Below are 72,089 nucleotides of genomic sequence, written 5' to 3'. Positions count from 1 at the left end.
GTAAATCGTGCTTGACAAATCTATTGGAATTCTTTGAGATGGTGACAGGTAAAATAGATGGGGGAGAGCCAGTGGATGTGGTGTACCTGGACTTCCAAAAGACCTTCGATAAGGTCCCGCATAAACGACTGGCTTCCAAAATCAAGGCTCATGGGATTGGGGGCAAAGTATTGATGTGCATTGAGAACTGGCTGGCAGGTAGAAGACAGAGAGTTGGGATAAATGGCTCATTTTCTGAGTGGCAGGCGGTGACCAGTGGGGTGCCACAGGGATCTGTACTGGGACCCCAGCTGTTCATAATTTACATTAATGGGGGGCGTGGCAAGATTGCGTAAGGATCAGATGTGCCTTACAGTCCTCTCCTGACTCTATCTTATTGTTTTGTCTAGAAATGCCCGTTAAAATTCTTTAAAAGTTTAGATAACTTCAGTGCTGTTAATTTAACATATGATGGTACAATTGGTGGAAAAGAGCAAAAAAAAAACAACAACAGATTATCAAAAAACTACATTTTCCAAAAGTTCAAGTTTTGGAGCCTACCTACAGGAAAGACATCGAGACTCAGCCTGAAATGGATTCCAGGAGAAAGGTACAGCTTTCAGATGTAGAGTTCAATATTACATCGGTAGAGCCCTCTAAAGAGGGCGCCAAACAGCCTTTAGAACAAAGAGTTACTCAGGTTCCCACATGTGCAGTAGCATCTGACGGCAATGTTATGAATGAACCACTTGTAGTAACATCAGTTGAAGTACCGGCTGGGGAAAGGCATTTGTCACTGTAGCGGTGGCACTGCAAACTGCACCTTTTGAGATAAAAGATGGACTGGGGAAAATCCCGGCCAGCGTCCTCCAGTCATTGCTGGAGAGGCTGTGGCTGGGGTTTCCACACACAGCTATACTACAAGGAAGGCAACCAGAATGAAGGAAGCAACAGAAGACCCTTTGGTTATGCAGAAGAAGCAGGAATCCGTTGAGCCAGAATCTCTTCCAATTGAAAAGATTCTTGTGAATCTTGAATCTAAATTATCTTATGCAATGCAGAGATTATCTAAGATTATGACTGAACTTGGTACTAGGTTCAATACTCTGATGGAAATAAATTCTCAACAGATGGCTGAGTTTGGAGCTTTTAAGCTTGAAGTGAGAGATAAATTTAATTTGTGTGAAGAAGATATAGACGAAATATGAGATCAAGTTTGAGATGTGACCAAAATGGTCGAAGACTTACAAACTCAAAATAAAAATTTGGTGAAAAAGATTGATTATTTGGAAAACCAATCCAGATGGAACAATATAAAGATTATTGGTTTGCCGGAAGGAATGGAGGGACCAGACCCAAGAAAATTTTTTACTGAATGGATTCCGCAGGTGCTGGGTCAAGAACATTTCCCGGAAGGTATAATACTGGAACGTTCTCACAGAGCCTTGCGTAGAAGACCTATTTCAGGTCAAAGTCCAAGACCTGTTTTGGTTCGTTTCTTGAATTATTACGACAGAGAAATAATTTTACGAGTGGCTATTAGAAATGCACAACAGAGAAAATCACCCTTGATGATTCAAAATAATCGAGTTTTCTTCTATGCGGATTTGAGTCAAGAAGTTATGTTCCAATAACGGGAATTCAACTCTGCTAAAGAGTTGTTGTGGAAGAAAGGTTATAAGGCAACCTTTAGATATCCAGCTGTTTTGAAGGTTTTTCAAGATGGTTACCAACCAAAGTTCTTTGATTCTCCAAAGGAAGCTATAGCATTTGCTCAAGAGCTGCCAATTACGCAGTTTCAACAGAGACGTAGTCCGCCGCGATCTCTAAGGAGACAAGAGATGGAAGAAAAGAGCCGTGCTCCAAGAAGGAATGGTTGTAATGGTGACTCGGCAGTTGGAGGTGATTAAAAGAAGAGTTCTTTTTTTTCTAATTTTTTTTTAAAAGGAATATTAAATAATGATGATGTTAGTTTAAGATGAAGTGAGAGTTGGGGGAGAGAACTGGATGGGCACTATTTCCTGAAAGTCATCTGCTACGTGTGAGTTATCTCACTCCCATTTTTTTGGGGAGTTACCACATTGCGCGGTTTAGACGGGAGGGGGTATTTTTAACCTCCTACCCGTTTTGTTTCTTCCTTTTTTTGTATTATTAGATTAAAGAGTGAAAGGTTTTTTGTGTTTATAATAAAAGTATAAGAAAGTATTTGATTGTTTAAAAAAACTAAAAATTGATGTGGTTTTTTTTGTAAAGTTTATTCAGTAAGGAATATTTGAAATTTAAATGTGAATGGGATGGATAAGATTTTTTTAAATATTTTTTCTTTAACTTTAAGGTGAAAGAAGTGGTAATTCTGGTGTATATTATTTTGCTATTTTAGTTATAAAACGAAGGGAATAATGGTGAAAGTTATAAATTGAATTGTACAATTCTTAATGAGGCTTGAATTTTGTTTGTGGTTTATGCTCCATTTGTTGAAGATATTGATTTTGTTGTAGATGTGTTTTTATTATTTGGATATCTGAATTTTAATGTAATGATTGGGGATATTGGAGCTTTTATTGGATAATTATTCAAGAGTAAAAGGGAAAAATGGTGGGAGTACTAAAATTGAATTGTACAATGTTTAATGAGGTTTGAATTTTGTTTTAAGATGGTGGTTTATGTGACTAATATGATGATAGATGTGAAGTTAGTTGATATTTGGTGAAGGTTTATCTCTATAGAGAGATTTTTTTCATCTTTTTTTCTCATGCTACAATTATTTTTAAAGAATTGATAATTGTTTAAGAATTTTTGATAGACAATGTTATTAACTTTACTAATTTTTTATATTAAGTTTGAGTTAAATATATGTTTAATCTTAACTCTGTTTGTTAAATATATGCATTTAAGTTTGATTTAAATATGTTTTTTAAGTCTGATATCAGTATTAATTACTTTTCTTTTTGTTAGTATTTTAATCGGTTATGTTTTTGTTTTTTTGTAAGTGGGTTTTTTTCTCACATATTATTAACTTTATTAATTCTTCACTCTTTATTTTTGGGGGGGAAAGGGGGGGTTGGACTAATTTGAGTTGGGTTATTAATGTGTAATAATTATTATTTAATTATTTACCCCCCTCCATAAATCTTTGTCTGCGAAGCCAAGCCAAAGAAAGAAAGAAGAATTATTGGGAAGGTTATAGTTTATTTAGATTACTGATACTGTCTTGTAATTTTATCATTTTGTTCTTAATTTTTTTTAATGTAATTCTATATGTTATTCATGTTATAAAATCTTAAATAAAGTTTAAAAAAAAAAAAAAAAATTACATTAATGATCTGGATGAGGGGATTGGATGTAATATCTCCAAATTTGCAGATGACACTAAGCTAGGAGGGGTTGTGTGCATGGAAGAGGGGGTCAGGAAGCTCCAGTGTGATTTGGATAAATTGGGGGACTGAGCAGATACATGGCAAATGCACTACAATGTGGATAAATGTGCGGTTATCCATTTTGGTAATACAAACCGGAGGGCAGATTACTATTTGAATGGCAATAGATTAAGAGATGGGGAAGAGCAGAGAGACCTAGGGGTACTTGTACACCAGTCTCTGAAGGCAAGCATGCAGGTACAGCAGGTGGTTAAAAAGGCAAATGGTATGTTGGCCTTCATATCAAGAGTGTTTGAGTATAGGAATAAGGATACCTTACTGCAGATGTACAGGGCTTGGTGAGACCCCAACTGGAGTATTGTGTGCAGTTTTGGTCACCTTATCTAAGGAAGGATGTTCTTGCAATGGAGGGAGTGCAGGCTGATACCTGGAATGGCAGGAATGACTTATGAGGAAAGATTGCGCAAATTGGGATTGTGCTCGCTGGAGTTTAGAAGATTGAGAGGGGATCTCATAGAGTCATGTAAAATTCTGGCAGGACTGGACAGAGTGGATGCAGATGGGATGTTCCAATGATGGGAAAATCCAGAACCCGGGGCCATGGTTTGAGGATAATAGGCAAACCATTTAGGACCGAGATGAGGAGGAATTTCTTTACCCAGAGGGTGATGAATCTGTGGAATTCATTGCCACAGAGGGGAGTAGAGGCAGGTTCATAAAATATATTTAAGAGGGAATTAGATATATTTCTTCAGTATAAGGGTATTAAAGGTTACGGAGAGAAGGCGGGGACGGGGTACTGAACTTTAAGATCAGCCATGATCTCGTTGAATGGCGGAGCAGGCTCGAAGGGTTGAATGACCTACTCCTGCTCCTATCTTCTATGTTTCTATGTTACTATGTAAATTATGTGTTATTTTCTCCATACAAATACATGACTTCAACTCATTATGCCATTGACTTAGATTTAACTCCACTTCAGGTTTCCAAGATGTGGCAATGCATTTACGAGCAAGTTTCACTTTTATCTGCATTCCCTGTATATCCAGATAATTTGCCATATAATTCTAAACAATTTTGTAAATAAATTAAATATTGATCCAGATTAGTTAAATATATTAAAACATCATCAGCAAATAAATTAATCTTGTATTCATCCTGTCCATTCCTTATACCTTTAATATTCTCATTCTGCCTGATAGCCTAATCTAATGGTTCAATGACCAATGCAAATAGGGCTGGTGATAAAGGACAACCTTGAAAGTTAAACACATTAATTTAAAAAAAAAAGTAAGTTTGACCATTTGTTGCCACCCTTGCTACAGGATTATTATATAGTGCCTTTAGCCAACCAATAAATAAGGGTCCAAATTTATATTTCTCTAAAACTTTAAATAAAAATTCCATTCAACCCTATCAAAAGCTTTAATAAACCCAGCCTGGTCAGAATGTACTAATTGTGGTAAATACTTTGCTAATCTATTTGCTAACAATTTTGCTATTATTTTATAATCCACATTTAATAAAGAAATTGGTCGATAAGAAGAAACCTTCAAAGGGTCTCTGTCAATTTTTGGTATCACTGTTATTATTGCACTCAAATATGAGTCTGGTAAAGCTTGTTCCTACATTCCCTGATTAAGACCATCCATAAATACAGAGAACAAATCATCATAAAAAACTTTATAAAATTCAGCAGTGAACCCATAATCTCCTGGTGATTTCCCATTAGGCATTTTTTTCTAAATCCATAAAAGGAGAATTCAACTTTCTCACATCCTCCTCCTTCAATATTGGTAAATTTAACTCTGACAAAAATGCTTCAATGGAACCATCATCTCGCACTCCCTCAGAAGCATATAATTTCTGGTAAAATTTCAAAAAATGGTCATTAATTTCCTGAGGTTTAAAAGTAACTGAATTGTCCTTCTTTATGGAATTAATAATCCTTGAAGCTTGTTCAGTTTTCAATTGCCATGCCAAAACTTTATGTGCTCTGAACCCCCCTAACTCGTAATAACGTAGCTTAGATCTTTGAATCCATATAACCATATAACCACTTACAGCAAAGAACAGGCCAGTTCGGCCCTACTAGTCCATACCGTAACAAATCCCCACCCTCCTAATCCCACTGACCAGCACCTAGTCCATACCCCTCCAGTCCTCTCCTATCCATGTAACTATCCAGTCTTTCCTTAAATATAACCAATGATCCCGCCTCGACCATGTCTGTCGGAAGCTCATTCCACATCCCTACCACTCTTTGCATGAAGAAATTTCCCCTCATGTTCCCCTTATAATTTTCCCCCTTCAATCTTAAATCATGTCCTCCAGTTTGAATCTCCCCCACTCTTAATTGCAAAAGCCTATCCACATTTACTCTGTCTGTCCCTTTTAAAATTTTAAACACCTCTATTAAGTCCCCTCTCAATCTTCTATGCTCCAGAGAAAAAACCCCAGTCTGCACAACCTTTCCCTGTAACTCAAACCTTGAAATCCTGTCAACATTCTCGTGAACCTTCTCTGCACTCTCTCTATTTTGTTTATATCTTTCCTATAATTTGGTGACCAAAACTGTACACAGTACTCCAAATTTGGCCTCACCAATGCCTTGTACAATTTCATCATAACCTCCCTACTCTTGAATTCAATACTCCAATTTATGAAGGCCAACATTCCAAATGCCTTCTTCACCACACCATCTACCTAAGTATCAGCCTTGAGGGTACTATTTACCACAACTCCTAAATCCCTTTGTTGCTCTGCACATCTCAATAGCCTACCATTTAATGCATATGACCTATTTAGATTTGCCTTTCCAAAATGTAACACCTCACACTTATCTGTATTAAATTCCATCAGCCATTTCTCAGCCCACACCTCCAGCCTTCCTAAATCACCTTTTAATCTACCGTAATCTTCCTCACTGTCCACAACACCGCCAATCTTTGTATCATCCGCAAACTTGCTTATCCAATTTTCCACCCCTACTTCCAGATCGTTAATATATATAACAAACAATAGTGGACCCAGGACTGATCCCTGGTCCACTAGTCACCGGCCTCCAATTGGACAAACAATTTTCTACCACTACTCTCTGACACCTCCCATCCAACCATTGCTGAATCCATTTCACTACCTCCTCATTTATACCTAATGCCTCCACCTTTTTTCCTAACCTCCTGTGGGGAACTTTGTCAAAAGCTTTACTAAAGTCTAAATGGATAACATCCATAGCTTTCCCTTCATCAACCTTTTTTGTAACCCCCTCAAAAATCTCAATCAGGTTTGTCAAGCATGATCTACCCCTGACAAAACCACACTGATTACTCCCTAGCAATCCCTATACCTCCAAATATTTGTAAATACCATCCCTCAGAACACTTTCCATCAACTTGCCCACCACAGACATCAGACTCACGGGCCTATAATTCCCAGGTTTACATTTAGACCCTTTCTTAAACAGCAGAACCACATGCGCCACCCTCCAATCCTTTGGCACTACCCCCGTGGCCAGTGACATCCTAAATATCTCTGTTAATGGCCCCACTATCTGTCCACTAGCCTCCCTGAGTGTCCTTGGGAATATTTTGTCCGGTTCCGGAGATTTAGCCACCTTTATCTTTTTCAACACAGCCATCACAACCTCCTCAGTTATCCTTGTATGCTTCATGACCTCCCCACTATTTTTCTTTATCTCAACTGGTTCAATTTTTTTCCCCTAGTGAATACCGAGGCAAAGAAATCATTCAAAATTTCCCCCATTTCCTTTGACTTCTCACTGAGTCTACCCTCACTATCTACAAGGGGTCCAATTTTATCCCTCACTAATCTTTTACTTTTAATGTACTTATAGAAACCCTTTGGATTTATTTTTACTCTGTCTGCCAAAGCCTCTTTGTGCCTTTTTTTGGCCTTTCTAATTTCTTTCTTAAGATTCCTTCTACACTCCTTGTAGTCCTCCTTCAAATTGTCAGCTCCCTGTTCTTTATACCTCTTGTACACCTCGCTTTTTCTCCTAACGAAATTTCCAATATTCCTTGAAAACCAAGCCTCCCTATGACTTCCAGCCTTTCCTTTGATCCTCACTGGGACATAACTACTCTGTACCCTCAAAATTTCTTTTTTGAATATCCTCCATTTTTCATTTACACCCTCACCTGAAAATATCCTGTCCCACTCAATACTCCCCAAATCCCTTCTTATTCCTTTGAAATTTGCTTTTCTCCAATCCAGAACCTCAACTTTAGGCCCCTCCTTGCTCTTCCCTAAAACTACCTTAAAACTAACAGAATTATGATCACTAGACCCAATTGGTTCTCCAACATTAATGTCTGATACCTGACCTAGCTCCTTCCCTAACAGGAGATCCAGTATTACACAGTCCCGAGTCGGTTCTTCTACTAATTGATTCAGAAAACAATCTTGACCACATTTAATGAACTCTAGCCCATCCAGCCCTCTAACTGTATGGGTATCCCAATCAATGTGAGGGAAGTTAAAATCTCCCATGATCACTACCTTATGATTCTCACACATATACATTATCTCTCTACACATTTGTTCCTCTAGTTTTCTTGACCCATTTGGTGGTCTGTAATACACCCCTATTAGCACCCTCATGCCTCCTTCACCCCTCAATTCCACCCAAACAGCCTCACTGGACGATCCCTCCAGACCATCTTGTCACCTCACGGCAGTAATATCCTCCTTAACAAGCAGAGCAACTCCTCCCCCTTTTTTTTACCCCCTGATCTATCACATCTGAAACAAATGTATCCTGGAACGTTAAGTTGCCAGTCCTGCCCCTCTTGTAGCCAGGTCTCACTAATTGCCACAATATCGTGACCCCAAGTATCTGTCCATGCTCTAAGCTCATCTACCTTGTTCACTATACTTCTTGCATTAAAATAAATGCATTTCAGAGAATGACCCTCACATACATTCTCTTTTCTACCTTCTACCCTAATCTCCATCCTACCTTTGTCGTTTTTATTCTTATCTAGGTGGCCATGCTCCCTTGACACTGCTGTCACACTCTGTTCCCCACCCCACTGCCAAACTAGTTTAAACCTTCCCCCACAGCTCTAGCAAATCTGCTTGCCAGCACATTGGTCCCCCTCCAGTTCAAGTAAAGTCTGTCCCTTTTGTACAGGTCTGACCTTCCCCAGAAGAGATCCCAATGATCCAGAAATCTTATCCCTTGCCCCCTACACCATCTCTTTAGCCACGCATTCATCCTCCACATCGTCCTATTTCTACCCTCACTAGCGCGTGGCACCAGCAGCAATCCAGAGATTACTACCTTGGAGGTCCTGTTTTTTAACTTCCTACCTAATTCCATATAATCCTGTTTCAGGACCTCATCCCCACTTCTAGCTAAGTCATTGGTCCCCACATGGATCACGACTTCTGGCTGTTCTCCTTCCCCTTGCAGAATGCTATGTACTCGATCAGAGATATCCCTGACCCTGGCACCAGGGAGGCAACATACCAACCTGGATCCCCGATCTCATCCCACAAACCTTCCATCTGTCCCTCTGACTAACGAGTCCACAACTACAAGTATCCTGTTCTTATCCCTCCTTCCCTTCTGAACCTCAGGGGCAGCCCCCATGCCAGAGACCTGACCCCAACGTCTCGTCCCAGATAGGCTGTTCCCCCCAGCAGTATCTAATGCAGAAAACATATTGCTGAGTAGCACTTCCACAGGGGTACTCTGCACTGGCACTCTCCCTTTTTCCTCACAGTCACCCAATTCCCTGACTCCTGCTTTCTAGGGGTGACTGTCTCCCTGTAACTCCTCTCTATCACCACCTCTGCTTCCCTTATGATCCTCAGTTCATCCAACTGCAGCTCAAGCTCCCTAACACAGTCACTCATTATATGCAATTGGATCCCCCTTTTGCAGGTGTAGTCATCAGGAACAGCTGTGCTGTCTCTGATTTCCCACATCCCACAATTGGAGCACTGAACTACCCCAACTGACTCCATTTCCTCCTTTCTTAATATAAATACCCTTCCCACACAAATAGCCCCTTCTTGCCAAAGTCCCTCGAGCCAAAGTCCTAAGACCCCACTCGCTCGCTGGCCACTCGCTCGCTGGCCACTCGCTCGCTGGCCACTCGCTCGCTGGCCACTCGCTCGCTGGCCACTCCGACCCCGAGTCTGAATCAAACATTCAAATTGGTTAGTTTGCAATTTATTATATTTTAGCTTCATTTTTGTCAAAAAAGCTTTATTATCTTCTGTAATATTTCTCTGGAATTCCTTTTCCAACTCTGATATTTGTTTTTCCAACAACTGAGACTCTACCAAAAATTTCTTCTTTTCCTTTGATGCATAACTAATGATTTGACTACATGAAAATGCCTTTCAAGCATCCCATACAATACTCTACCTAACATTGTCTTTTTGATAGGATGCATATCCTGGAACATTAATTTCCCAATCTATCCCTCCTGCAGCTATATCTCCATTACTCCAATAACATCATAACCTCCAATGTCAATTTGCCTCAGATCATCAAGTTGCAACTCCAGTTCCTTAATTTCATCCTTTAATAGTTGTGTCCCGGTACACCCCTTGCACGCAAGCACTCTGGGGAGGGTAAAGGTCCCCTCGCTTTCCCTGTTGAGCAATTGGTCCACAAGCTGGTGCTCCAGATCACAAACCCGGTTTCTAAGGAAGTTCACCTCATTGAACTTGGCACAGATATGGCCACTTGGGAGGGAGGAACTCTCCCATGGTTCTCACATCTGGCAACGTGAGCAGAGAATTAACCCCATAGGCATGTCTCAGCTCTTTAATTGAAAACTGACCAATGAAGAGTAAATAAGAAAGCCCGCCTTTCTCCTCATCTGCTTTCGCTGAAGCCTGAAGAACCAAAGCCTGGAAGTCCCACTCCTTCACCAGGCCACTCCTCACTGGCCGCTCCCTAATACCTACCCCTAATACCTACCCTCCTTTTATTGGCCCTTGACCAATTGACCTATTAACCAATTAATTAAATAAACCTTGCCCTTAGAATAATACCACTTAGCTGCTCACCTCTTCCTTCCTCTGCTCCCTCAAGTATTCGATCAGGCCTCGGTCACTGCCTTTTTATAGGCCCTTACCTTCCCAGCAGCCTCTCCTCCTCTAACAGTCGCCTCCAGCTCCCTACTCTCCCAATTGAATCAACTTACCCAATGTAAGTGCCTTTAAAAAGACTCCATACCTTCCCTCCTCTTTACACTTTACTCCCTTCTTCTCCCAATTTTACTTTACTTTAGGGTGGTAAAGTGAGTGAGTAAGTATGTGGATGATACAAAAATAGGGGGAGTTGTGGATAGTGAAAAAGGGTTTCATGGACTACAGAAGGATTTGGACTGTTTGGAGAGGTGGGCTGAAAGGTGACAGAAGGAATTTAATGGAGTACACCAGAGTGGTAATAAATGATTGCATTTTTGACTGGAGGTGTTCCTCAATACATAAATGTGCCTTGAGGAATGTCTCTAGTCACAAGGCTCCAGTCAGATATATATTAACGACCTGGATGGTAATGTGAGAAACAGAAGTACCTTCACAGAAATTGCTCGAGACAAAAATTGAGAACAAAGAACATTTATTATACAACAATGCAAAGTTGGGTGCTTTCCCCTTACCCTGGGAATACACACATACACTGGGGCTCACCCAACTTTTATACAGTTGATTTTAGTATAGAAATACCCTCCCCCTTACATTCTTCTGCCTCCTGGATGAGTTTGGCATTAGGCAATCTTGTCTGCCTACGTGCTGCTTCTGTGAACTTGGAGGACCTGAGATATCCTGTCGGTGTCCCATCATGTCATTGTCCTTATTGTCCTTATCCACAAACCTGCCTTTGTTCTAATTCACACCTTCCCGACTCTCAGGGCTACAACCTTCTTATATGCAGAACTTGCTAATTCTGACTAAGGCTAGAAGACCCTTATCTTATTCAGACTAACTCTACTTCCTACATTCTAATATCTATTCTTGTCCTATTCATACTGGCTTTATTCATTACACATATATCTATACTAGTTTCTTCATCTTCATATTTTTATATCAGTTTTACTTATCTCTCACAATCCTCATTATTTTCTTTTAGCTACGCTTCGTGACTTCTCAACTGGAATGTATTACTTGTAAACTTGGTCTTTTTCCAAGCTGGTCAGTAAACGAATTGCAGTCTGTCGGACTCTGGCTTTACCTTACTCTTAATTTAGTCTATGTGTGGTCTGAGTCCAGCGTGTTGTTTGAATGAAGTGATAGGAGAAGGTATTTGGTTCAACAGTCAATTTATTACACAGCACAAGAAAAAAACTTAACAGAGCTCTGGGTCAATCGTTAGTTCATAGGTCACCTCCACAGTGAGCTACTCCCCAAGACTGACCCCTATTGTCCAGTTGGCTCAGTTTATATAGATCAACATTATCATACAGAACAAAAGTTGTCTTCCTTTGCTAGATCTTTTTGCATAAGGGTTATCACAAGTCATCTCCTGTTTTGCAGATATCTGGGGTGTAGCGCTCCCATCTTAATCCTCCAAGCCAGACTATCCTGTTGATTGGATCAGAAATTAATTCATCCCCAGATATTTCTAATCACCATTCTGTCCCTGTCTGGCCAATTTCTGCTGTTCTCTTTAACACCTCCTCATGCCTTAATCTTCCTCCCAGACTGGTTATCCATTCCCTTTGTTTCTTGCAGGCCATTCTTTGTTCTGGTCTGGCCTGTGTCTCCTGTGCTACTCACCACCTCCTTCAGTTGAGCATTCCTCCTAAATCGTTTTATGCATTTCCTCTCCCTCTATTTGGGAGCAGACCATTTTGCTCAGCCAACTTTGCTCCATGCTGTGATTGCCACTTCATCACATTCCTCTTTTTCCCTGACTCATGCAGTACATATAAACTTATTAATTAATCATTTCTTTCATAATGTTTTAACCCCTAGATTCCAACAGTCCCCCTTTTGGTCTCATGAAAATTAGACCAACCACCTTATGGGACTTATGGGACCAAGACCTCAGGAGTTATTACAAGGACCGGCATCTCTGACCCCTTGTTAAACTTAACCTCACAAACTTGGCCATTATGAACACACTTCAGTCCAGTGGGGGCCCCAACACTGTGTTCAGGAACGTCAGTCCAATCCGCAAAGTACTGTTTCGGTTCATTATGGGCCTCCCAGGCTGACCACAAACACTTTGTACAGTTGTTTCCTTCCTTCTCCAGATGCTTCAAGGGCTAGGAACAACATCACCCATAGTCCCCACATAGTATTCATCCCAGCTCCCTTCATTGTTTTGATGCCAATAAATCGATTATACCATCAACCACTGATATACAGTCACCGTAGACCAATAGTCTCTTTAAAAAGGGACGTTTTAAGTGTTCTTAGTCCGTGGTTTCTTCACAGAGTCCCAGTCATCTCCGTTCGAATCTGTTCCAGTGTCCGTGTAGGTGGGTCCGTTGCTGCACACTGACTCCAAAGATACCACGTCTTGCCTTTTCCCTGTAGTCGAACCGCGTGGGACGTCCTCTCCACCACTCTGTAGGGTCCTGTCCACCTGGGCTCCGACCACTTTCTTTTGATGACCTTTAGCAGAACTCACTCCGCGACTGAAGGGATCGGTGTTTCCCCTTCTCTGTTGGGACTTGTGACCTGTTGTGAAAAATCTGACACCAGAGCCGTTAGTTTATCATAATAAAGCTTGCATCCCATTGAACTTACCTCATTCTTCGTAGTCTGAATTCCGGCTCCCGGTCCCAGAAACTGGTGCCCCGTTTGTAGTTCATATGGAGTAAATCCTGTCACAGAACTTACCAAACTCCTTATTGACATTAACGCCAGGGGCAACGCATCCACCCAATTTAGTTTGGTCCGTGCCTGTACTTTCCCGATCTTACCTTTTATTGTTTGGTTCATCCTCTCCACTTTCCCTTTGGATTGTGGATGGTACACCGTTCCAAAGGCATGTTTCAACCCCAACATCGCTTCTACCTCCTGTAGATCTTTATTCTTAAAATGACTTCCATTATCGGACCTAATTTTTCTAGGAAATCTGTGTCTCGGAATATACTGGTTGATCAGGAATTTACATACCGTCCTTGCATCTTCTCTTTTGGCAGGGATTGCCTCCGGCCACCCTGTGAACACATCTACTGCTACTAAGAGGTATCAATAGCCACTTACCCTCTCAATCATGTCCGTATAATCAAGTACGATTTCCTGCCCTGGTAACTTAGGTAACGGGAACTGTCCTTCATGTGGCTTTACAGTCGCCTTGACATTGAAAGTTCTACATACCTCACACTCTCTAATATGGTTCTCCACCATCGCCGGCAGGAAGGGGTGCCACCAATGTATCAAGTACCTTATCATCTGCTTCTTTCCACAGTGTGTTAGCCCATGCACCTCCTCGAGGAGGGGTTTCATGAGTCCAGATGGTAAAACTGGCCTCCCGTCTATCGGTCTCCATAGTCCTTGATCCTCGGTTGCCCCCCTTTCCTCCCATACCATCCTTTCCTGAGGTGATGCCTTTGCTTGTTCCTGTATTATTACTTCTACCCTACACAGTGGTAATAAGTAATGTGCTGTTCTGTCTGCCTGTATCATAATAAACTGAGGGCCGTATCCTGCTGCCCTTTTAGCGGCCATGTCCGCTTCCTGATTTCCCCGAGCCACCATCGTATCTGTTCTATCATGTCCTTTACATTTAAGAACTGCTAATCCCCTTGGTTTCAGGAGGGCCTCAGCCAGTTTCCTAACGTCCTTCTCGTGTTTAATTGGGGTCATTGCTGCTGTTAAAAACCCACTTCTAATCCATTGTCTAAGCTCAACCTGTATTGTCCCTACCACATATGCCGAGTCTGTATATATATTGACCTCCTTCCCTTCTGCCCATTCTAATGCTGCTATCATTCCCTGTAGTTCTGTGAGTTGTGCTGACTCCTTTCCTCTCACTGTCCCTGTAATGATTTCTTCAAATCCTCCTGTAGTTTTTCGTACCACCGCATAGGCAGCTTTCAATCCATCTGTGGGGTGTCTGTAACAACACCCATCTGTAAACAAGGTTTCATCTGGTTCTCTTAAGGGTGTAGCCTGTAAGTCAGGTCTTATTTTAATATCCTTTACTACCCTCTTCTCACAACAGTGTGGTTCTCCCTCTCCCATATTGTCTGCCATGTTAATGCCTTCATGGGTAAACGTAACATTTGGAGCATTCAGGATCTTTTCTAGTCTCGTCTGCCTTAGCGAAGTTATTGTAAATGCTGTCAAGCTCACAAATGCTACAATACTATGTGTTGTTAATACCGTCAGGCCATGTCCCATTACTATGTGTGCCACCTTTTGTAGAATCTTTGCTACTCCCGCTGCATGTCTCGTACATGGTGGGTGTCTGTCTTCCGTCGGGTCTAGTGTGATACTCACATACATGAGCACACATCTTCCACCCCCTTTTTTCTGAAAAGAACACCATCAATTGTGTGTGCTTTTCCAGAAACATCCAAAAAGAAAGGTAGTTTATAATTTGGAATTGCCAAATCTATAGCTGTTGTAAGAGCTTGCTTCAATAGAATAAAACTCATCTCAGCCTGTGCAGTCCAATCAAGTGTAGCTCCCAGATTCCTCAATCCCTGCTCATTCACCAAAGTTCACAGTGGATGTGTCAACTCACCATATGATGGGATAAACTGCCTACTATTACCTGACAAACCCAAAAACGAAAGCATCTCCTTTACTGTCTTTGGTTTTGGATGATGTTCGATGTGCAGGGGAAATCCCTGTGCCTTTCGCTGAGACCATTCTACCTAAAAAGGTGACCACCTGTCTGCAGCATTGCAGCTTTGAGCGAGAGACTTTAAAGCCTGCCTTGAACAGCTGCACTAGCAGGAGACAGGTGGCCTCCAAACAGGAAGTATGATCAGGTGCTGCTAATAGGATGTCATCTACATACTGGATCAGAACTACCCCACCTGGCAGTCCTAGCCCCCCCAGCTGTTCTTTCAACACCTGATTGAAAATCCCTGGAGATAAGGTAAAGCCCTGTGGAAGCCTAGTATACCGCAACTTTCTACCTCTATACGTGAACGAAAACACATCTCATAATGGTTCTGCTAGCAGCAAGCAAAAGAAAGCATTCGCTAAATCTATGCAAGAGAACAACTTGTGGTTAGGGGTTAAAGTAGTCTTGGCAGTATATGGGTTTGGTACTGAAACTGTGGGTGTTCGCACAATACCATTGATGAGCCTTAAGTCATGGGCCATCCGATATTTGCCCGTGTCTTGTTTAGGAACAGGTAAGATGGGTGTATTCCAACTAGAACATGAATGTTCCAACACCCCTGAATACATAAGGCCATCAATGGTATCTGCCAAACCTTCCTCAGCTTCAGGTTTGTGGGGATACTGCATCTGCCAAATAGGGGTGTAATCTGACAGTTCAAAGGTTATGGGATCAACCTGCTGACAAAAACCCACATCTGCTGATCCCACTAACCACAGGTTCTCAGGGAGAGAATCTAGCATAGGGGCTGAGTCGGGGAGATCCATCTTCTCTCTACCATGAAAGCGTTCAATCTGTCTATGCTCAAGGAGGACTCGATCATATGTCGGGGACCAAATCCTGTATGCCTGACCAGATGAGGAGAACTGCACTGTCGGTATTTGGGTATCGGACCAGTCACTTAGGGACATCAAGTTCCGACACATCAGTCCAAAATCTTTTGCCTGGTGAGTAGTGCCAATTGCAAGGGTGACATGAGGAATGGCCTCACCTGCCATCTCATACCATTCCAGCTGTTCAGATGTCAGTGCCACTGTAGCGGCCACTCCCTCCTTTCCTACCACTATGTAGTCCGAATTAATTTCCCATAGCATGCCCTCTACCTCTTCATAAAAGGCATGCTGATACATTTCATCCCTATCCCTATCGTAAAAGAGGGTCATATGGGGGGGGGTCCAAGGGAGGGGTATACGGGTGTAACGTCTGGATCCACGGCTTCAATTGATTATAAAGCTTTAACAGCCCTCCCTTCTGTGGGTCCTCTGGTTCCAACAGCCCCCAGTAAATGTCAGCCCATTGTCCCTCAGACGCGGATCCTCCAGCTGCCGCCAACAACATCTTAGAACCGGAATGAAGTGTAGTTACTGAACAGTTCATAGAATATCCATTTGGAAAGGTGACCTCTATTCCGCTGGGTCCACAAAGGATCGATGCTCCGCACCTGACCAACAGGTCTCTGCCCAAAAGATTGGTAGGGCACCTGGCTGACAAAATGTATTGATGTGTAAAACTCTGTCCCGCCACAGAAGTGACTAGTGGTGTAGAAAACGGCAGATTTTCTGGTGTACCCGAGAACCCTATCAGCTGGACGCTAGAGGATGATGTTTTATCTTGAAACTCAGCGCCAGTGAGTGTTGAAAATCTGGCTCCCGTATCCACTAAAAAGGATACTTCCATGTCCATTACTTTAATCTGCAGGAAAGGGTCTGCCAACCTAGCCTGCTCGTGGGTGCTCGGGCTCCATCACTGTGGGCAATATTGCTCCTCCTCTGTCAGCAAAAGGAATTGTCTCTTCGGAGCTACAGCCGCATAGGGTGCCTGATGTACGATCTCTGGGGCTGGACCCAATGCTCATTTTGTGGTGGTCCATATCCCCTTTCCCCCAGTGTCCCGAGGATCCCAAGCTAGGGGTCAGTCTCTCTTCCAGTGTCCTGGCTGACTGCATACAAAACATACGGCTGGTTGCATTCGTGGAGCACCCCGACCTCTCCCTCTTACTCGGAATCCCCCCATTGGACCTCCCGTACTGCCCACGTAGGTGGGACCAGGTGCCCAATATGGGGCCGGGTGCCAACTCATATTATTCCCTTGTGGTGGCTGTGGTGGCTGCTGAATCATCTGGTTCGCACCCTTTGAGGAAATCTTTTTTGCCTCGTTTGCCTTTTTCCTAGCCTCTTCCAATTGAAGCTTAAGGAGTTGCACTTGTGCCGACTCCGTAGTTTGTTTGTCCTCCTTTTGCTTAGCCCTGTAACGTTTCATGTGATGGGTCAAATGTTTTTCCCATTGCTCACTCGAGCAGCCAGGAATATCAGGGTTATTCTCTAATGCCTCCCAAACTATAGCTGGCAGTCCGCTCGTTACTGCAGCCCTAAAGAGTGTAGTCTGCAAGGGATCTGTGGCTGGGTGTACTCCTGCTTTATCCATCCAACTCTCCTTACACTGACTCAAAAAAGTCGAGATCTCCTCATCCTCCTCTATGGAAAAGGTCAGGGACTGCATGACACCGGGGGGAACGGGAAACTTATCCCGCATTGCCCCTCCTACTGCCGAGGCATGGTTGGCAAATGGCTCGGCATCGAGGCACCTAGTGATTCCTGCGATCATTTCTACCTGCTGTATCTCCCACAGCCCAAGCTGTTTACCCAATAATTCTCTCCAATCCCCTATGGCTATCTTATGTCCCATCGTATATTGGCAGAACTTTCCCATCCACGCTCCACCTCCCTCAGTCGGAGGTGGCATTTTGTCCAAAATACAATTCATGTCGGTGAATGAGAAGGGTTGATACCTTTCCCAAATTTGCGGACCCTCATAAATTAACGGCATCTGTCTAAACCTTTCTGGAAGCCGTACTTCCTCCCTGTCCAGCAACGCATATCCCAAAGGGGAGCGAGGGTTATCCTGACCCTGTCTTCTGTGTGTGATCATGCTTCCCCTGATCGTGACTGGCTGTTTCTCCTCTTCACTCTCAACACTCACACTAGCTATATCAGTTTCCTCGTTCTGCTCTCTCTCCCGCTCCCATCTGACACTCGCTGGGTCATTTCCCTTCCTATTCTCCTCTTCTTGTCCCAGCTCTCTCTCATCTGTATTTCCCAAGCCCCTACTATTTTCCCTTACTGCACATATATCGTTCTGTACTTCGTGCACCCACTCTTTTGTTTCCTCCACTCTCTCCTGCGCAACTCTCTTAAGACTCTCCTTCGCCTCATGTAGTTCTGGACCTGTTAACTCAGTGACATTCACTATTCCCTCACTTATCTGCATCTCTGGCATTTGGGGAATAGGATAAGGTGGTGGCAATGTCTCCAGTAACTTTGGATATAACGGGGCAGATGGCTTAACCTCCCCTGTATTCTCCTTAGTGATATGGGATCCCTTTTTAATATCATGTTGAAGGTTCGCTTCCACAGCCATACAAGCCAATGTCATATTGTGTAAATCTGCCCTTCTCTGTTCCTTGTTGTTTAAGCCTTCTTCTATTCCATATAGATCCTTGTCCCTTTGCCTCATGTTCCTGTACCTCCTTGGCTGCTTCCCTCTCTGCTTCTCCTAAGTACAGTACCAGCCGGATTTTTTCAAACCCTCGCGGTACCTTCCCCTGACTCTGCAGCTCTTTCCATATCTGTTCATACCGTGCCATAGCATGTACCTCCTCTCCCTTCGGTAATCCTCCCAGTAATTGATTCCTTGTTTTTTCCCACTGTCGGTTTACAGATGGGGGATCTCCTCTGACTTCCCCGAACTTTAGCCCTACATCCCTATTTACTCCTTCCATCTCTGTTCCGATTTTTAACCCTTTAGCCTTCGTACTTCACTGGGTCTCTCCCCTGGTAGGATTTTGCCACCCTGCAATCTACTTCGACCCTTCCCACGTTATTATAAACACCAGCGGCACACTGTACACAATCCTTAAACAAATACTTATTATAAACTATTATGATACACTACACGATTCTTAAACAGATACTTATACACTATAGAAACAAATAACTATAACACAATACACCTTATACAGATACTTATTATACACTACTATGGTACACGATCCTTAATCAAATACTTATTACACACTATAGAAACAAATAACTATCACAATACACCTTATTCTAATTGGCCAAGTGTCTAAACCTATCTCTCGAGATCGCTACGAGGGGACTCCAACCCCGTTCTACTAGGGGGACTCTAACCCCCTTTTTTCTACAGGGGACTCCAACCCCGTTCTACTCGGGGGACTCCAACCCCCTTTTTTCTACAGGGGACTCCAACCCCGTTCTACTAGGGGGACTCCAACCCCCTTTTTTCTACAGGGGACTCCAACCCCGTTCTACTAGGGGGACTCCAACCCCCTTTTTTCTACAGGGGACTCCAACCCCGTTCTACTAGGGGGACTCCAACCCCCTTTTGTTTTATTCTTTGGCTTTAACTAGGGCTTTTGCAGAGTAGTGACAACACACAATTTTATCGTTGCCAATAGCAGAACTTCATTTAAACAGGCGTCTGCTTACCTCCCTTTGTAGAATGGTCACTTGTTGTAATCACCACACCACAATCGACCGGTGTTTCGTATCTTTTTCTTCCGTCACTTCTCCATCTTCATCACGTCGGGGTCACCAAATTGTCGGACTCTGGCTTTACCTTACTCTTAATTTAGTTTATGTGTGGTCCGAGTCCAGCGTGTTCTTTGAATGAAGTGATAGGAGAAGGTATTCGGTTCAACAGTCAATTTATTACACAGCACAAGAATAAAGCTTAACAGAGCTCTGGGTCAATCGTTAGTTCATAGGTCACCTGCACAGTGAGCTACACCCCAAGACTGACCCGTATTGTCCAGTTGGCTTAGTTTATATAGATCAACATTATCGTACAGAACAAAAGTTGTCTTCCTTTGCTAGATCTTTTTGCATAAGGGTTATCACAAGTCATCTCCTGTTTTGCAGATATCTGGGTTGTAGCACTCCCATCTTAATCCTCCAAGCCAGACTATCCTGTTGATTGGATCAGAAATTAATTCATCCCCAGATATTTCTAATCACCATTCTGTTCCTGTCTGGCCAATTTCTGCTGTTCTCTTTAACACCTCCTCCTGCCTTAATCTTCCTCCTAGACTGGTTTTCCATTCCCTTTGTTTCTTGCAGGCCATTCTTTGTTCTGGTCTGGCCTGTGTCTCCTGTGCTACTCACCACCTCCTTCAGTTTGAGCATTCCTCCTAAATCGTTTTCTGCATTTCCTCTCCCTGTATTTGGGAGCAGACAATTTTGCTCAGCCAACTTTGCTCCATGCTGTGATTGCCACTTCATCACATTCCTCTTTTTCCCTGACTCATGCAGTACATATAAACTTATTAATTAATCATTTCTTTCATAATGTTTTAACCCCTAGATTCCAACAAGTCTCAGCATCATCAGGCAGAATTAGGGACACATGGGTTATAGTGTTCTGATGAGGGGTCCGTTGAATTAAATACTGCACACAAGTCTTTAGGCAGGGGAGCACCATAATGGCCAGAATAGCGAGTCCAGCTGCTATAAGGGTTGTGGATATCAGACTCCAGCTACCAATAAAAAGTCTAGTCCATCCCACACTGGATCGAGGTTGCCAAGTCTGAACCTGAGCATGGGAAGTTTTTCGAACTCCTGAAGAAGTGTCTTTAACTGCCTGACCGTTGTGAGCATTGTCATTAACCAGTCTTTCACAAACGCTGCCTTCAGCAGCCAATGAATAATCAAAAGCCAGGCGGTTTTGTTGAACTGTGGCTCATATCTGTCGTCTTTCTTCAGCCCATAAATTCAGGGCCATTGCTGTCTGTTCGGTGATCATGTCCAAGGCTGTCTGGAGTCTGATTAAACGATTGAAATGCCAAGCAGCTGTGGTGTTCTGGAGCAGCTTATGTCGTTTACAGCTGGGACTCCCCTTACCGAGGTGGTGCTTAACATTCCGAATGTCTGTGTGACCCAAAGGATGCTTTACAGGAGACCAAGTTGGGGAGGGGTGTTTCTTATCACTTAACCATGAGTTGCAGCTTGTCTGCGAACATTAGCACAAGTATCACTGAACCTGTGAGTTGCAGCCTGTCTGTGAACATTAGCATATGTATTCACTCTATCTCTGCTACATGTACAATCCTGACTAACATTCTGTCTGTCATTGTCCCACCATCTTCTTTGTGCTATCCCTTTAAAACTCCTCTTTTTAATACATGTAGAGGCCAAAATACAAATCAAATCTACTCCTCTAGAGCCGTTCTGTTCCCCTGGTATGATTATACTCTATACCTGCGCCCTGTCTACATTCTAAAGGTAAATAATTGTCACCTCTGCTGCCCTTGTTCCAGGAGGACTTAATGCATTGTGAGCAATTTGGTGATTTCCCAAAAATTGGGAACCAACAAGTAAATAAAACAGCAAATGGTAAAAACATCATTACAGCACTTTTTCTCGGCGTAGGACTGCATGCCAGGTGGAGGGTAGATTATCAATGTCGTTAGTCTGTGGTTCAGCAGCTCGTTTAATTCGTTGGATGTGGCTCCATCCCTTTTCTTTCATTCGCACGGCAGTGTCTGTAATCAAAAGTACACAATAGGGGCCATCCCAGACAGGTTTTAGTTGGTGATCATGCCATGCTGTTACATATACCCAATCACCAGGTTTAGTAGAATGAATAGGATACTCCAGGGGTGGAGTTTGAGCTAATAAACCCTTCTGTCGTAAGTCATGGAGAGAAGTAGAAAGTCCCTGTAAATATTTAGATATGTACTGGTCATTAGCCTCAGGGATAGGGGTATCAGTGTGGAATCCCATGTAAGGAAGACCAAACATCATTTCATATGGTGAGACAGCAAGGTCCTTACGAGGAGCTGTGCGAGTCCTAATTAAAGCTAAGGGTAAACATTTAATCCAGGAGAGGCCAGTTTCCTCATGAAGTCGAGTGAGCTGATTTTTCAAGGTCTGATTCATTCGTTCAACACGGTCTGAGCTCTGGGAGTGCCATGGGGTATGTAGCTGCCAATCTATTCCCAGTATTTTGCACACACCCTGGAGTACCTGAGAGGTAAAATGTGTACCTCGATCTGAGTCAATGGTTTGAATCATACCATATCGTGGAATCACAGACTCCATTAGTATCCTGATAACGGTGCTGGCACGATCATTAGGGGTCGGGACAGCTTCAACCCATCGTGTGAAATGATCTACCATCACCAGGAAGTATTTGTAAACCCCTATCTTAGGTAATTCTGTAAATTCAATTTGTATCCGTTGAAACAGGCGTACAGCTATATCGCGACCGCCAGGCATTACCTGGCGCATAACTTTCTTATTTACTCTCTGACAGAATGGACAACCCCGAGTACTTTGTTTGGCTATAGTATATATGCCTGAGCAATGAAAATACCGTACAAAAGTATCCACAAGTGCCTGTGTTCCCCAGTGTGTCTGCTGGTGTAGCTGATCAATAATTTGCCGAGCCAAGGGTTTGTCCAGTACTTGATGTCCTTCTGCCGTCCACCACAACCCATCAATGGTTTGACGAATTCCCTGGTCTTTCATGTAAACCTCCTCTTCCCATGAAAAGATCGGAGTCTTTTTAACCTCAAGTGGGGTGGGCAGTAACAGCTGCATGTCTATTTTCTCCATGAGCACAGCCTGTTTGGCAGTTGCATCTGCCTGTCTGTTCCCCTGTGCTTCAGGACTGTCACCACTTTGATGGCTTCGTACATGAACTACAGCTATTTCCTCAGGTAATGTAAGAGCATCTAGAGATTGGACAATTAAGTTTTCATGGATCAACTTTTGTCCTTTTCCAGTTATCATTCCACGCTCTTTCCAGATCTTCCCAAAGGTGTGCACGACATCAAAAGCGTATTTTGAGTCTGTGTAGATCGTGCCCATCTTGTTCTCTAGACCCTGGAGAGCTCTACGCAGGGCATACAATTCACAAGATTGTGCTGAGCAATGACCGGGAAGGTGACCGGCTTCAATCACCACTCCTTCTTTCCCATCCACTACACTATACCCGCTATAGCGAGTGCCATCAATGCAATGGGAAGATCCATCAATAAACCACCTTTCACCCTCCTGTAAAGGCTCATTGCTTAAATCCTCTCTAATTTTGATCTGTAAATCTATTACCTCTAAACATACATGCTCTAACTCATTTATGGTATTGCCAGAATTTGGAGAATTCGGGGCACCAAACGTAATCTTTCGTCCTTCCTTAACTAAAATAGCAGTGGCTGCGATGGCTTGCACACACTCTGGCCAACCACGACAAACAGGGTCTAAAACTTTTGACAGAAAAGCAACTGGCTGTCTACAGCCTGCTCTCTCTTGTGTTAGTACTCCGGTGGCTACACCTCCTTTCACATTGGTATATAGGTCAAATGGATTATTTAGGTCGGGTAAAGCCAACACTGGGGCATTGATAAGGCGCTGTTTCACCAAGTTAAAATCTTTCATCTCTTCCTCTGTCCAGACAACAGCTTTGCCCCCTAGAATTGTGAGTTTGTCATAGAGCAATTTGACCAGGCTAGAATAATTTTCAATCCAGATTCTACAGTATCCCATTAAACCAAGGAATTTCCTAAGTTCTTGGGCATTCTTGGGAAGTGGGATCTGTAGAATACCACGTATCCTCTCTGGACTTATTTTCCTAGTTCCCTGACTTACCAGATGACCTAAGTATTTAACTTCTAATTGAACAAATTGTAATTTGGATTCATTCACCCTGAGACCCTTATTCTCCAGAAAATTCAAAAGTTCAACAGTATACTGTTTAACTAATTCATACGTTTTTCCCATAATTAACAAATCATCAACATATTGTATCAACTGACAATTCTCTCTCCGAGGAGCCTCATCTAATATTTGTTCTAAGACCTGGCCGAATAAATTTGGTGATTCTGTAAAGCCCTGGGGAAGGACCGCCCACCAGTATTGATTCTTGCGTCCAGTAAAAGGATTTTTCCATTCAAAGGCAAACATGTCTCTGCTCTCTGTTGCTAACGGACAGGTCCAGAAAGCATCTTTGAGGTCAATCACACTAAACCATTTACTATGGGGATCGATTTTACCCATTATTGTATAGGAATTAGGTACAACCGGGTGATGGGTGAGAATAATTTTGTTCAGCTCCCTTAAGTCCTGCACTAATCGATAGGTACCGTCTGGTTTTTGGACAGGTAAAATTGGGGTATTAAAAGGTGACATACAAGGTTCGAGTATACCATCTTTCACCAACTGGTCAATTACTGGCTGCAGCACCTTTCGGCCAGCCATCGGAATTGGATACTGCTTTCGTCTAATTACTTGCTCAGGATCTTGCAGGGGAGGAATATTTAACACACCTCTATTGCCTTTTTCTGCCCATACACCAGGATTTATTAGTTTTCGATCTTCCTCGCTTAATACATACAATTGAACCCCGATACCCGATTCCTGTGGTCTGGTGCCGATAGCCAATTGGTCCTGTAAATCTCGTCCTAACAAACAAACTCCAGCTTGGGGAACTAGTAAAATATCCTCTGTTATTATCCTTTCTCCCATTTGTATTCTTACATCTCTTAATACAGGGACCATAAAATCTCTTCCTCCTACTCCCAAAATCATCACGGTCCCCTCTATCTTAATACCCTTGGGCGGTTGTAAAATACTAGACCGGGCTGCCCCAGAATCTACTAAAAATGCCATCTTGTCACTGTGGGGTCCTATGCTTAAATTTACCAATGGTTCGCCGTGCAGCCCTACGGTGTGCATTGACTGAGAACCGTGACCACCCTATTCATAATCTGCTTCCATCAGGGCGTAAGATCGCATCTCCCTGGCTCGCATTGGGCATTCTCTCTTAAAGTGTCCTTCCTTTTTACAATGGTAGCAAACTACTGTTCCTGTTTCCCAATTTCTACCTGGGTCTCCACGGGGTCCCGGGAATGGTCGTCGTCCCCGTAATTCTCCTCTACCACTCCCTCTGCTCTGGTCTCTACTTCCCCACCCCTGGCGCTCCTCCCAACGTCCAGGAGCTGGCACACAGTTTCTACCCTTTCCTTGCTGTTCCTCCATGACTTCCTTGACTGCCTGCATCAAAATCTTAGCCTTTCCTTTCTGTTTATCCTCAGGCCTCTGGACGTATGCTCTTTGTGCGATCTGTAGAAGCTGTGTTATTCCCTGCTCATGCCAATTCTCAGTCTTCTGCAATTTCCTTCTAATGTCTGGGGCTGAGTTCGGAACGAAGCCCGTTAATACCAATTGTTCACCCGCTGGGTATTCTACATCCAGACCCCCATATTGCTGTATGGCCATGCTCAATCTATTCAGAAATGCAGAGGGGGTCTCCTTGGGACTTTGGGGAACATCAAATGCTTTCTTAAAATTCTGTCCCTTTGGAACAGATTCCTTGATTCCTTTTATCAGATTAACCCTATATTCTTCCATTAATGTGCGACCATCATCAGTATTCTTATCCCAATTTGGTTTTGCCAGGGGGAATTTAAGTTCCCCAGTACCGCCTCTGGTCCCCCTTGGTGGTCCCTATCCCAGACTCTAATCCCTGCTTGACGAATCATCCCACGTTCATCCAAAGTGAACAGAGCCCTAAAGATCGATGTTAATTCATCCCATGTATATATATTTGGTCCCAAAAATTGATCTAATTGTTCGGCACATCCCTGAGGATCCTCTATCAGGGAGGTCATTTCTCTCTTAAAGTTACGCACCTCCGTAATGTCAGGGGCACATTTACAAAACTGAGACCCCCTCCCATGAGAACTTCCCGCAGAGGTCCCATCCAGTTAATTTCTGGCTTATTATGTCTAGGTTCCTGCTCTCCGGGAAATGAATCAAAGGGTTCTGCTCTTTCTTCCCGGAGGGTCTCACACTGTTCTGAATCAAAGTCTCCTCCCTCTCTTGTCAATAGAGGTGGTAATCTAATACTTTGTGAATGGGTCATCATACCACCCCTACTTTCTTCTTCTTTCTTTAGCTGTGGGGGAGGGTGCAGAAGGGTAGAGCATAGGAGAGAGGGGAAAGATAGGAGCCGGCATAGGAGGAGCATAAGGTGGAGGAAGGGAATGTAACACATCCCATCCTTGTGTTTCAGGGACAAAAGGTTCCTCATCCTTCTTGTCCTTACATTCCTTTTCATTCAAAATCAGTTGATCAACCGATCCACTGAGCCAGCAGGCTGCATATTCCCTGCTCTCAATATTATCTCTTTGGTTTTGATAGAGCCAGATGTTCAATGCCTGACACATCCAGTCATCCTCGGATCCGAACTTTGGCCAATATACCGAACTCCCTTTTACCGGACTTTTAACCCATTCCAGACAGCAATACCTGACCATGGTCAGTTTGTCTTTCCCACGGGTTCTCCCCGCAACCCAATCAGATAGCATTAATCCTAACGGACTTTGCTTAGTTATCTGATCATCCCATCCTTCCCTAGGACTATCTTCCATGCTACTCACACCTCCCATACTGACAGGTAAGTAAAATTCCTCTTACCGGGATCCAGTAGCTATTCCTAGCGCGCTTCCTTAACGTCCTCCCATTATTTGTTCTCAATGCCTCTTCTCGGATATCACTCGCTTCATCCACTGACCAGTCACCCGCCGTCCGTGAGTCCAGCTGAATTAGCCAGGGTGCACCTAACCCCGTCGTCGGGCACTCTGTCAGTGGAGGGAGTGGGATCCCGGACGAGTCCCCATTTGTGAGAAACAGAAGTACCTTCACAGAATTTGCTCGAGACAAAAATTGAGAACATAGAACATTTATTATACAACAATGCAAAGTTGGGTGCTTCCCCTTATCCTGGGAATACACACACATACTGGGGCTCACCCAACTTTTATACAGTTTATTTCAGTATAGAAGTACCCTCCCCCTTACATTCTTCTGCCTCCTGGATGAGTTTGGCATTAGGCAATCCTGTCTGCCTACGTGCGGTTTCTGTAAAACTTGGAGGACCAGCGGGTATCCTGTCGGTGTCCCATCATGTAAGGAAGGAGAGAGATGCATGTGCTGTGGACCATCTGTAAAAAAATTAAAAATCCAGGGTAGAACGTAAAGGTAAATGGTGAGGAATCTGAAATAACAAATATATACTTTATTGAAAGTGGTGTTGTACGTAGGCTGGGCCGTAACAAGAACTTTTGGCACATTCGTCTTCCTAAATCCAAGCCCCGAGAACCCTGGAGTCATTTGTGCAGAGAATATTGACAACCATGTGGCCGAGAATTGAGCAGGTGAGATTCGGTGAAGGTTCAATAGATGAGATCATTTGCCCCGGAGCGTCGGAGAATCGGGGGAAATTTGATAAAACCTCGATGAGTTAAAGCAGGCGGGCTTTTTCTCCGAGCCCGTCCGTGAGAGACAGGAAAAAATGGACAACCTAACGGCGAAAGTTTTAAGCGAAACTTCGTGACGGGCGGGATCTTCATCTCAGAGGGTCGTGAGAGTCCGAAATGAGCTTGTAGCGGAAGAAATAAATGCTAGTTCCATTTGAACACTGAAGAGAATTTTAGAGAGAGACACACAGAGAGGCGGGGATTCGAGTGCGACAGTCCGGGTACAGGTAGATGGGACGAGGCGGGAGAATTTTTCGTCGTGGAGTAGATGGTCGGGAGAGCCTGGTCCCCTGCTGGAGCGATCTGTCCTTGTAGGCAAGTGTTGGCGTCATTAAACATTTGTCAATAGAGTAAAAGTGTCTTCTGCTCATTCCTATCGCCTGTGATTTTTGCAAAGTCGGCGTGACATTCTCCCTTCCAGAAAGACGTGAACATTCATTCAGCCACGAAACTCAAGTGTGTGCTTAATGTGACCTAATTGGAGGACTGGCAATTAAAAATTAGTCATAGCAAGTCCAATAGGAATTAAGCAGCTCCACACACTTCCCAACATTCTCCATAGGAAAGGTTGAAGCTAATACCCCTTGACGATCACAGTTCATCGGACGGGAAGAGAAGGATCCCCCGTGGAACTCTTTGTTCAGTGGTTGTCTCAGGGGAATTCGTCTCACTCCTTAAAGGGAGGCGTGTGAGCAGCTGGAAGGTTGTGCGCACGGGAGATGGGGTATCCAGCGATTTTCTACATCGTTCGCATTTACTATCCGGTTCTGGCAGCGCTCGGCATCCCCGGTAAGATTCTAATCTGGTGACAATGTCTTTTTGCAGCACGGTGGAATGAATCTACGTTTGGGCGGACCATCCGGAGGAAACCCACGCAGACAAACCATCCAAACCACGGTGGCTGCAACAGCCTCACCTGCCGCCGCGCTGACCCATCTCCCTCTATCTGCTGCAATGTCTTCACACCCAGCACCTTGAGCACCGTTTTCAGAATGGGGTTTTTTTTTTGGTGGGGGGGGGAAATTTTATTTATAAATCTGAATACAATCAAATTATATATAAATACATAATATAGTCCCCCTCCCAGCCTTCCGCTAAACTACCCCAAAGAAAAGAAAGTAAAAGTGGAGATCAATTTACATTTTCTTTGGCTTGGCTTCGCAGACGAAGATTTATGGAGGGGTAAATGTCCACGTCAGCTGCAGGCTCGTTTGTGGCTGACAAGTCCGATGCGGGACAGGCAGACATGGTTGAAGCGGTTGCAGGGGAAAATTGGTGGGTTGGGATTGGGTGTTGGGTTTTTCCTCCTTTGTCTTTTGTCAGTGAGGTGGGCTCTGCGGTCTTCTTCAAAGGAGGTTGCTGCCCGCCAAACTGTGAGGCGCCAAGATGCACGGTTTGAGGCGATATCAGCCCACTGGCGGTGGTCAATGGGGCAGGCACCAAGAGATTACCTTAGGCAGTCCTTGTACCTCTTCTTTGGTGCACCTCTGTCACGGTGGCCATTGGCCAATTTACATAACAACCTTCTATTATCGCTATCGTTTAGTGCAACCCCATCAATTGTGGGAAAAAGAAACTATTACAAATTATATCTCATATACGGCCTCCAAACTTTAACAAAAAATAATTATTATTATGTATATTATACACGATCTTTTCCAACGGTATGCAAGACCTCATTTGCGAATGCCACCGTTGAATACTCAAACCAGCCTCATTTTCCAATTGCCAAACATTTTCAAGCCACTGCTAAAGCCAAACTCAAGAAAACAATTTGTGATTTATCTAATTTTAATTCCAAACTCAATTTCTTAATATAACCTGATAAAAATACCATAGGATCAAGTGAAATTTTAAATTTAATAAAGTTTCTAAAAGTTCCTTAATTCTATTCCAAAAACGTTTCACTCTTTTTCACAACCAAGTTGAATGCAAAAAAGAGCCAACTTGCTTATGGCACCTAAAACATAAATCAGAAGAAACAAACTTCTATTTCCTTAACTTCTTAGGAGTTAAATATAACTGATGTATAAAATTATAATGGACCAATCTATATCTTACATTTACTAATTTAGTCATACTATCCTCACATCCAGTCATCCTGAGAAATAGATGAAGATAAATCTTTTTTCCCATTTTAACTTAGATTTATAGATATCCATCTTAAGCATTTTATGCTGTAATAAGGCATACATCTCAGATATAAATCCTCTCTTACCACCTTCAGTAAGTAAACTTTCAAATCTAGACCATCAAGGCAACCATAACGTATGGCCAAAGTTATCCAACAATAAAGCTCTATCCAGATGATAAGAAAACAAAGTGTTTGAAGAAATTTCATATGGTAATTGCTCTTGATGCAGAGAAGGCCTTTCATAGAGTGGAATGGGGTTTTTTGTTTAAATTTTTGGAAACGTTTACATTTGGGCCTCTTTTTATTGGGTGGATTAAGGCTTTCTATAAAAATCCTTCCCTAGAGTTGTGACAAATGGACAGGTATCTACTTTGTTTGTATTAATTAGGTCGACTAGTCAGGGCTGTCCTTTGTCACCAGCTCGATTTGCATTGGTCATTGAACCTTTGGCTCAGTTAATTAGACAAAATGGTAATATTAAAGGTATTAAGGTGAAACCAGATGAGTGTAAAATAAATTTATTAGCAGATGGTGTTTTGATATATTTAACACAACCCTTGAAATTTTTAGGGAGTTTGCAAGTACAATGAAATATTGGGATATCAGGTTAATTAGGATAAGAGTGAAATTATGCCTTTGGCGGATGTGGATCACATTATAAATGACGGATGCACTTTATGCATTTTGTAGGCATATTGCGAAATTTAAGTGGTCTGATCAGATTAAATATTTTTGTATTATAAGAGATGATAATTATAATCATTTATATGAATTGAATTACTTAACTTTGTTGTCTAAAATTAAATATGATTTAAATCGGTGGAAAGATTTACCAATAACGTTGACAGGACGTGTTAATCATGTGAAAATGTATATTGAATTCCCCATATTCAATATCTTTTCCAATCTATTCTTTGAAGGGTTCCTCAAAAATTCTTTAAATATTTCAATGTTGTGGTGAGGACATTCCTATGGAAAGGTTAAATGGTGAGGGTGTCGTTGCAGAAATTGACCTAGAAATGTGCTTTAGGAGAATTGCAACTTCCTCCTTTTCAGAATTATTATGAATCAGCGCAGTCGAAATTTGTTAATAGGATGTTTGAAGTGCATAAATATTTGGTTTGGGCCAAGATTGAATTGTCTCAGATTAATGAGAAGAGAATGGATCACTTTATTTATAAATGGAATTCTCAACTGTTACACAGTTATAATTTACAAGTGTTGAAACACTTAATGGAATTGTGGACTAAGAAAAATGAAATTATAGGTACGGAAAGTAAAATCTTGACTAAATCGTCTTTATTTCAAAATAAGCTTTTTCCCTTTAATCAGTTTTTGTAATTGTGGGAACAGAAAGGAATTAGATTGGTAGAAAATTGTTCTGAGGCTGGGTATTTTATATCGTTTCAAAGAATGAAAGAGAAATATGCAATTTCTTTGAATACAGTTTCCAGAATATTGAAGCTTCATGCCATTGATATTTTGTTTGACACTTTCATGTGTTGCAATAGTTTAAATGTTGCGTTCTGCATATAATTGTAAAATTCGACATACAGGTAACAGGCTTTTCCGGGCCACGAGCACATGCTGCCCAAATACCCCAAATGACCCACATCCCCTGGTGCATTTTTAAGGGTGCGAGGAAACTGGGGCACCCAGATGAAACCCACACAGAAATGGGGAGAACAGACAAAGTCCCCACAGAGAGCACCGGATTCGATCAGGGCCACTGGTGCTGCTCTGACCACCACACTAACGGTGCCAATCCGAAGGTTGGAGTGAAATCCTTGCTGATACTGATGTTGTTCTGTCATTTTTACCTGCTCTCACTTCCCCTTCACTATTCGTACATATTCTTGGCGATAAAGAGAGTTAAAACTTTACAGCAACAACTGTGGCAGCTTCGAAATCATTTTTAGTTTATGCGCAACATACAGGTCACTGTCGGACTCTGGCTTTACCCTCCCCTCAATTTGGTCTATGTGTCAACTGAGTCCAGCGTGCTCGTTGAATGAAGTGATAAGAGAAGGTATTCGGTTTCACAATAAGTTTATTTCATAGCACAAGAATAAAGCTTAACAGAACTCTGGTCCAGTCGTTAGTTCATAGGTCACCTGCTCAGTGAGCTATTCCCCAAGACTGACTCTTACTGTCCAGTCTCTTCTGTTTATATAGATCAACATTGTTACACTGAACAAAAGTTGGCTTTCTTTGATAGGCTCCTTGCATAAAATTTTTCTCAAGCAATTTTCTGCTCTGCAATTATCTATGGTGTTGCACTCCTATCTTAATCCCCAAGGCCAGAACATTCTGTTGTTTTAGTGTAACCTTGGGGAAGAAAGTATTCTCTCTCTTTGTATTTGGAGGCAGCAAATTCTACACATACTATAATCAGCCAACTTTTCTACATACTGTGGCTGTTACTTAATTGCATTAATATTTCCCTTACACCTTATAATTGAAGTAAATAGTAAATTGTTACATAGTAATGGATTAATGAATACATAATGAATAGTACGTAGGCATATTTTCCATGATTACTTAACCCTTTGGTTCCAACATCACAAGAACTATCAGGTAGAAATCAAAGTTCTCTTTGATTCTCACCATAAAGTGGGGGGTCTCCTCGTTTGTCCTTCCTTGGGCTTCTGTCGGGTCCAATTGTGAATTATGATTCCACTTCTCAAATACGTCATTGCTAAAGATTAAAGCTGCTTTTATTGTCAGGCTATAAAACAAAACATGTGATATTACACAAAACTTCCTTCAGTCTAGGTGTAGGCACAAATATCCCGACAACCGTTACTGTCAGAGGAAGCAAATCCCCCCTCCCCAAATCACTCAGTGTCGTTGATTGACCTCCAGTGATCCCATAACCTCTGCAGCCACATCGAATCCAGTCCAAATCATTGGGAACATGAGCTGCAGATCCAAACCTCCTGCACCATCAGGAAGTCCTTAGTGCCCTCGCACCCTCTCGTATCTGGTTCCCATAACCATTCTTCAGCAGTCCGGAGCCCATGTGAATCTCTCGACTGCAGTTGCCAGTAGCAATGTGGATTGCTCTCCATGAGTCGCCAACAGCCTGCCGCCTGTGTGTTCTTCAGCCGCAGAGCTCCTCCCTGTGCCAGTGCTGTGTGCACTGTCCCGTGAGTCATTTCCTTTGCCTCTCCTTCTCAAACTGGGTGTGTCTTTCCTGTTTCTGGTCTGCTGTGTCAGTCTTCTGATTCCCTGGAGTCTGGAAACCCTCAAGGCGTTACCATACATAGGTGCCGCTGTCATGGGCCCAGTCCTGCGATCTCAGGATTTTCATATGGTAAAGATGAAATCCGCTGGAACCTCGAGCCACGCTCAAAAATATTGAAGAAAACATGTCACGGAAGATGATGGGGAGAAAAAGCGCTGGATCTATCACTAATAGCAGGCCACGCAGGGAAGCCAGATGTAGACAAGACTTTCCTTATTTTAATGTATCCTATTTTAAAAATATCAACTTTCAAAAGCATGAGCTATGATATTTCAAATATCGATCTCGTTAATAAATCCAACTCTGTGACTGCTGCTTTAAGTAGTTGATAAAACAGCCAAACATTTTGCATAACTTCACATTAACACTTTCTTAACAATGAATAACAAAGCATTTCTAATGTTAGAGATATAAAATGCATATAAAGAAGCTCAAACTTTAAAGAGATTCATAACAATATAGATAAAAAAATTTAAAGAGAAACACAATTCAAAGAAAAATCTTTCATGCATCCTCTAGAATAATGAGCAGCCATTAATCAGCACCTAGTCACTATGGAAACACTGCAAACAATAGTATTTTAAAGGGATAGGCACAAATTTAACCAAGAGTTAAAAACACAAGGTTTTCCACTTTACATTTTGGCCTCTAATTATTAAAATGGACATTAATGGCTCATATATAATAATTACTGTACAGATACACAAATAAATATAGTTAGTATAAGATTAGAAACAAAACTTTCAGGTTCCTGTAAAAGACAGATTTTGTAATAGGTTGATTTAAGTAACCCGTCTTGGTTTTATTCCACATTTGCTGAATGTAACATTTCTTGTCTGGAACTGTATCCATGATTTTCCCCACCAACCAAGCATTTCTTGGTGAAGAATTGTCCATGATAATTACAATGTCTCCGCACACAAAATTGTGCTTAGCTCAAGACCATTTTTTTCATTCTTATAATAATGAAAGATATTCTTTAGTCCATCTTTTCCAAAATAAATCTGCAAAAGGGGGTTCATTAGGTGAAACACTGTCCTGTGGCAAATCTGCCATTTGTTGTTGTACAGGTTTAGCATTTGCACATAGACAAGTTACACATTTTGATATAAATGTTTTGATCAACGCTGAAGCACCAAAATCCAGTATTTCTGATGTAATTCTGTTAATACATGATTACAATCACCATGACCTGTTTCCTCATGTACATATCAAACAATTAAATCATAAATATGAAATTCCTAATATAATTGGATGTTTCACTTCTTCTGGCATTAAGTTGCTCCAAATAAATGACCTGTCATTCTGTATTCAATCATGCCTTTACTGTCATCCCCATAAGACCACAATAACAATCCAAAACATTGATGAATGATCATTTCAAATCTGTAGCAATTACAACAGGCTCATTACAAAATCTTATCAGAACACCTATTAAAGTTCCGGTTAGGTCTGGACCTTGTAGAAGTTGAGAATTCAATGAAACTCCTTGAAATGATGCTGCACCATCAAATACAATGCATAGTTTCTCCTTCTGTAGATGTTTAACTTCATGCTGATGTAAATACCATTTTCTACCATATTTATGTTCCAAGACATCTTCCTATACCTTTTCTACATAACTTGGCTATCAGGCCCAACATGACATTCGTATATTCCAAATGAAAGGAAGGATTTCTCTTGAATTTTCTCTTCAAATTCAGCATATGCTGTTCTGCAATTCTTTTATTATCTGGAATACTAATTTCTCTTTTCTTCCAAGGTAATGCTAAACAGTAATGACCATCAACATGTTTCACAGAATTTGAAACTAAATCCAGAAACTGCTTGTCCTTCTTTGAAGGACTAAGAAAAATGAAATTATAGGTACGGAAAGTAAAATCTTGACTAAATCGTCTTTATTTCAAAATAAGCTTTTTCCCTTTAATCAGTTTTTGTAATTGTGGGAACAGAAAGGAATTAGATTGGTAGAAAATTGTTCTGAGGCTGGGTATTTTATATCGTTTCAAAGAATGAAAGAGAAATATGCAATTTCTTTGAATACAGTTTCCAGAATATTGAAGCTTCATGCCATTGATATTTTGTTTGACACTTTCATGTGTTGCAATAGTTTAAATGTTGCGTTCTGCATATAATTGTAAAATTCGACATACAGGTAACAGGCTTTTCCGGGCCACGAGCACATGCTGCCCAAATACCCCAAATGACCCACATGTGAGACATTCAGGAAATTTGATTTTAAATGGTTGTTCCCACAGATCATAAGTTTCAAAACTGAAATTCTGTTGACATTAACATTCGATGACTTCTGATCATTATTCATTTTTCCTCCTAATGGTCCATTAATCATCCATCCAAACAACATTCTCACAACATTTTGTCCATCATTTTGACTCCTTATTCCTTCAAAAGATTTGAGAGCTTTTGGTACATCTAATCCAATTAACATCTCAATCTTGACATAAATCTTAAGTAAGCAAACATCTTTTATATGAGGCCACTGTTTGATATCATCCTGATATGAAATATTATCCTTATTCAAAGGCATAGTCTTCTGAGTATATACACTTGGAAGATCGCAAAATTCATTGCTATTCAATCCAGCAATCTCTAAACCTGAAACGATATTAGTTTCAATGTTCTTTTCTTCATTCAATGTCTTCATAAGATCTGTGATATTTTTTCCATGAATGTTAAGTTCATTCATTAATTCAACAGTACAAAATAATGCAGTACTTCCTGGATCAAGAAATGCACAAGTCTTCAGTATGAAGCTCCCTTTTTTGGCTTTAACCTGCACAGGAACTATTGAGATGGCTTTGTCACCGGCCCCAGTAAGACTGTTTGTCTCAACCAAAGCTGAAGCATCCTCTCTGACTGTCTGGTTAGTCTTGGATTCAGATTGTTTGACTTCCTTCTCAAGTTTACTTCATTGAGTCTACAGTAACTTGGGATGTTTTAAACTGTGTATATCACAAATGAATCGCTTGCTACAAGTTTTGTTGATGTGCCCTTTACACAAGTAGCCAAAACAATTTCCATTTTTCTTTAAAACGGTTAATTTCTTGTCATGCAACTTTCTCTCCAATCGTGAACATCTTTATAAAACATGCTCATCTTTTCAATAAAAACAGGTTTCCTCTACCGTCTGATCTTCCTTCTCCTTTGTTTCCTTGTTCTTCCCTGTGCTTGGATCTGACACAGCAGTAACAAAGGTACTTCCCTTTGGTTTCTGTTGAGACAATAACTTAGACTTCTTTACATCTTTATGAACTACTGAAATATTCTTAATATTTCCAAATATTGGTATAGTGTTAACATGCACGTCATTCCAAAATTGTACAACATCCTCAAAAGTGGCGTCCCTTCCAGGAAGCATCTTAAGTTCTGCAACTTTGGTTTTCCATAAATCCTTCAGCTTATAAGACAATTTGTTTATAATAATCGACAAATAAGCAAATTCAGCTCTTGCAAATGTAAACATTGTGTTTCAACATCCTCTCAGAAAGAGTGAATATGCTTGTCAAGCCTTTGCATCCTCTGATTTTATGTGGGCCCTTGCCATTTAATGTTCATCGCCATAATGATTTTGCCATTTTAAAATCTTGCTATGAATTCATATATTGTCAACATTTGACTAACTCCTCCACCTGTCCTCCAGTTTACTGTTTCAGATAATAGAGACGATCTTTGGTATTTCTAGTATTACTTTCAATGTGATGTTCAAAAGATTTCATGAATGTCAAATATTGTAATGGATCTCCAATAAAAACTGTAATTTCCCTCTTGGGTAAATATATAAATCTTGTTGTTGTGCTAACAGAGCAGAGATTTTATTTTGTTTTTCTATACATATTATATTGTCTTCTCCACCATGGCTTGCAACTGGTTGCCTTAGGGTGAATGGAGAAAATGGACCTTGAACTGGTGCCATAGGTGAAGGACCTTGAGTTGTAAGTGATGGTCTTGGTGAGAATCCTTGGGTAGTAAGTGATGGCATTTGTGGAGATCCTTGACTTGTTGCTTGTTCTCCATCACCATGAAAGGACCTCAATGGTTGATATCTCAAGGATCGACTCACAGGGTTGAACTTTTTTGAAATACTCTCCTTTTGGGAAGATCCTTATATTGTGTGTTCTGGCGAGCTTGAATGTCGTCAGCCCTTTCCATAGGATTGGTCATTGTCATTTGAGCATGAGCTGCGACACCCGTAGCTCCTTGCTCGAGTATATTTGTTCCTTGAGGCTGCGGTACCTGATGCTCTGCTGGAAGGTTAGGTGCTAGCCTGTGACAGAATATTTAGGAATATTTTTTGGGAGAGAAATTGGAAATGATAGATTTGATTACATAAACACTCTTTAAAACAGATCTTATTTGAAAATACTGCAGAATTCATATTCAGTGATTTTACAGAAGCTGTGGAAATAAATGGACTATTGTCTTTAAAGCATCAAGCAGAAGACATGATGTCTATTGATAGCTCTTTGCAGAGTTTTGGAGTGATCACAGAAAGGTCACTAATGGGTTCTTGTTTACCTAAAAACAGCCGATGAACCAGAAGACTGACTTCTATTGTTTGATGGAAAAGGAGGAGTTTTTTGTCAGAGAGAGAAAGAGAGAGAGAGAGAGAAGGGTAAAGCAAGTGGTCTCAGTCAGTGTATGGGTCACTGAAAACTGTAACAAGCAGAGAAGCTTGTTGAAACTGAAGCAGAAGCTGTTGGAATTGAAACAGAAGCTTCAGTGGAGGATGGCCTACACTTCTGGTTCATGCAAAAGGAGGAAATGAGCTGTCTACTGTTTCTCTTGGAATAAGAGGAACAGAAAGGATAGCCTGAAAGATAGAGGTAATCATCTGGAGAACCTTGATGGGGCAAGCTTCATCAGCAATTGTGGAAATCCTGGAACCACAAATATCTCTCTACAAAACCTACAAGAACCTTCCTGAGCAGTAACCATTTATCTTTCAAGCACCAAAGCCTGGTGAACTTTATATATGTTAAATTCTGTGCCCAGTGTAAGAATTACCTGCAACCAGAGAACTTGGAAGATTGAGAAGTGAGATTGAACTGTGAACCAAAGAGCTTTCTTAAATTTACACACACATTACATACACGTGTCCTCAGAATTAGAAGGGGGTTAAGATGGCTTGTTAAGTAAATCAAAAATAGAGATAAGTTAAAGTTTGATTCTGTTTTTATGTTTAAAGATAATTAAAAACAACTTTTGTTTAAGTAACCATTTGTCGTGGTGAATATCTATTGCTGCTGGGTTTTGGGGTTCTTTGGACTTGTAACATTTTATGGGGCTCGTCTTTTTCAGATTTTAACACGTTTTTTGTGGGTTATTAGTCAATTGGTTTTTTTCGAAACTAATTGAAAGCTTGTGTGTGGAAAAACAGCAGCAATGGATGTTGGTAAATTTTTGTCACAACCATCACCTGCAGAGCTGCAGACCAAGAGAAAAGGGGAATTGATGGTTATTTCTAACGAATTAAAACTGACTGAAGCAAAGCATTGGATGAGGAAAGTACAAATACGGAGTATAATAGTGAGATATTATATAGGTGATGGTAAATTTGTCGAGAAAGACTTAGAAGAGTTTCCAGAGGATAGATTGGAATTGGAATTGCAATTGGAAATGGAGAAATTGAGGATGGAAGAAGAAAGAGAAAAAACGAGCTGTTGGAGGCTGAGAAACAGAGACAGTATGAGGCAGACCAAGCTGAAATGCAAAGAAAATAGGCTGGAAAGAAAAGAGAAGAGGCTGAAAAACAGAGGAGATATGAGTTAGAGGTAGCTGAAAGACAAAGAAAATATGATTTGAAAAAGATTGAAAGGGAAAGACTGTATCGATTAGAGAGGATAAAAATTGAGATGGAGGGAGGTAAGAGAACTGAGGCTGTAGCTCCCGGGAAGAGGTTTTTGGCTAGCAGAGAGGTAAATCTAGTTCTTCCTTTTGATGAGAGAGAATAAGATACTTATTTTCAGCTTTTTGAAAAGGTTGCTGAGAGCTCAAGATGGCCAAAAGAAAAATGGCCTCTAATGCTTCAAAGTGTATTGAAGGGAAAAGCACAAATTGCATACCGTAGTTTGACTACAGAGCAAGTGACAAATTATGATACTGTTAAACAAGCAGTATTGAAAGCTTATGAGTTGGTTCCAGAAGTATATAGACAAAAATGTAGGAGTTTGATGAGAACATAGAATCAATTTTATATGGATTTTGCTCTGAAGAAATCTATGTTTTGACTGTTGGTGCACCTCAAAAACTATAAATAATTATTTTGAAAAATTACGCAACTAAAGCAGATGCTTATCCTATTCTGAGAATAGATGACTGTATTGATAAAATTGGGAGAGCTAAATTTTTTACTAAGTTGGATTTGTTGAAGGGTTACTGGTGTGTGCCTTTAACTGAGAGAAGAAGGAATATTTCAGTTCTTGTGACAGAGTATTTGGAGGTGGTTTGGGAGGAATTGTTAGTACAGCTTGCACACACACATTTTAAAACACAGAATATTTGCAGGACTTTTGCAAAATGCTTTTTGCAGGAGGCCACATATATGACAGCAGCTTGCCTGGGAGAACATGTGCTATTTGCAGGCAGAGGAGAAGAGTTTTGCTCTCAGAGAGGGAGGGGGTGAAACAGAGAGAGGAGACACAAAAATCAGTTCCAGAAGGACAAGCTGTCTGGAAGGCTGCTTGGTCAAAGAAGGAGATTAGCGGTCTGAACGGTGACCTGAAAGAAAGAGAATCATCTGGAGAACCCTGAAGGGGGCGAGTTTCGTCAGCAAGACTGATTGAGAAGGAATCAGTTGCGGATGCCCTGGAAAAGGAATCTCTCTCTGAAAACCAGCAAGAACCCACCTGAGTGGTAACCATTTGCCTGTTAAGCACCAAAGACTGGTAAACGTTGTTAATGCTAACTTTTGTGCACAGTACAAGAATGGCCTGCAACCAGTGAAAATGGAATGTGATCCAAATAACTTTTCTAATCTTAAATATACATCACACACACCTGCATTTCGTATTAGAGGGTTAAGAGGGCTAACTATTAAGTAGTTAGGTAGGTTATGTAATAAGTTAAAGTTCAATTCTGTTTTCCTGTTCAAATATAATTAAAAACTACTTTTGATGTGTTGTGGTGCATATCTATTGCTGCTGGTTTTTGGGGTCCTCCGGACTCCGTAACTGTCTGCCCTGGACTCTGTAAAGTGCTCGAAGGTCGGCTGCAGGTGTTCCCCAGGCTCACAGCTGGAGCGCAGTCATGGAGTTAGGATGGTAGTGTGAGAGATGAGTAAAACTAATATGAAAATATGTGTAATGAATAAAGCCAGTAGTATGAATAGGATAAGGGTAGATAATAGAATGTAGGAAGTAAAGTTAGTCTGAATAAGATAAGGGTAGCCTTAGAGAGAGTCAGCAAGTTCCACATATGTAATTAGTAAGCCTTTGACAGAATTAGCAAGTTCTGCATATAAGAGTTAGTAAGCCCTGAGGGTTGGGAAGGTGTGAATAAGGACAAAGGCAGGTGAATAAGGACAATGACATGATGGAACATCGACAGGATACCCCCTGGTCCTCCAAGTTTCACAGAAACAGCACGTGGGCAGACAGGATTGCCTAATGCCAAACTTATCCAGGAGGCAGAAGAATGTTGGGGGGGGGGGGGGGGAGGGTACCTCTACACTGAAATGAACTGTATAAAAGTATGTGTGTGTATTCCCAGGGTAAGGGGAAGCACCCAACTTTGTATTGTTGTATAATAAATGTTCTTTGTTCTCAATTTTTGTCTCGAGCAAATTCTGTGAAGGTACTTCTGTTTCTCACAGTAGGAATTTCCATTCTGCAACACCACGTCTGTGTACCCGGACCATTGAGCACGGTTGGCAGGGTGACTGGCCCAGTGCCGTTACTGCGCAAGCAGCTCAATCTCTGGGCTGTCAGGAGTTTATACATTCTCCGTGTCTACATGGGGTTCAGGTTTCCTCCAACGCTCTAAAACCGGGGGGGGGGGAGGGGGGGGAGATCAATTGGGTATAATTGGGCTTGTTTGCTGAGAGGGCCTGTTACCATGTTGTCTGCCTAAAGAAAAAAAAAACTCTGACATACACCATAGAACATAGAACACCACAGCACAGTAAAGGCCCTTTGGCAATCGATGTTGTGTCGATTTATTTAATAACTTCCATGATAAGTTCTGAAGCCTCCCTACCCCGTAAATCTCTACTTTAATCCACGGACCTATCTGCGATAAATGCCCTAATGTTCCAGCCACCACCACCATCCCTGGTAAGGCATTCCAGGCACCCTCAACTCACCGTGGTTTTTTTAAAACTACCCCTAAATTCCCCTCCCGTCATTTTGCACGGGTGTCCCTGGTGTTTGCCCTGGGATAAAGGCGCTGGGTGGCCATTTGTTTTTATTTATTATTATATTTTTAAATGGAGACAACAGCCCGCGCCGCCCAATTGACCTCCAAACCCCAGTAGGTTGTGAACGGTGGGAAGAATCTGGCACCCCCGGGGAAACCCGCAGTCACGGGGAGAAGTAACAACCGTGAGGATTCGAACCTGGCCGCCGATCGCTGGGGCAAGAACCATGTCGTCTGATGGCAGTGGAACATTCAATGATCTCACCGGATGTCAATTAGGAAATGCAGATGAAGTTTGGCGCAGTTGGAACTGTTAGAAACAGAAGTACCTTCTCAGTAATTGCTCGAGACAAAAATTGAGAATGAAGAACATTTATTATACAACAATGCAAAGTTGGGTGCTTCCCCTTACCCTGGGAATACACACACATACTGGGGCTCACCCAACTTTTATACAGTTCATTTCAGTATAGGAAAACCCTCCCCCTTACATTCATCTGCCTCCTGGAGAGGTTTGGCATTAGGCAATCCTGCCTGCCTACGTGCTGTCTCTGTGCACTCGAAGGACCAGGGGGTATCCTGTCGGTGTCTCATCATGTCATTATCCTCATTGTCCTTATTCACAAACCTGTCCTTGTTCTAATTTACACCTTCCCGACCCTCAGGGCTGTGTCCCCTTCATATGTAGAACTGGCTAATACTGTCTAAGGCTTACTAATTACATATGCAAACCTGCTAATTCTATCTGGGGCTAGAAGACCCTTATCTTATTCAGACTAATTCTACTTCCTACATTCTATTATCTATTGTCTATCCTTATCTCATTCATACAGTGAACTTGCTGATTCTGTCGAAAGGCTAGGAGATTCTTATCTTACTCAGACTGATTCTGCTTCCTGCATTCTAATATCCATGTCTTATCCTGTTCATACTGGCTTTATTCATCTACCCATGTATCAATTTTAGTTTCTTCATTTTCATATTTTTATATCAGTTGTACTCATCTGTCACAATCCTCACTTTTCTTTTAGATCAGTATTACTGATCTCTTAACTGAAAATGTATTATTTGTATCTTGGTCTTTTTCCCAGCTGGTCAGTAAACGAACTGCAGTCTCAGTGTCATCAGATAGAAGTTGGGAAACATACATTCTTTGGGTGATAGTGTTCTGACGAGGGGGTCGATGGATTAAAAAGTGAACACAAGTCTTTAGGCAGGGGAGCACCATAATGGTCAGAATAGCGAGTCCAGCTTGTGGGTATCAGACTCCAGTTACCAATAAAAGTCTAGTCCATCCCCCACCGGACCAAGGTTGCCAAGTCTGTACCTGATCATGGGAAGATTTTCGAACTCCTGAAGAAGTGTCTTTATCCGCCTGACCGTTGTGAGCATTGTCCTTAATCAGTCTTTCACAAACGCTGCCTTCAGCAGCCAACGAGTAATCGAGAGCCAGGCAGTTTTGTTGAAGTGTGGCTCGTATCTGTCGTTTTTCTTCAGCCCCTAAATTCAGGGCCATTGCTCTCCATTTGATGATGTCCAAGGCTGTCTGGAGTCTGATTAAATGATTTAAATGCCAAGCAGCTGTGGTGTTCTGTAGCAGCTCTTGTCATTTACAACTGGAACTCCCCTTAACGAGATGGTGCTTGTCATTCTGAATGCCTGAGGGACCCAAAGGATGTTTGAGAAGAGACCAAGCTGGGGAGGGTTGTTTCTTATCGTTTAACCTGTGTGTTGCAGCTTGTCTGCTAACATTAGCATAAGTATCATTGAACTTGTGAGTCCAAGCCTGTCTGTGTACATTAGCATATGTATTAACTCTATCTCTGCCACATGTACCATCCTGACTACTATTCTGTCTGTCTTTATCCCACCATCTCCTTTGTGCTGTCCCTTTAAAACTCCTGTCTTTAATACCTGTGTAGGCTAAAATACAAATTAAATCTACTCCATTAAAGCTGTTGAATTCCCCTGGTCCGTGTTGGAATCCCTTGTTAACCCATATCCCATTATGACTATACATTATATCTATGCCTTGTCTACATTCTAAAGGAAAAAAAAATGTCACCTCTGCTGCCCCTATTCCGGGAGGACTTAATACATTGTGAGTAATTAAGTGATGTCCCAGAAATTGGGAAGCAACAAGTAAACAATACAGTAAATGGTAAAAACAACATTATGGCACTTTATCCTGGCATAGTGTAACTTTGAGATCAGAAGGATGAAGGACTGCACGCCAGGTGGAGGGTAGATTATCAATGTTGTTATTTCTGGCTTATTAGGTAGCTGGTTTAATTTGTTGGATGTGGCTCCAGCCTTTTTCTTTCATTCGCACGGCAGTGTCTGTAATCAAAAGTACACAATAGCGGCCATCCCATACAGGTTTTAGTTGGTTATCTTGCCATGCTTTGACATAAACCCAATCACCCGGTTTAATAGAATGAATAGGATACTCCAGGGGTGGGTTTGGAACTAATAAACCCTTCTGTCTTAATTAACTGCCAATGTATTCCCAGGATTTATTAGTTCACGATCCTGTTTACTTGGTGAAATGCTAATTAAAAGTGAATAGCTGCAATTTAATGCCTTATCTGTTTTTTTTTTAACAATAGTTTCCAAAATCGTTCTGGGGCAAGATACCATTTACCATAACAATCTGACTTTTCTTTGTGTTAGTGTAAATGTTATATTTAGAATTATTGTAAAAAGAAACACAAACCATATTTCCATGGGTTTTGAATATATTAGACCTTATTAAAACACAGTTGAAGCTGCTTGTCTGTATGGGGCAACCAACCTGCAATTTGTTAGAGTGAGTACATAACAGACATTGCAGCACAAGAGCCCCTGCGAGAGAACATGAAACATATTCAACCTTTAGTTCTGCCTTAAGTACACAATTAGCCATAATGATTCGGCGAGTGAAATTTACTCTATTCTAAATGAATTTTTCTTTAAAATAGCCGAGTGGGAATAAGACATATCTTTGTCACTGCCGACGGCAACGAATTTGACGATTATTTAGCATCGCTATTGTAATTGTAAACATTAAATGCCTTGCGCCACAGCTCACAGGAGCTGGCCTTATTTAAAACAGTCTGTAAAACCGGCACCAAAAAAACATTTAAAAGATGATCTTATGAAGCATTTAAGTACAGGCTAGTTTCTATTATATTCCACTTAAAGTTCTGCTGCATGAATCCTGGAGTTTGTGGAGTCATTATTGAATCAAGAAATATTGGTGCCATGCCAATCACTCTGTAACATGCCAATTTTGCAGTCGTTAAGCCGAGACATACTGAATAGCATCTGGTACAAGATCTGTGAGCTATTAATTATATTATTATTCCTATGCACCCAATTGTTCTGAACTATGCCACCAATTTACATCATATTCCACCTATTGCAGTACTCACACACCACCATAGACCAGTTCGCAGGTTTATTTCTGCCTTAAGCTAAATCCAGTCGCGCAGTGTTTACCTCCGTGATTATTTACAATGTAACTTCTGCACGACCGGATTTAAATATAAACCTGATGAATGGGGGAAGTTATCATGAACTAAATTACAGCGGCAATACAGAGAAATTGTGCTGAGGCATTAATTTCACTCCGGAGGAAAATGCACCAGAGAAATCAATCATTAACTTATTGGAATCCCCAGAGGTTTCTTTATTCTCCAGAGGTGGGCGATCTGTAAACTCACGGACCTTGACTGCTGAATGTGTAGAAGAAATTTACTAAATCTATTGATAGGGCTCCATACTGCTAACTGCAAGACAGGAGCCTGAAGCGTCAGTTTCAAGTGCCACAATGCGCTTAAAGGGACATGCACACTCCCCCTTCAACTGGCTGATCCAGCAACTTTACACATCAGATCCTTTCTTTATCTTACATACACTTAAAAATAAGACGTATAGAACTCACCCTATTAGCACGAACATTTCTCCCTGCAAATGTTATAACATCGTTCAACTCTCACATACTCCCTGTGCAAAATCATGTTTGAATACAATTTATTTCATAAAATGAAATTAACTGGTAGTTAAATTCGCTCATTCTACAGTATTGATAAATGATCATTTATGACATTTACATTTCAGCATGAATTTTAATTACTATTGGTCAGTGACTGAAGTGAGAAGTTGTGATTTGAAATTATCTCTGTTCTTTACTCTCCCACTCCCGGCACTTCTCCCAATGTCCAGAAGCTGGCACACAGTCCCTACCCTTTCCTTGTTGTTCCTCCACTACTCCCTTGACTGCCTGCATCAAAATCTTAGCCTTTCCTTTCTGCTTATCCTCAGACCTCTGGACAAATGCTTTTTGTGCGATCTGTAGAAGCTGGGTTATTCCTTGCTCATGCCAATTCTCAGTTTTCTGTAATTTCCTTCTGATGTCTGGGGATGAGTTTGTAATGAAACCTGTTAATACTAGTTGTTCACCTGCTGGGGATTCTATGCCCAGACCCCTATATTGCTGTATGGCCGTACGCAATCTATTCAGAAATGCAGAGGGGGTCTCCTCGGGACCTTGGGGAACCTCAAATGCTTTCTTAAAATTCTGTCCCTTTGGAACAGATTCCTTGATTCCTTTTATCAAATTAACCCTATATTCTTCCATTAATGTGCAACCATCATTAGTATTCTTATCCCAATTTGGTTTTGCCAGGGGAAATTTAGCTTCTCTGGGTATCGCCTCTGGTCTCCCTTGGTGTTCCTTATCCCAGACTCTAATCCCTGCCTGGCGAATCATTCCACGCTCATCCAAAGTAAACAGTGTTTTAAAGAAAGATGTTAGCTCATCCCAGGTCTATGCATTTGGTCCCAAAAATTGATCTAATCTTTCTTAAAGTTACGCACCTCTGTACTGGTCAGGGGTACATTTACGAAACCGAGACCCTCTCCCACGGGAACTTCCCGCAGAGGTCTCATCCAGTTAGTTTCTGGCTTATTAGGTCTAGGTTCCTGCTCCCTGGGAAATGAATCAAAGGGTTCTGCCCTTTGTTCCTGGAGGGTCTCACACTTCTGAATTAAAGTCGCCTCTTTTTCTTGTCAATAGAGGTGGTAATCGAGTGCTTCGTGAACGGGTCATCATACCACTCCTATTTTCTTCTCTTTTCTCTAGCTGTGGGGGAGGAGGGGAAGGTGCAGAAGGGTGGAGCATAGGAGGGGGGGAAAGATAGGAGCCGGCATAGGAGGAACATAAGGTGGAGGAAGGGAATGTAACACATCCCATCCTTGTGGTTCAGGGACAAAAGGTTCCTCATCTCTCTTGTCCTTGCATTATTTTTCATTCAAAACCAGTTGATCAAACGATCCCCTGAGCCAGCAGGCTGCATATTCCCTGCTCTCAATATTATCTCTTTGGTTTTGATAGAGCCAGATGTTCAATGCTTGACACATCCAGTCATCCTCGGATCCGAGCTTTGGCCAGTATACAGAGCTCCCTTTAATCGGGCTTTTAACCCATTCCAGACAACAATACCTGACCATGGTCAGTTTGTCCTTTCCACGGGTTCTCCCCGCGCCCCAATCAGATAACATTAATCCCAACGGGCTTTGCTTGGTTATCTGATTCTCACATCCTTCACCAGGATTCTCTTCCCTACTATTCACACCTCCCATATTAACAGGTAAGTAAAATTTCTCTTACCGAGGTCCAGTAGCTAGTTCTAGCGCGCTTCCTTAATGTCCTCTCGTTGTTTGTTCTCAATGCCTCTTCTCGGATATCACTCGCTTCATCCACTGACCAGTCACCCTTCGTCCGTGAGTCCAGCTGAATCAGCTGGGGTGCACCTACCCCCGTCGTCGGGCACTTTGTCAGTGGAGGGAGTGGGATCCCGGACGAGCCCCCATTTGTTAGAAACAGAAGTACCTTCACAGAAATTGCTCGAGACAAAAATTGAGAACAAAGAACATTTATTATACAACAATGCCAAGTTGGGTGCTTCCCCTTACCCTGGGAATACACACATACACTGGGGCTCACCCAACTTTTATACAGTTCATTTCAGTATAGGAAAACCCTCCCCCTTACATTCTTCTGCCTCCTGGAGAGGTTTGGCATTAGGCAATCCTGCCTGCCTACGTGCTGTTTCTGTGCTCTTGGAGGACCAGGGGGTATCCTGTCGGTGTCTCATCATGTCATTATCTTCATTGTCCTTATTCACAAACCTGTCCTTGTTCTAATTTACACCTTCCCGACCCTCAGGGCTGTGTCCCCTTCATATGTAGAACTGGCTAATACTGTCTAAGGCTTACTAATTACATATGCAAACCTGCTAATTCTATCTGGGGCTAGAAGACCCTTATCTCATTCAGACTAACTCTACTTCCTACATTCTATTATCTATTGTCTATCCTTATCTCATTCATACAGTGAACATGCTGATTCTGTCTAAGGAGATTCTTATCTTACTCAGACTGATTCTGCTTCCTGCATTCTAATATCCATGTCTTATCCTGTTCGTACTGGCTTTATTCATCTACCCATGTATCAATTTTAGTTTCTTCATTTTCATATTTTTATATCAGTTGTACTCATCTCTCACAGAACTAACTCTCTTTTCTTCCTCGCAGTCAATATCATGGGGATTGTGATCGTGTCCCGCGGAAAGTGCGGACTCTCGAAATGCATCACCCGCTACCTGGTAGGAATGGCCACGGCAGATCTGATGGTGGTTGTAGTGGTTGTTGTATTGGAGCAGATTAATTACCTCTATACCTATACGAGGTTCCTGCACATGACCCCGGTCTGCGCTGTCACAAGTGTACTGGGGTCTGCAACCATCGACTGCTCTGTTTGGCTGACAGTGAGTTTCACATTCGATCGTTTTATTGCGATCAGTTGCCAGAAGCTGCGCGAACGATACTGCAGGGAGAGAACGGCAGCCGTTGTTACGGTCACTGTGGTCGCAGTGAGCGGCGCCAGGTGCGTCCCGTTTTATTTTATGATGGAGCCCAAGATCATAATTGTCGGCGTGCCGTGGAATTGCGAGTTGAAGGCTGAATACTTCACTTCACCAGCGTGGAAAGCATTCGAGATATTTGACAGCATCTTTACACCGTTGTTACCGATCGGTTTAATTTTTTTGTTCAATGGATTGACCATCAGACACATCGTAAGGGCAAATAAAGTTCGCAGAGAACTTCGGAAAGGCAGTGAGAAACAGGAGGACCCGGAGATTAAACACAGGAGAAGGTCCTTGGTTTTGTTGTTCTGTCTGTCTGCCAATTTCACATTGTTGTGGATTCCCTCTCGTATATTCCACGAACTGGCAAATGGTCAACTATAGTTACACAGACCACTATTTGAATACGCCGATGTATATACTGCAGGAGTTCGGATATATCTTGCAAATGCTCAGTATGTGCACCAACACATGCATCTACACACTGACACAGCGGAAATTCAGGGAGCAGCTGAAACAGGGCGCTGCTTTTCTGTTTACATTAGCGGGGAAGCTGCGTAAATCACATTGAAACTTGCATGAGTTTTAAACTAAATGTTCCCAAACATTCCGAGTTTTATTCACATTGAATAATTGACATACAGCAGGGAAACAGTTTCTTCATTCAAACTCGTTCATGCAACAACGCTGTCTGTTCAATGTCTCTGTACCTAGCCTACACCCACAAAACTTTCCAAACCACATGGCTGTCCACATTTGCCTACCCTACTTCCATATACTATTGCCCTCAAGTACCAGTTCTATGGTCCCATGCACTGCTAGTCTGACAAGAGGAAAAACTGTAGAGGTTCAAACCTTGTGTTTATGATTTGTGGATGTTTTATGTCTTTCCCTTTAAGAATATAACAGTGTAGTCATATCCTAGTGGACCAGGAGTGTGTTCTCATTCTTGGAATGACCACGGAAGAGATGTGAGCACTCCAGAAACTTTTCTTTGAATTAATCATTATTATTCATTATTAATCATTTATCATCATATTTGTTTGTTTATATTTGTTTGAAGTTGAGTCTCATTAACATTTACAATATGCTCTTTATGAAGTGCGAAGCTATGAAAATGTTTATTCTCTTTGATCAATGAAAAATTAAAGCTATTTACAGCTGCAATTATGAAGTTTGATTTATTTGGGTGAATAAGATACAATTTGGAATATCGAGGCTTTACTTCTCTTGGAAGATGACATCTTTTGAGATTGCGAAATATTTGGAGCTGAGAAGTGTCATCTATAAAAACATTGCATCTTCTGTCTGGGCCCCCTCCAACCAAATGGCATTAACATCAACTTTTCTGGTTTATGTTTCCCCCCCTCAACTTCCTCCATCGCCTTTCCTCTCTCTCTCTCTCTCTCTCTCCCTCTTACCTTTTCCCTCTGTCTCCTTTAACAGTGTCAAAGTCCACCTCTCCTCTTATCATTTGCAATTGGCACCTTTTGTTGGTCTGGACTCCTTCCCCAGCCAGTTGATAGTATTTGATCTAATGCCTTCCTGTTTTTTGCTTATTCCTTTAAGTAGGGTTCAGGCTCAAAATGTCAGTAATATTGTGGCAGCCCTTCGCAGCTCCCCTATGGGGCCTCACAAAATGAAGGACGAATGCAACGATCCAGCAGGCTGCACAAGGCCCACAGCACTGCCTCCAATTGGCCACAACCAAAAGAGCTTAACTGGCCTATCAGGGAAAGCGGATCACAAACACACTAGTCAGTGCTGAGAGGGTTTTGACCATGCCCCTCATCTTGAGAATAAAAGCAGGGCTGTGAGCCCAATAAAGCTCAGTGTTAACTCCACCCAACTGGGGTTCATGTCATTCTTTCTGAACTGACCTGCACACAGTTAGAACCTCTCCTGCACTATAGGCTCCACAGAGCCATAGCTTGTAGCAGCCAGCTCCAATGTATCCTTTGGATACTGTGATACTGGCTGAGTTCTTACAACATTTCTGAGTGTTTTTACTCCAATACCAGCATCTGCAGGCTTCACATTTTACCCCATTACATTTTCCCTATCTTACCTTCAATTATAATCTGTGGGTTCAGAATGCTGTCATGGGAAGGAAGGCTGTGCCCTCTTAATTTCACGCCTATACTGTCACACTGCAGTCCATGAAAAAAAACCTGCCCATCTAATTTCTCCTATCTCAATAATTTGAGACAAGGGTACATTCCTGCAAATATTTTATGGTTGTGCCTTCCTGACAAGTGAGGGGAGGTTGAGTGTTCACATTAGGTCAATAGTTAAGTGAACTTTATCTATCTGCCACTAATTAAGTGAATTCTCTCTCTCTCTATCTCTCTATTTATCTATCTATCTATCTACCAATCTCTGACCTATTGCCCTCCCCTTTCTTTTTATATAATTATATTCCTTCACACACATCAATTTTTCATTGTCACAAACATGAAATTTGGTGTTTTATGGCAGCATTCGTATTATAACCATCTTACAACATTACTATAAAAAATAAAAATAACAGTGCATGGAAAGTCAGGCAGTGTCTGTGGTTCATTGATCATTCAAGAATCTAATGGCAGCGGGGAAGAAGCTGCCCTTGTGCCATTGAGTGCTCAACTATAGGCTCCTGTACCTTTTTCGTGATGGTATCAGAGTGAAGAGGGCATGGCCTGGGTGGGAGTCTTTAAGGATAAGGCTGCTTTTTTAAGACATCGACTCAGTAGATGTCCTTGATGGAGTGAAGTCTGGTGCCTGTGATGTCGCAGGTCGAGTTAACAACCCTCTCGGGTTAATTCTTGTCCTGATAGTTGGTACCAGGCAGTGATGCTCAGCAGATAGCATGTCTGAGCTTTTGTTTTTAAAGACAATAGTTCATTTATTTCCACAACAGCAGTTCAATTAACACCCACCCATAGGCATTCTTCACAGTTTCTGTAAATATGAAATTCTCCAGTACTTCAAATAAGATCTGTTTTAAAGTGTGTGTATGTAACATACTCTAACTTTTCTTAATATATCTCTCAAAAATATTCCTAAATATTCTGTCGCACCTTCCCCCTTTAAAGGAATTTTAACTCTTGAGTTAAAATTCAGTTATAACTGAACTAAAGTAACGATGTTGAGAGTATTTTTAATACAGAATCAATTTTAACATCTTGTCAAAAAATCTGCCATTAATTGAACCCCTGATATGAATAATTTGCAAATTGTATTCTTGTAATATTAAACTCCAGTTTAACAATCTTCTGTTTTTGTTCTTCATTTTATTCAAAAACACCAGAGGATTGTCAGTAAATATCACAATTGGTTCCTGAGGTGGGTGTGGCAAGATGGCATAGGAAAAAGACGTTAGAAAACTCCTCTCCCCGACTTATAAATGTTTGACAAAATTTTTAAAAAGTGTTAAGAAGTTGATTAAACATTGACTATAGCAGCAATGAAGAAAATAAAAAGATAACTAGTGAAGAAAACGACATTTAAATGAGCTGAAAGTGAAGAAGAACCTTGCCCTACCTTCCAAAAGGAGCCTCAGGAGTCAAGTGAAGTGATGTCCAAGCCTCAGAGGACTTCCTCCAGCAGGTTAAACATAACGCCGGCGCCTACCTTGCATCCTGATCTCCAAGATGGTGCCGACGTTCCTGGTGCTCCTGTCTTATTTTCTGAGCATGCACAGAGACCAATGCACGGTTGGCGGGCCAGAGGCACGCAGCGACATGCACAGTAGTGGGTGCATGTATGTGGCCAATGACCTGGCCGTGCACAGCGACTTGTCTGGTGACGCTCACATGTGTGCTGCGGATGAGCCAGTCATGTTATTAGACTGGGCTTGGGCTGTGGCAGGACACGGCCTTTGCCGCCCCGATGAGGTCAGCCCAGCGGCGAGGGATGGGGGGGGTCCCAGACCTGAAGTCAAGTGGTCCAGAGCCAGGTGAAGAGGAAGAAGAACTACTTACGGAGGCAGCGAGACTAATGGAAGTTAGGCCTCAAGTTTTAACATCTGCATCTGTTGGAGCTGAAGCTACAAATCCAGTTTTAATGGACATTGCCAAACAGTTGAAAAATTTGGCTTTGCAATTGAATCAAGATTTTGCTGCTGTTAATGAGCAATTTGTTGAAATCAAAGGGAAAATTAATGACATATGTGGTGAAATTTCAACCGTGAAAAACAGATGTCTCGTCAGTAAAAAATGGATGTTAATAAATGTTTGAAGGCTGTTGATAATGTGCAAGATAAATTTAAGAAGATTGAAGAAGCTTTTTTTGACTGTAAAGATCAGGTGGATCAGTATAAGGAAAGAATGGATCACACTGAGGATTCTTTTACTGGTTGGGAAATTCAAAAGAGGGAGCTGTTGAAGAAGATAGATTCGTTGGAGTATCAGAGTTGACATAAACAATATTAAAACCGTGGGGCTACCAGAAGCAGTAAAGTTTTTTCAGAAATGGATTCCTGAGGTGTTGGGGGTTGAGGCATTTCTGGACTGTTTGGAATTAAATAGAGTACACCGAGTGATAAGGAAATATTTTTTCCTAGGTATCAGGACCGTGGGATGATTTTGTGTCTCGCTGTGCAAAATGCCTGGAAAAATCTGAGCCCTTTAATGGTTAAGGTTAATAGGGTGTTTTTTAATGCTGATTTAAGTCATGATATAATCAAATGACGTAAAGAATTTAATTCAGCTAAAGCTGTATAATGGAAGAAGGTATCCGGCAGTATTGAAGGGTTTTTACGGGAATTATCAAGCTCAGTTTTTTGAAAATGATTACGATGCTTTAACTTTTGTTAATTCTTTGCCAGACAATAGGTCATCAGGATTTGATGAATCAGCCACTTGTGAAGCTTTCAGAGGTGAAGAATGGAAAGAAAGAGTTGGAGTCTTTGCAGTTGATTGATATCGACGATGATGATCAAGTCGATTGTATATTGAAAGAAGTAGGTCAAACATGAAAAATATGTTTTTTTTCAGTAGTGTTTGATTTGGAGGGAGGTGAACAATTCTGCCACTTCTGAAGTCATCTGCCAGTGGTGGCATTGGCCACACCCATATAACTGAGGGAGTTACTACACTATTTGTTGTAGTTTTTCTTTTTTGAGGGGGGTATTTGTTTTTGTTTCTTTTGTGTTTTTTTCTTCTTTTTTGGGTTTAAAAAATTTTTTTGAAGGAGCTTTTTTTTAATTGTAGAGCCGTGTGGGGTGATTTAGAGATATGGCTAATTTAATATTTGCAAATTTTAATGTTAATGAGCTTAATAATCCAATTAAAAGGAAATGAGAATTAGCTTATATTAGAAGATGAAGATTGATATTGCTTTTTTACAAGAAACACATTTCACTGAAAAATAACATCAGAAATTGAAAAGAGACTGGGTAGGGCACGTAATAGCATTTCATTTTAATTCAAAAGCAAAAGGTGTGGCTATTTTAATACATAAAAAGTTAGTTAGCTTTTACATTCAATTCAGTCTTCGCAACAGTGAGTAGAGCATTGGTTGTAAATTTAAATTTTTTTCAGAAGTGTGGACAGCGATAAATGTTTATGCACCTAATGTGGGTGATGAAGGGTTTTTAAATCTGAATGAAGCGAATGAGAATGTTCTGGTGGGTGGTGTGTTACGAGCCCAAAGGACCCCAAAACCCAACAGCAATAGACATTCACCAAGACAAGTAGTTACTTAAACAAAAGTTGTTTTTAATTATCTTAAAACATGAAAACAAAATCAAACTTTCACTTTTCTCTATTAGCTTAACTAACCTAACTTAACCCCCTTCTAATTCTAAGCGCACGCATATGTAATGTGTATGTAAATGTAAGAAAAGTTCTTTGGTTCAGAGTTCAATCTCACTTCTCATTCTTCCAAATTTCTAGTTGCAGGCAATTCTTATACTGTGCACAGAATTCAACATGTATAAAGTTCACCAGGGTTTGGTGCTCGAAAGGTAAATGTTTACCACTCAGGAAGGTTTGCAGAGAGAGATTTCTTATTCCAGGATTTCCACAACTGAGGAACCACCATTTGTCACCTCAATGTCTTGCTGATGAAACTTGCCCCATCAGGGTCTTGGTGAATGTCTATTGCTGCTGGGTTTTGGGGTCTTTTGGGCTCATAACACACCACCCACCAGAACATTCTCATTCGCTTCATTCAGATTTAAAAACAATTCCATTAAAAACCCTTCATCATCCACATTCATCGCTGTCCACACTTCTGAAAAAAAAATTCAATTTACAACCAATACTCTACTCTGTTGCGAAGACTGAATCGAATGTAAAAGCTAACTAACTTTCAGCAGGCTACCACAGAGTTCCTTTCTGTTCCTATTACTCCAAGAGAAACATCAGACAGATAGCACTTCCAGCCATCCACCACTTGGAGTTTGTTTCATTTCCAACCAGCTTCTCCTGCTTATTTCAGCTGTCTGCCCAGTCTCTCTCTCTCTCTCTCTTCCTCTCTCTCTCTCTCTCTCTCTCTCTCTCTCTCTCTCTCTCTCTCTCTCTCTCTCTCTCTCTCTCTCTCTCTCTCTCTCTCCAACTGCCAGAAAGCCCATGTGACTTTCTCACTTGCAAAACCCCTGACCTTCTCCAGCAAATAATAGGAGTTAGTCTTCTTGGTTAAGCTGTTGTTGTTAGGTAAACAAAAACCCAGGAGTGACCTTTCTATGCACTCTGTCAAAACCCTTGCAAAGAGCTTTCAACAGCCAGAGTGTCTCCTGCTTGTTGCTTTAATAACATCTTTTCAATTAGCACTGACGTGAAATGTGCACAACATTCTCCATAGTTTCTGTAAAGTTCCTCAATATGAATTCTTCAGTACTTCAAACAAGATCTGCTTTAAAGTGTGTGTATATGTATATGTATATGTAACCTACTCTAACTTTATCCGTTTATCTCCCAAATATTCCATTAAGGTTATTTTAATTGTTTGGATCTGTCATTGGAAAAAAACTCCAAAAAATCTGAAGAGAACAAAGATGGCTGAGCAACTGTCAATAATTATGAAAGACTTAAATGTGGTAGAGATTTGGAAGAGATTACACCCGACAGTGAGGGATTTTTCTTTTTATTCAGCTAGACACAAACCTTTTTCTAGAATAGATTTATTTTTAGTATCAGCACAATTACAAGGTAGTTGTAATGCACATGCTGAATATAAAAGTAGAATTTTGTCTAATCATTTTTATTATTAATCTTGTTATATAGGTTCTGAAAATGGAGGAACTACATATTGTTGGAGATTTAACACAATGTTGTGAAAGAAACCTGAATTTATTGAATATATTAGAGATCATTTTAAATCTTTTTTACAAATTCATTAAGATTCAGTACAAAGTAAATTTATTTTATGGGATGCTTTAAAAGCATATTTGAGAGTTCAGATTATTAGTTATTCAACTAAAATTAAAAAACAATATTTGGTAGAAAGTCAAAATTTGGAGAAGAAAATTAATGTTTTAGAAAAGGAGTTACCACAAAATTCGATGGAAGATAAAAAGGCTTTTTTGACTAAATTAAAGTTACATTATAATACTTTATAAATTTGAAAAGTTATTACAAAGGTCTAAACAATGTTTTTATAAGTTAGGGGAACGTGCCCATAAAGTTTTAGGATGGCAGTTGAAGATAGAACAAGTTTCCAGGACAATAAATGCAGTTAGAAAAGGTTCAGTTATTACCTACAAACCCCAGGAGATTAATTAAGAATTTAGTTTGTTTTATGAGGATTTGTATACTTCTGGGGTGGTGCAGGATAATGCCTGAATTGAGACATTTTTGTCAGATTTGGATTTACCATCATTGGAAGAAAAAATATGAAAGAGTTGGATATTTTTTTTACTGATTTAGAAATGAAAGAAGCTTTGCAGTCTATGCCAAGTGGGAAATCATCAGGTTAATATGGATTTATTTCAGAATTCTATAAAGAATTTCATGATTTACTGCTTCCTGTATTTATGGATGCTTTGAAAGAAGCGACTGATACTGGGTTTTTTTTCTGGAATCTTTTTCTAAAGCATTAATTAGTGTTATTCCAAAAAAAAGACAGAGACCCATTAAAAGTTGGTTCATACAGACCAATTTCTTTATTGAATGTAGATTACAAAATAGTAGCTAAGGTTTTACTTAATATATTAGCTAAATTTTTGCCACAGTTGGTTCATGTAGATGGGTTTATTAAGAATAAATATTCAGCAGTTAATATTGCTAAATTAATTTCTCTGATTAATGCTTCTAGAAAGCCACTCAATCAACCAATGATAGTAGCTTTAGATTCTGAGAAAGCTTTTGATAGATTGGAATGGAGTTATTTTTACTTAAAGTTTGAGAGAAATTTAAGCTCTTTATTGGTTGGGTTAAAGCTTTATATAAGAATTCATCAGCCAGGGTGGTGACAAATGGACAAATATCATCCTCATTCATGTTAACTAGTTCGACTAGACAAGGATGCCCTTTGCCATCAGCCTTATTTGCATTAGTAATAGGACCATTGGCTCAAGCAATTAGACAAGATGTTAATATTGAATGTATTAAAGTAGATTTAGATGAATATAAAATTAATTTATTTGTGGATGATGTTTTAATATACTTAACACTTCCTAAAGAATCTCTGGGTTATCTACAAAAGTGATTGGAGCAGTATGGGGACATTTCAGGTTATAAAGCTAATTGGAGAAAAGTGAAATATTGCCAGTAGCAAATGAGGAATATTCAGATTGTAAGCAGATGACACAATTTTGATGGTTAAATAAGATTAAATATTTAGGAATAGTTATTGATTTCGATTATCAACATTTATATAAGCTAAATTATATACCTTTATTAAATAAAATTTAATTTAATTTAAATAGGTAGAAAGATTTACCATTAACTTTATTGGGGTGTGTGAATTGTATTAAAATGAATATTTTTCCTCATATACAGTATCTTTTTCAATCTATAAGCTTCCAAAGGAATTTTGTAAAGAATTAAACACAATGATACAGTTATATTTATGGAAAGTTAAATTATCAAGGTTGACATGGAAGTATGCTTTAGGGGGACTTCAATTACCACATTTTCAGAATCATTATGAGGCAGCCTAGTTAAAATTTATTAATAGGATGTTTGATATGGATCAATCCCCTATTTGGTCTAAGGTTGAATTGGCCCAGATTTCAGAACAAAATGTTTATAAATGGAATCCTTGTCTTCTACAAAATTATAATCTACCTGTGTTGAAGCATTTGATGGAGATATGATATAGTAGGGACCAAATTATTGGAACTAAAGGTAAAATTTTGGTTAAAACCCCATTATGTCATAATAAATTATTTCCTTTTTCAGTGAATAATCATTATTTGAGATCATGGGAACAGAAGGGTATCAGATTGGTGGGAGATGTTATGAAGAGGGATAATTTTTGTCATTTAATAGTTTAAAGGAAAAGTTTGGAATTATGTCAAACATGTTGTTTGCATATTATCAAGTTCATATTTGGTTATTAGATAATTTAGGGCATGAGTTGAAATAACCTAAACAATGTAAGTTTGATCTTTTATTAACTGATGGGGTTGAAAAAGGTTTTATTTCAGAAATGTATGATTTGTGTAACAGAAGATTACTAAACCTGATTTGTATAAAATGAAAAATAAATGGGAGAATGAGGATAATGGGAGAGTGAAGATAGTATGACTAGATTAATCAATCTGAGATATAGATTATCATTTTTTTACATCAACTATATTTAATTCCTGAGAATTTAAAAAGATATGGTTTTAGTTCTTCAGATGTGTGTTTCCAATGTGGAAAAGAGATTGGTACTTTTCTACAATCAGTTTGGCTTTGTGAAAAAGTGACATCTTTTTGGTTTATTCAAATTTAAATTAGCACTTTATCCATTATTATTTTTATTGGGATATACCACAACATTGACTTTAGGTTTAAAATTAGACAAATTTCAAATGGCATTTATTCATTTAGCTTTACCAGTTGCTAGGAAATGTACAGTAATTACGTGGAAGAATGAAACTGAATTGAACATTCAAAGATGGCACACAGAGTTGAAATTTTGAATTCCATTGGAAAAGAACACATAATTTATGTAATAATTATTATTTCTTTATTAAAATGTGAAATCCATATTTGAAATGTCTGAGTTTGGGAATATAATGGCTTTTTTCTTTAGATGAGATTGGCACTCTCCACATCATTAAATAAACTATAGATATATCTATATCTATATATATATATATATATATATATATACACTTTAGCTCAGTTTTTAAAATATTTTTTCATTGGGGTACATATTAGGGGGGTTGGGAGGGAGGGAAGGGGAGGGGGAAGGAAGATATATAGGGAGAAAATCATGTATTGTTAAATTTTAATCTTTATTTGTATTTTATATTTTGTTCAATAAAGTTTTAAAAAAACAATTGGTTCCTGAGAGGTACTGAGATATACATCAAAATTCGGCACAGAAAAAACAGTACAATAGACAACAGTTCTTTTTCAATAGTGGAATAGTTCTTTTGATTAATATTTAATTTTTTTTTAAAGTAGGCAACTGGATGGTCAATTTAATTATGTATTTGCAATAAAACTGCACCTGCTGCTCCCTCACTCACGCCCACTGCAACAGAAAATGGTCTGTAAAAATCAGGAGATTTTAACACAGGGTAATAGCATAGCCTCTCCTTTAAATTTTCTAATGCTGTCTGACAAACTTTAGTCCATAGAAATTTCTCCCCTTTCTTCAAAAGTTTGGTTAAAGGAAGAGCAACCTCTGCAAAATTTCTGCAAAACTTCCTATAATATCCTGCCATTCCTAAAAACCTTCTCACTGCCTTCTTGCCATTGGGAATAGGAAACTCAGAAATTGCATTCACTCAGCTTAAATAGGTGCAACTTTGCCATGACCAACTACATAACCCAAGTTTATTACAGTGGCATTTGCAAATTGACTCTTTGCTAAATTAACAGTTAAGTTTGCTTTGGATAATCTTGAAAACAATTTGTCCAATTCCCTTAAATGTTCTTCCCCTGTGTCACTTTTTGTGACCAAGTCATCAATATGAGCATCTGTATGTGTTAACCCTTGGATAACTGAATTAATCATCCTTTGAAATGATGCAGGGGCATTTTTCATGCCAAAAGGTAACACATTATACTCGTATAAACCAGATGGAGTAAGAAAAGCTGAAATATTTTTCCTCTCTCAGTTAGAGGCACACACCAGTAACCCTTCAACAAATCCAACTTAGTAAGAAGTTTAGCTCTCCCAATTTTATCAATACAATAATCTATTCTCAGAATAGGATAAGCATCTGTTTTAGTTACTGAATGAACCTTCCTGTAATCTGTACAGAACCTAACAGTTCCATCTGGTTTCAGTACCAAAATATAAGGAGAACTCTAATCTGAGACTCTAAAAGGTCTAATAATATCATTTCTCAACATATATTCTACCTCCTGGTCCATGATTTTACTCTTCTGAATGTTTATTCTGTATGGGTGTTGTTCAATGGGACTTGCATCTCCCACGTCTACCTCATGATAAATCACTGATGTCCTTTTTGGCACATCGGGAAACAAATTTGTATATTTCAAAATTAATTCTTCCATCTGCATCTGTTCTTGTGAATTAAGATGGCCAAACCTTTCCTCCAAATTTTCCAAAATTACTGAGTTAGACAGGTGCACAGGAACCATGGTTTATTTAAGGTTACCCTCACAAGATTCTGATTCCATGATCTTATGATCCATAACTTCCTCAACCCTGCCAACAACTAACACCACTGATAAAGATTGCTCTCCACTACCTTATTCCTCTAAACAAGGTTTCATTCACATTTCACCCTTCAAGTAATATGCACAAGTCATTTCTTTAATTGCCTATTCATTAACTTCTTTTCACCTCGGTCCATAAGATCTGTATCTATTTTCTGTTGCTGAATTGACTCTTTTCTTGACAAAGAGAAATTCTTACTCTCACAATTATCCTGCTCTTTCAAAGCTATTTTATAAGCACTGGGCAAGTCTCTATCAACTGGATCTTCCTCAGCTCTCATCATTTTCTTAGACAAAGACCTTGTTACAGCACATTCAGGATACATCTCACAATCCTTTTCAACTTCATCCTTACTAGGCCGATTTTTTAATCTTGAAACTGACCCAACTTTATCCTCTGCCAAACATTCCTTAATGTAAATGAGACATCCTGCATGGGGAATTTTAAAATTACTCCTTCTACAACAGGTTCTTTAATTAACTCTGAATTTATCACTATATTGTGAAGAGATATTGACTCCACCTCACCTCCAACACCTTTAATCAAAGTTGTCTCCCATGTCAGTCCTTTGATCCAGAGTTAAAACACTTTCTAACAGTGACTGAGCAGCCCCAGTATTTCTAAGAATTTTAACAGGAACCTGCAATTCTCCCTCCTTTCTGAAACCAAGCCTTCTGGCATAAAAGGTTTGAAAACATCTATGACACCCTTACCAGGTTTGGTACATCTGCTCTCCTTAATTTCCACTGTTTGAATACATGCTTCTGGTAAAACCTCCTTTTCTCATCAATATAATTTCCCAACATGTATTCCACCTCCTGATCCATGATTTTATTTTTCTGAATGTTTATTCTGTATGGGTGTTGTTTAATGAAACTTGCTTCTCCCATGTCCACCTCATGATAAATCACTGATGTCCTTTTCGGCACAACAGGGAACAAATTTGTATATTTCAAAATTAATTCTTCCAACTGCATCTGTTCTTGTGACTTAAGATGGCCTAACTTTTCCTCCAAATTTTCCAAAAATGCTGAGTTAGACAGGTGCACAGGAACCATGGTTTCTTTAAGGATATTCTCACAAGATTCTGTTCCCATAATCTTATGATCCATAACTTCCTCAACCCTCTCAGCAATTAACACCTCAGATACAGATTGTTCTCCACTACCCTTATCCTCATAATAAGGTTTCAAGATATTTATGTGACAAACCTGAGTTTTATTCCTTCGATCTGGAGTGTTAACAACATAGTTAACATCATTCAGTTTTGATTTAAAGATATACTGTCCAGTAAATCTAGCTCTCAAAGCATTGTCATGTGTTGGAAATAAAATCTAAACTTTACTTCCTGTCTTAAAATTCCTCATGAGCTTTCCTATCAAATAAATGCTTCATTTTACCTTGAGCCATTTCTAAATTCTCTCGAGCCAAAGTCCACACTTTTTGTACCCTATCCTTAAATTTAGAAACATAATCCAGCAAATACAACTTCACATCCTCATTAATCCACTGTTCTTTTATTAACATCAAAGGGCCTCTAACTTGATGGCCAAACACAATTTCAAAGGGGCTGAAACCTAATGACTCCTGCACAGCCTCCCTTGCTGCAAATAACAATAAATGAATACCTTCATCCCAATCTCCTCCATTCTCCAGACAATAAATCTCTCATATTTTTAAGAGTAGATTGAAATCTTTCCTAAGCTCTCTGAGTGTCAGGATGATACACAGATGAAGTGATCTGCTTTATTCTCAACTCATAAATCAACTGTTGAAAGACCCCTTGATCCCTCTGGATCCCTTTAGGTAATCCAAAAACTGAAAAATCTTTCCAGGGCCTTTACCACTGTTTTGGCTTTAATATTCTCTAATGGCATATCCTCTAGAAATCTCAATGCTGTACACATAATTGTTAATAAGTACTGATTTCCAGGCTTAGTTTTTTGCAAGGGGCCTATTTCTTCTTTGTCTTGGCTTCGCGGATGAAGATTTAGGAGGGGTATGTCCACGTCTGCTGCAGGCTCGTTGGTGACTGACAAGTCCGATGCGGGACAGGCAGGCACGGTTGCAGCGGTTGCAAGGGAAAATTGGTTGGTTGGGGTTGGGTGTTGGGTTTTTCCTCCTTTGTTTTTTGTCAGTGAGGTGGGCTCTGCAGTCTTCTTCAAAGGAAGTTGCTGCCCGCCAAACTGTGAGGCGCCAAGATGCACGGTTTGAGGCTATATCAGCCCACTGGCGGTTGTCTATGTGGCAGGCTCCAAGAGATTTCTTGAAGCAGTCCTTCTACCTCTTCTTTGATGAAAGGTTCCCCAACAACAGAAAAAGGTTGCAATGGAGCCAATGGAAAACCCTGTTTAGGTTTCCCCACAACCTTACAAAAGTGACATGTCCTGCACCAATTTACAACATCCTTCCACAAACCAGGCCAGAAAAATGGGCCTTCAATACACTTTGGAGCATTAGAGGCCACTTTTCTTTTAGTCATCTTGAGCTCTCAGCGACCTTTTAAATAAGCTGAAAATATGTATCTGTATCTCGCTCATCAAAAGATTTACCTCTACTAACCAAGAACCTCTCCCCAGGAGTTACAGCCTCAGCTCTCTTACTTTCCTCCCTCTCAGTTTTCATCTTCTCTAATTGATACAGTCTGTCCCTTTCAATCTTTTCCAAGTCATATTTTCTTTGTCTTTCAGCTACCTCTAACTCATATTTCCTCTTTTTCAGCTTCCTCTGCCTGAAATATCATCTGTTTTTCAGGCTCTGCTCTTTACTTGGCAGCCTCTTCTCTTTGCCTTTCAGCTTGGACGGTCTCGTATTGTTGTCTCTACAACTCAAAATTATGTTTCTCTCTTCTTGCACCCTCAATTTCTCCAATTCCAACTGCAACTCACCAGATCTATCCTCTGTAAAATCTTTTGAGTCTCACTCAACAAATTTTCCCTCATCTATATATTTTACTATAATCCTCTGTATTTGTACTTTCCTCATTCATGTGTGCTCCGAATTAGAAGGGGGGTAAGTTAAGTAAGTTAATAATAATAGAGATGTTAAAGTTTGATTCTGTTTCATGTTTAAAAATAATTAAAAGCAACTTTTGTTTAAGAAACCATTTGTTATGGTGAATATCTATTGCTGCTGGGTTTTGGGGTCCTCTGGGCTCATAACATTTTATGAGGTCTTGTCTGGTTGATTGAAATGCGAGTTTTCGTGGGCAATTGAAAAAACAGCAGCAATGGATGTTGATAAATTTAGAAAAGTTCTTTGGTTCACAGTCCAATTTCACTTGAAGAATGAGCTTCCAAGCTCACTGTTTGCAGGCAATTCTTATACTGTGCACGGAATTTAACATTTATGAACTTCACCAGGATTTGGTGCTGTAATGGAAGATTTAAACCGTGTTTTTTTAGTTTTGCAGCCTTTGCTTCTGCAAGGCTGAGAACCTGCTTGTTTTTTAGAATCAGCAGACATAAGCTAAATTCCACTGAGGGGCCAGGGATGCATATGAATTAGTAGATATACCTAAATTCCACCACGGGGCCCAGGATGCAGTTGAATCAGAAGACACATCTAAATTCCACCATGAGGCCCAGAGATGCAATTTTCTTTTGTTGGTCGCAGACTGTCAGGAGATCTTGAAGATAATTAAATCATTTGTTCAAAGAGTTAAGCTATGAAGTAAACAACTTTTGGGTAATATAAGCCATGGTCCCACTGCTGAAGTTTGAGACTCTCCAAGAGGTGGCAAAATCTCTCAGCAAGAAGAAGAACTTCTAGAGTCCAGTTAATGTCCCAGTCGAGGGAGGTGGAGAAGCTGCTACTGGCGACCCGACAACCTACTACGTGTGCAGTTGTTGCATCGCTTCGGCAGTAGGGACCAGTCCAGGCATTGATAAGTATAATTGGGAAGGGCTAGCGTATTGTAGTTTGAAATCAGCTTTTGAATTTGTAATAAACATTTGTATAAACTGAACTGCTCTCGGTGTGTGTGTCTATTTTCTTTCGGTAGCTTAAACACTGTGACCAATCTAAAACGAACAAAGTGAGAGGTCCAAGTTTGCCCAGGACAATTGGCGCTGTGAGCAGGGTTGGTCTCAAGATGTTTTGCCAAAAGAAAGAGGTGAGCCCTGAGCAGTTCTTGATTCCGAGATGGACTTCCAAAGACGATGGGTTTGGCATATTGGCCAATACCCTGTCCTTGTTTGGACCACCCCTCAGTTGGGATGAGAAGTTAGAGCGGGTTGCCACTCTCCTTCGAGAAAGTAAATTTCCTGGTAAAAAGGGGATGCTAACAAATGGTTTTTGGCTGCTGGCCACAGCCTTACGCCACTCTGTTCAGCAGAACCAGTTCAGCAAGAAGTAGAATCTCAGCATAAGAGAGAGCAACTAATGGAGGAACTAGAAGCCCTGCGACAACGCTTTTCCATGATGAGCAAGATTGTTCGCACCAGTCAGGGTCTAGCCAAAGAATGGGAGGATAAGCATGTCCAAACAATCTGCCGTAATATTAAACCCCGGCAGCAGCTCTGTGCAGATAAAGAAAGGCATGGAGTACATCGTACATCGTATTCGTGCCATGATAAGGAATAGCGACGATCCTGATGTAATTGATGAATGGGACGGGAATATTTGGAATGATGACCATGGTAATAATGCAGATTCTCCTCAGCATGTGTCTAACATACTGCCCTCTACACCTGCTGTTCACGCATACCCCGTAAGACAGCAGACTTCCCAAACAGACGGAAGGGTGGATGATGTAATCCATTCTCTAGATTGAAAGGATAGATACCCCGGTCTCCCAAGCGGACCCAGGGGAAAATACCCGAACCCCTGCTTATGCTCTATGGCCGACCCCCTCTACGAGATGGCCTAGGCCTCATCCCGTCCACTGGGCAAAGGACCCTGTGGGTCAAAGTGGGAACAAGGGTCGGAAACAGTCAATGATATGTGACTTCGCTGCCATTGGAGATCGATTTAGGCAAAAGGCAGGAGAAACTCTGGCGGTCTGGCTCCTGCGTGTTTGGGAGCAAGGAGGGGGTAATGTATATTTAACCCCTGAGGAATTGTTGGGATTAGGAACATTGACTACTGATATCCGGGTCATTGCTGAGCTGCGGGGTAGAGGGAGAGAGGTGGATTACTTACTTACTACTCTAGGTGATGCCCTGCTACATGTATACCCATCACCAGTAGATTGGGATTTACATTTGCAGAACAATTGGGGAATCCCAGAGGAGGGTATAGCAGTAATTTGTCAGCAGGCCCTGGCCTCTGCCTTACATGCAGGGCGTTTGAGGCTGTGGGTACATGGGGGGAGCCCTGATGAAGAGATATTCACTGCCGGAATGCATACCCGATTGGTTAGTTCCACCCAACTCACTGTACGGGGACTGGTTCTGTCCGTAACTAGTCCGCTAATTGGGCACCCTGTGTCTGAGGCAGTGCACGCCTTATCTGGGCTTAGAGAATTAGAGTTGGGAGGTAAAATCCACTCACGTACAACCCAGGTTAAATCAGACAAGCAGGATGAAAAGAGAGGGGCTGCTGCTAACAAGGGACCGACAAGACCTTGTTAAAGTTAGGCGTACCTAAAAGTGATATTGATGGGAAACCTACCGCGGTCCTTTATGCCCTTTATAAGAGGAAGGCAGGGGAACATCATCCCCAGCTGCTGAGTCCTCCTGGCCCAGCTGTGCCTTCTGCTCCCACTGCTGCTCCTATCAAGTCAGCTTCTCTTGCTCCAGTTACCCGTGATGAGATACAACAATTGGTTAAAAAGCCTCTTATGGATAATAGTGGCATGTGGGCCTGGAAGCCCCCGAATGCTACTAAAGCATGAGGGTGTGGGCAGGGCCCCCATGTCCACTCCATTGAGATACGGCGGATACACGAGGACCCGCGGCCCTACATACCGTTAATAATCCATTGGGGTGAGGGTAATGACTGCCAATATTTGGCCTTGGTCGACACCGATGCGGAGCACTCGGTGATTCCTGGTAACCCCGACCTCTGGACTGGACCGACATTTTGAATAGAGGGGATGGGAGGTGCGATCACCCTAGCGAAGGAAATAAAAGTCCGCGCCACGGTGGGTGATGGCCCTTCCCCTATATGGTTATATGCCCTGGTGGCTGCCACTGACGAGTATATCCTGGGTATTAATATGTTGGCCGGTACGGCCCTTAATACTAGCCAAGGGGGATTTACATTTGGAATTCGGACTATTATTAAAAGACTAGTGGTGGGTCGGGCTAAGTGGGATCCTGTGATGGTGCCTCACCCCCCCGAAACCAGTGTGCATTCCACAATATCGCCTCCCTTGGGGGCAGGAAGAGATTACTGCCACCATTGATGCTTTGCAAGAAGAAAGGGTAGTGAGGTCCAGAACGTTGCCGTTTAATAACCCTGTTTGGCCGGTGCAGAAGCCGAATGGCTCCTGGAGAATGACAGTTGACTATCGTTTTTTGAACAAACATCCCCCACCACTGGCTTCGGCAGTTACAGACATTGTTACCCTTATTGAAAACATTGCTACTGCGAACTCAGGAACATGGTATGCTGTCATTAATCTCGCTAATGCCTTCTTCAGTATTCTTATAGTTGTACACTCACAGGATCAGTTCACCTTTACCTGGAAGGGACACCAGTATACCTTCACGCACCTCCCTCAGGGCTATGTACACTCTCCCATTATTTGCCACAGCCTAATTGCCCGTGATTTGGAGACGGTGCCAGTATCGCCTTCCCTCTCAATTCACCATTATATTGATGATGTGATGATCCAAGGGGCCACGGAAGAGATGGTACAGGAGGGTATGGAGAGTGTCCAAAATACCCTGATGCAAAGAGGGTGGGCCATTAACCCCGCCAAGGTAAAGGGCTCGTCCCAAACAGTTATCTTCCTTGGAATTCAGTGGCATTCTGGAGAACAGGTGGTTCCCGATAAAGTTCGCAATAAGATCGCAGTCTTGACCACTCCTACTAACAAAAAAGAGACCCAGCGTTTCCTGGGGTTATTGGGATTCTGGCGACGCCATGTTCCACACTTTGCATTGCTTTTACGTCCTCTATATAAGGTTACCCGAAAGAAAGCAGACTTTTTATGGGGTGACGATCAGAAAAGGGCATTCCAGTCTGCCAAGCAGGCTATTCTTCAGGCCCTGCCCATTTCTCCCCGCATCTCAAATACCCCCTATGAACTACAGGACTCCGTTACTGATCATGTGGCCTCCTGGAGCCTCTGGCAGAAACAAGAGGGCCACCGAGTCCCATTGGGATTCTGGTCACAAATCATGCCTGAGGCTGCCACTCGTTATTCTGCTTTTGAACAACAATTACTGGCCTGTTACTGGGCCCTGCTGGAAATGGAAAGAATGACAGGTGATGTAGACGTCCAGTTGCGATCTGCACTTCCAATATTGAACAGAGCCTCGCGGGCTCAGCAGTCTTCTATTGTTAAATAGAAGTGGTATATTCAGAGTCGTGCAACCAGAGGGCCTGAAGGGGTGGGCCGCATACACGAACAGGTGGCTGATCTTCCATCTCATCATGAGGATGTTAAACCCGCCTTGTCCCCTCCCCTTCCCCCTTCACCAGTTCAGTGGGGTAAACCATATGATTCGCTCACTCCAGCAGAGCAAGAGGATGCCTGGTTTACTGATTGTGGCATCCAGTGAGTGCAAGGAAAGCAGAAGTGGAAGGCGGTGGCTTACCATCCCAGGTCAGGAATTCACTTATTGGAGGAGGGGGATGGTAGCTCCAGTCAGTATGCTGAGTTGAAGGCGGTCACTTTACCACTAGCCCCCATGATCACCCTCTTCGCTTGTTTACTGATTCCTGGGCTGTGGCTAATGGACTTATGGTATGGATGCCTGATTGGCCAAAGAACGACTGGCTGATACATGACCACCCAGTATGGGGCAAACAGTTGTGGCAGTTGTTGTGGGATGCTTCCCATCATCGTGAGATAACCGTATATCATGTTGACGCCCACACTAATGTGACTACGAACCATGGCACAACATAATGCAGTAGCAGATCAGCTTTGCCAATATCAGCCGCACCGATACCATCCCCCTGGCTCGATGGGCACACGAACAGAGTGGCCATTTGGGGGAGAAGGGATCAGCTGGGCCCGTACACATGCCTTACCCATCCATCAGGATGATGTCCGCATGGCCGTGCGTACATGCCCAGCATGCCAGCTTGTGAAGTCCCGCACTGTTCCACGTAGTCCGCATGGCCGAATAAGACAGGGAGCTCGCTCAGCTGCGATCTGGCAAATTGATTACATAGGCCCTATGCCAGACTGTATGGGTAAACGTTACGTCCTAGTAATGGTTGTCACCTTTTCAGGCCTGGTTTTTGCTTTTCCCACCAAGACAGCTGACCAAGCTAACACTATCCAAGGACTAAACCATTTAATTTCTCGTTAAGATGTACCAGAGGAAATTCAGTCTGATAATGGCTCACACTTCTTCGGGAAGGCAATCTGTGATTGGGCAGCTGACAACAGTATTTTATGGGTTTACCATACTCCTTATTACCCGCAGGCTGCTGGGTTAGTTGAACGAATGAACAGCTTACTGAAGGAACAAATTCATTTGTTAACACCACTGGAGACCCTGAAGGGGTGATGCCGTGTGCTGCAGCAGGCAGTCGACAATTTGAATCATCAGCCTTTGAAGGGAGGTACACCTTTCCACCAACTTCTTCTCGCTTCTGAACTACAGCCTATTCCAGAGGGAAAACAGTCATTGCCCCGCATTCCCGAGCCAGAGAATGCCGGACAAAAGGTATGGGTGCCACCACCAAGTAGTGGCCCTCCTGCAAAAGGGGAAATAGTGACACCTGCCCAGGGTAACACTCGGTGGGTAGCTATTGAAGGACAGGATGGTTTAGTTTGTTTCAATACTGAACGCTTATGGCATCATGAGTGACATATGTCAGGCTTCTTTGTTCCAGATCCTCCATCTTGCGTTCCTGCTGATCTGGCTTAACAGCTGCTTTGATGCCAGCAATTGGACTTGTAATGCCAAGAACGTTCTGAGGGAGTTGCCTGTGGGGGACACGGCCCGATGTATCCACGAATATATCTGATATTGTTCAGCATGTTTCAAAATCTGTTTGTGAGCTTCAGTCTGGGTATTGTGGCCCACAAGGATAGTTTGAGCCTTGATTGGAATCCTTTTTCATGGTTAACTGGTACATTTGGGGGATTGGGCCACACTATTCTCCATTGGTTGCTCGCATTATTGCTTATTTTTGTGCTTATTATAGTTTTAGTTTCTCTTTTTTGCTCCTTCTGTACTCTTATGCTTGTTAAGTCTCGTGTCTGACAGCCTGTGACCAAGGGGTTGAATGTAATGGAAGATTTAAACCGTGTTTTTTTACTTTTGCAGCCTTTGCTTCTGCAAGGCTGAGAACCTGCTTGTTTTTTTAGAATCAGCTGACATAATCTAATTTACACTATGAGGCCCAGGGATGGATATGAATTAGTAGATACACCTAAATTCCACCATGGGGCCCAGGATGCAATTTTCTTTTGTTGGTCGCAGACTGTCAGGAGACCTTGAAGATAATTAAATCATTTGTTCAAAGAGTTAAGCTATGAAGTATACAACTTTTGGATAATATAAGCCATGGTCCCACTGCTGAAGTTTGAGACTCTCTGAGAGTTGGCGAAACCTCTCAGCAAGAAGAAGAACTTCTTCTTGCTGAGAAGAAGAACTTCTAGAGTCCAGCTAACGTCCCGGTCGAGGGAGGTGGAGAAGCTGCTACTGGCACCCTGACAACCTACTACAAGTGTGTAGTCATTGTCTCGTCTTGCTTTGGCAGTTGGGACCAGTCCAGGCTTTGATAAGTATAGTTGGGAAGGGCTAGCATATTGTAGTTTGAAATCAGCTTTTAAATTCGTAATAAACATTTGTATAAACTGAACTGCTCTCGGTGTGAGTGTCTATTTTCTTTCAGTAGCTCAAACACTGTGGCCAATCTAAAATGAACAAAGTGAGAGGTACAAGTTTACCCAGGACAGGTGCGCAAAAGGAAAATGGTTTCCACTCAGGAAGGTTCTTATAGGTTTTGTAGAGAGGGATGTGTTATTCCAGCATTTCCACAACTGAGGTACTTCCCTCAGTTACCTCAGTGTCTTGCTGATGAAACTTGTCCCATCCGAGTTCTCTTTCTTTCTGGTTATCACAGAGTTCCTTTCTGTTTTACTTATTCCAAGAGTAATACCAGACAGCCAGTACTTTCAACCATCCTCCATTCTGGAGCTTCTGTTTCAATTCCAACAGCTTCTGCTTGACACAGCTTCCCCTGCTGGTTACAGCTTTCTGTCTCTCCCTCTCTCTTTCTCTCTGACTGCTTACAAAAACCCTGACCTTTCCATCAAACAATAGAAGTCAGCCTTCTGGTTCATCTGTTGTGTTTAGGTAAACAAGAACCCATCAGTGACCTCTTTGTGAGCACTCTTCTCAAAAGCCTTGCAAAAATGTATCAGCAGATACTATGTCTGAGCCTTTGCTTTAAAAGACAATAGTTCATTATTTCCACAATCTTTTCTTCTTTGGCTTGGCTTCGCGGTCGAAGATTTATGGAGGGGTAATGTCCACGTCAACTGCAGGCTCGTTGGTGACTGACAAGTCCGATGCGGGACAGGCAGGCACGGTTGCAGCGGTTGCAAGGGAAAATTGGTTGGTTGGGGTTCAATTAACACCCACTTGTGAAGTAACTCTATATGTGAATTATCCACTATTTCAAATAAGAACTGTTTAAAATGTGTGTAACCTATTCTAACTTTTCCCAATTTATCTCTCAAGAAATATTCCTAAATAAAATATCCATAACCAATGATAGAAAAAAACTTTTATTTTTTCGCCTCATTCCCCCTCCCATTCAAAATAATAAAAGAAAGAAACACCTACCATTTAATATATAATAATATTAGCAGAGACAGTCATTAATTGTTAATTTAAAAATACTGATTAAGAGGAGTGGATAAGATAGAAGAGATGGATGGAAAATTATCCATAAAATTCATATATGATTTCCAAATACTATTAAAAAAATCAACTCGATCCCTTAAACTATAAGTAATTTTTTTCCAAAGGTATACAATTGCTCATCTCATTATACCATCTACTTAATAAAACTTCTCTCTCATCTTTCCATGATATCGCTAGACATTTCTTTGCAGTTGCTATTGCAAAACTTGAAAAAAAATTTTTTGGTATTTGTCCAATTTAAATGTTATATCATTTGCATAAGTATATCCAAGTAAAAATATTCTTGGATCCTTTCGTACCTTTATCTTCATAATTTGCCCTAATAATACATTCAGTTTGTTCCAAAACCTTTCCACTTTTTCACAAGACCACACAGAAAGCAAAAAAAAACCTCCCTATTTCTTTGGATCATCAAAAGCACTTATTATAATAATTAAGGATAAATCCATTTAATTTATATGGAGTATAATTTAATTGATGGAGAAAATTATTCTGAACCATTTGGTATCTAGCATTAACTGTATTCGAATCAAAAGTGTAACCATTTTCCCATAGCACATTTTTAACAGCATTGAATTCTTTTTTTCAACAAACCAAAACTTATGTCAGGGTAAAAGAAAATCTTATTATCATTGTAAATCAATGGCAATTGAATCCTTTGCTTGATTCACAGCCAGCTCCAAGATCTTCTCCCTCACTTCATAACGAAGCAACTTGACCAGAATCAAATGTGGCTTCTGATCTGGCTGTGGCTTAGGTCAAAATGCTCGATGAGCTCTTTCAATCTCAATATCTCCTTGAAATTCAGTTACCCTGCCAAAGTTTGCAGAATCCAACGTTGTAAAAATCTCTTCACATCTTCCCCTTCGTCACCTTCTTTAAGTCCATAATTTTTATATTATTTCTTCTAAAGATTCCTAACCTGTCAATGTTATGAGTTAATGCTTCTTTAGTTGCAGCGGCCTCAGCTTGAAACTTCTTCATTTGCTCTTTAACATGTTGAATTTCAAATACATTGCCTTTAATTTCTGTGTCCATCACTTCAAATTTTTGTTCCATTTGCAACAGAATTCTCTCCACCTTCTTCGTAGAACCATTATTTTCAATTATACCCTCATTACATTTTTTAACTGCCATTGTTAACTGTAATAAGGTT

At 41.1% G+C, this 72,089-nt stretch overlaps 1 protein-coding gene across 2 annotated transcripts; it reads left to right on the top strand.

Annotated features, from left to right (window-relative positions):
* Positions 1-27,881: 27,881 nt before the first annotated feature.
* LOC138750583 (probable G-protein coupled receptor 139) lies at positions 27,882-55,499 on the top strand. Of its 2 annotated transcripts, XR_011349395.1 has the most exons (3): positions 27,882-28,279; positions 52,963-53,097; positions 55,364-55,499. XR_011349395.1 is itself a non-coding variant. In XM_069912696.1 (2 exons), the coding sequence occupies exons 1-2, from the start codon at positions 28,210-28,212 to the stop codon at positions 48,537-48,539; spliced, it is 786 nt and encodes a 261-aa protein (XP_069768797.1). In that variant the 5' UTR covers positions 27,882-28,209; the 3' UTR covers positions 48,540-49,217. The 2 variants fall into 2 exon arrangements, 1 of the variants encoding a protein (XP_069768797.1); XM_069912696.1 differs by lacking the exons at positions 52,963-53,097; positions 55,364-55,499 and adding an exon at positions 47,824-49,217.
* Positions 55,500-72,089: the final 16,590 nt, after the last annotated feature.

Source organism: Narcine bancroftii, unplaced genomic scaffold (genome assembly GCF_036971445.1).
Source record: "Narcine bancroftii isolate sNarBan1 unplaced genomic scaffold, sNarBan1.hap1 Scaffold_174, whole genome shotgun sequence".
NCBI classification, from domain to species: domain Eukaryota; kingdom Metazoa; phylum Chordata; class Chondrichthyes; order Torpediniformes; family Narcinidae; genus Narcine; species Narcine bancroftii.
This window is presented reverse-complemented; position numbering and strand designations above follow the sequence as displayed.

Bases quoted from the DNA above. Each gene is read 5' to 3' on its own strand.
- LOC138750583 (XM_069912696.1), top strand. From the start codon at position 28,210: ATGGGGTATCCAGCGATTTTCTACATCGTTCGCATTTACTATCCGGTT. The intron at 28,280-47,823 runs GTAAGATTCTAA...TCTTCCTCGCAG, and splicing joins GGCAGCGCTCGGCATCCCCG to TCAATATCATGGGGATTGTG.